General features: G+C 32.3%; 3 protein-coding genes across 4 annotated transcripts; 1 reads left to right on the forward strand and 2 right to left on the reverse strand.

Annotated features, from left to right (window-relative positions):
* Positions 1 to 970: 970 nt before the first annotated feature.
* Positions 971 to 8,740, forward strand: LOC139529693 (uncharacterized). The gene is made up of 4 exons (XM_071325545.1): positions 971 to 1,832; positions 2,537 to 3,028; positions 4,946 to 6,035; positions 6,652 to 8,740. The coding sequence occupies exons 1-4, from the start codon at positions 1,209 to 1,211 to the stop codon at positions 7,407 to 7,409; spliced, it is 2,964 nt and encodes a 987-aa protein (XP_071181646.1). The 5' UTR covers positions 971 to 1,208; the 3' UTR covers positions 7,410 to 8,740.
* Positions 8,741 to 10,054: 1,314 nt separating this feature from the next.
* On the reverse strand, positions 10,055 to 13,111 carry LOC139529694 (probable ATP-dependent DNA helicase RecS). The gene is made up of 3 exons (XM_071325546.1): positions 12,173 to 13,111; positions 11,412 to 11,547; positions 10,055 to 10,736 (listed from the first exon to the last, which is right to left on the reverse strand). The coding sequence occupies exons 1-3, from the start codon at positions 13,091 to 13,093 to the stop codon at positions 10,180 to 10,182; spliced, it is 1,614 nt and encodes a 537-aa protein (XP_071181647.1). The 5' UTR covers positions 13,094 to 13,111; the 3' UTR covers positions 10,055 to 10,179.
* A 19,426-nt stretch (positions 13,112 to 32,537) lies between these two features.
* On the reverse strand, positions 32,538 to 59,479 carry LOC139529703 (uncharacterized). 2 transcript variants are annotated; one of them, XR_011665873.1, is made up of 5 exons: positions 58,767 to 59,479; positions 50,112 to 50,662; positions 36,172 to 36,436; positions 35,529 to 35,613; positions 32,538 to 34,715 (listed from the first exon to the last, which is right to left on the reverse strand). XR_011665873.1 is itself a non-coding variant. In XM_071325557.1 (2 exons), exons 1-2 carry the CDS (start codon positions 58,832 to 58,834, stop codon positions 49,951 to 49,953), a joined length of 780 nt encoding a protein of 259 aa, XP_071181658.1. In that variant the 5' UTR covers positions 58,835 to 59,479; the 3' UTR covers positions 46,676 to 49,950. The 2 variants fall into 2 exon arrangements, 1 of the variants encoding a protein (XP_071181658.1); XM_071325557.1 differs by lacking the exons at positions 32,538 to 34,715; positions 35,529 to 35,613; positions 36,172 to 36,436 and having other exon boundaries at positions 46,676 to 50,662.
* Between the last annotated feature and the right edge of the window lie 7,867 nt (positions 59,480 to 67,346).

Genomic DNA, 67,346 nt, shown 5'->3' on the forward strand with positions numbered 1-67,346 from the left:
TAATTTGACCATTATAGTCTTAAATCAAGAGATACAGGGATGAATATCTATTAAGTTGTCACTAATTGACATGTTTTGACCAACCTGTAGATTGATGGTCAAAGAATGCACGTATGTCCGTGTTACAACTAATTGTAATTGCTATATATGTCACCACCTGGTCTGCATGTAAACATGTTATATGAAACCCAGTGGTCAATTGAACAACCTTTTACAAGGTCATGTTTTTCTTAATAGATATTCCCCTGTATTTATTTTATTCAATTTAATAAACATTTTGAGAATATATAATCATAAATATAAATATAAATATATATAATATATATTTATATATATATATTAAGCCCATCATATTGTCACACTAAAGAGGCTGACCATCGAAACAATCCAATGTCGTATACGTCCACTTTCAAACCGCAATTCCTGTCCATATGGAGTAGAAAGCCAAGTGACTAGTGCATCATAAAAACAACTGTATCCTTTTAATTGAGTAAAGCAAGGTTTACAGTCGTCAGTACCCATAACAAAATTATTCGGAATAAGAAACGAATAGTCTGTTCTTTCTTCACTCACATTCACCAATCTAAATAGACACATCACGTCTATATCACTCTTCATTTCTAAGCCTTCTGCCCTGCTACCACTAGTAATTAGTGCAAAGGTTTTCTTTTCTGTGAAATAATCTACTGTCGCCTAGAATTGCCGTCTTGCTTTTACAACTTCCGCTGATCCTATTGTCTCACACAAACAATGATAAAGTCTTCTGCAAATGTTTTTGAAAAATGACGCTTTCAGCGGCATGTTTCTATACTAGTGAACTGAACTTCCATTACATTTCTCTGCCTACCGCGCTGGGTTCGTATTTACTTTCCATTACATTTCTCCGTCTACCGCTGTTGGTTTCGTATTTACTATTTTAATTTAAACTGGAATTTGCTTTTATATGATTTCTCTGTAGTAATCAATAGCCTGGAAACCTGGCCCAATCATACTGCGTCGATAAGGCCAGGCGTAATACAATCCACGTGACTATGTTTCAGCGCTGATCAGGACTGAAGTTTTTCACGTGATTAATACACCGGATAAAGAAAATGCGCATGTCAGTATTTGTAAACAGAAAAAATGGCGGTAAATAACATAATGTGGAAAATTCTGATAAAGCTAATGTTAGCAGAGCCTGATAGATTAAAGACTTTGATTTATGTCTAATGAAGTACTGTAATATGTCAACATATGTTTTTTGTGTATTATTCGCGATCATCTTTACAGTCATGGGTCAGACGGAGAACTCGGACTTTCAAACACCAAGAAAATCGTCCACAGTGTGTTGTGTTTGTGGAGAAAAGCCAAGAGAAAAAAGAAATGTCGCCGGGAAAAATCGATCTGGTAAAAACGTTTCAGAACTTTTGTTAAAATATGGTGAGCTGAATGTATTAGAAGGGGTAATGTGTAGAATGTGCTATGAGAAACTTTTGAAAATAGACCAGCTAATTATTGACTTCAGACATAAATGCAAGACATCAAAACATGGAATTAAGAGATGCCTAAATACATCACCCTTGAAGGATGTAACAAATAACATTAGTTTTTTAAGTCCAATGATGTCAGACAGTGGAATTTTCATGTCACCAATATTAATGAACAATTCAATATCTACATCAATACCAATTTTGCCAATGACACCAGTACCGTCTCCATCAATAGATTCAGTTGTGAAATCAGAGTGTTTCGCTAAACCTAAACAAGTGAAAAGATCATTGTTAAATGATAGTGGGTTTACCGACAATTCAACAGAACATAGCTACAGCAAGCCTCTAAAGAATGATGTCAAGGTAATTATTATGTCCATGTTATTTTGTACATAATTTACGTGCATAGTTGGTACATTTGCACATCAGCATCTCAGTAGAAATAAAACTAATCTAATTTTGTTCACATATTATTCATGTTATATATACATTTATATACATATAAATTAGATATGATGCCATGGTATAAGTGCCAATGAGACAACTCTCCATCCAAGTCACAATGTATTCAAAGTTAACAATTATAGGTCAATACATTGTATATATGTCATTCATGAATGTATATTATTTTTAGATGAATATTTAACATGTTTAAAAGGGGACGTACATGTACATCATACATGTACATTGTATGTTCTCAAATCACATTTCTAGATATCCTTTTTTAAAGGACCAGTTTTACTATTATTTATATTGGACTCATTTTGTAGTACATGTACATGCACATGTATCCCACATTAATCATGTTAAGTTTATATATATATATATATATAATATACAAAAAAAATGTTTTCAATATTGCACGGTTACATGTACATACATACCTGGGAACAGTCAATATATTAGGTTTATACTGTACTATATATATATGTACAATTATGTACCTAAAATGTATATCATTCCAGCCGTCTTGTATAAAACATACATGTAGTATATTTTGAAATAACTAATATTAATAATAAGATATTTTATTTTGAAATAGAATTAATATCATTATTATTTTGTAGGCTCAAAAAACATCAACACCTTTAGTAAAGCAATCAGTGAAAACCTGTCCAAAAGCCAAGCCTGTTTTGTCTCAGTCTGAAAAGAACAATATTCTCCACTTGTTGAATTCAGGAGGTTATGTCAGTCATATAGCAGATGTACTTCTAAAAAACCAGCATTTTGTTGATTATTCCATCCAGCATCATGCAAAGGAAAGCTCAGATACATTGAAATCCATGAACAATCATAAGCATGGATTTATTAGTCAACTAATGAAGAAATCATATAGTGACATGTCAGCATTTTCTTGGGATAATATTTGTGAAGAATTTAAAGACAAACTGCCAGTATTGTCAAAAATGATTGAATTGACACTAAATATACATCAAAAGAAAGTTGTGCCTCGCATGGGAATGGTATATGCAATTCTTGCACAGACACATCACCAGAAGTTGAGTTTGGTTCAACGTATGACATCACTGTGTTTGCTTGACAACATTGCTGATCAAAAGGTAAATTATTTCTGTCTTCATATTTTCACATTTATTGCAAGTATTTATATAATTAAAATGACAATTTTTTTCAGCTGACAGCAGTTTTCTTTATCTTCTTTTACAACTATTGATATAAACATCGTATAAAGCAAGTGGAGTAACTATGGCCTTCAACAATGCACTAACTTGATGCAACACTGCATACATTTGTAAGAAGCAAAGAAATGATACTAAGCTTTAGATGTAAAAGTTAAACAAGAAAAATAATGACCCCATATGGGCATATTTAATTAATTTAAACATTTTATTAGAAAATGAATGGATTAAAATTTGAATAGCCTACTATAAAGCCGATGGCTACGTTTATATCCATCCTCTAACTCAATATGTATGAACTGGAATGCACAATTCAATTAGAAGTTAAAGTATGATTTACTGCAACTAAGGGCAATCAATAAATAACAGTATGTATAAACAAATATGAAATAAATGGATATGTTTATTATTTCTCTAGAACTTAGAAACTATTTGTAAGTATAATATAGTTTGTTGTTGTGACAAACACAATGTGTACCTGTCTTACATGTATCAATGTTATGTGTATTTTCTTCTTAGAATATAGTGCTATTTCTTCCTATTTCATGTATTTCTCTATGTGGTTATTGGGAACTTAGATAGATTTTTTTTTTAGCTTAGTCTACATTGTATATTTATATAATAACTTCATATATGTGTATAATGTAGCATATATATCCTAGCTTAGTGCTTACTATTTTTCTCTAGATGGCTTTTGTGTTTATATATTATCTACAGTCCAGGGCAATACTTATACAAATCATGTTAATTTGCCTGAAGATAAAATAATTTTATTCAGAATGCAAAGATACATGTACATGTTTTCCCTTCAACTTATCCTAAACCACGATTTAAGATTTACAGAATACATTTTATATGTAAATCAATTTTTGGATTAACAACAATTAGTATTTCTTTTGACATACTTTTTTTCTTTTATATATTAAATGTACATGCATGACATGCTGCATATGTACTGCATGATTTGCAAATTTTCAAAACATGTTTCATCTTTGGTCTGTTGAATATCTTCTAATTTATTGTACTTCCACTTATAATTAACTAAACATTAACAGATCGATTAAGATAAACCAAACTTTAATAAAAAAAAATCTGTAGCAAGTTTACAATGTCGCCCACACATTTATGTACATTTGTACCATCATCATGATCATGACCAACAACTATAATCACTTGTATAAGTATTGCTGGTGACAAATATAACTTTGCTTTTATACATGTTTGTAGTTACATGTACATAATAGGGTATGGCAAATTCCTATATATATGTCTATACACTGTATATAATATAGATATAATATGCATGATTACAATTAAGGTAAATAAGGGAGGATTCAGGAAATATAAAACATAGCACATACAAGAGGTGGCATCACTCTCACTTTTCATGCTTTTCAGAAGAATTCATATCTTTTTTTATAGCAAAACAACATCAAATTCAAATTAATGATTAATAAAAAGTTTATTACAATTAATTTACATTCAACTAAAATGACAGCCACATTACCAAGGTAAATGAATAATTTAAAATGAAATATATATTATCATGATTATTTGAATTCGCATTTGCCTATATAGCTAATAGTCATGATAGTATAATAGACATTCAGGATCTGTACATGTCTCGCTTTTAATTATCACAGTTTATTTAGGGGAAAGCTAATAAAATTACTGGTAAATACATCTGTATTTGGGTGTATATTTTATAAATAGATTTAATATTGAAGTCGTAATGAATGACTAATGCAGATTAAGAAAATACAAAATTTTTAATTCTGAAAATGAAAAAATTTCTGTATACATGTACATGTATTTATTGAATCAAAATTACTATTTCAGATCTATGACCGTCTTCATCCCCTTGGCTTGTGCATGAGCTACGAACAGTCCCATAATTTACTGCAAGAAATCGGACAAACCTACACAAACCAGATGTCAGCAGCTATGAAAGAAGGAAAACGTTTATGTTTAGTTGGTGACAATGTGAATTATGCAGTTGGCATTCGAGAGCAAAGAAAGGAAAACTGTGGAAAAACCAAGTTATTACACCACGCCTTTGCTAGTGTAGCTCTGTTGAATGATAGCAAATTTGATCATCTCTCCAAAATAAAACCACAACGTCCATGGACTGATCTTAAACTTGATGATTTCATAGTAAATGAAGAAGAGTACAAAAACATCCGACTAGACTATACAAAACATATTGTGAAAGCAGCCATTAAACATGTTCCATTCTTCAAAATCCTTGATGATGTGTTTGATGAGTCCAGCAAAATTAATGAAGAACAGTATAGAAAAACTTTAGTAATTCCTTTAGAAACTGTGCTGAAAAATGAGCAATATTATGCCGATGTTGTGGACATCATGGAACAACATGAAAATATAATTGAGAAAACTTTCCAAGATGCTGGAGTTACACTTACAGATAAAACTAAAATCCATACAGGAGGTGACCAATTAACGAGAGAGAGATATTCAGGCGCTAAAGTTTTAAGGGCAGCAGAAGCAAATGTTAAGCATCGTTTTGGACATTTAGGACCAATCACTTTTGAAATGTTCCATCTTGTGATGAACTTTCTGCAGGTTTTCTTTGATTTGCTTTATAAAGACAAAAGTGCAGGTGACATCGGAACTCTGAAATGTGAGATAAATCGGATAATGAGAACTCAAGTAAACTCTGATGTAAAGAATGCATATGATGCAGACAAAGACTTTGCGCTATCCTTCATCGAAGCGTACATTGTGGAACTTGTGACAGAGTTTTTTGGATTAGATGACCACCTTTCACAGCCAACAAAGAATATTCCACCAGAATTCACTACCAAAGAAGAAAAGAAACAATGGACTGTAGACACTTTTGGAAAGATGGTTGATGAATTTGTATGGCCCAAGCATAAACCAAAAAATCCAGTTGTTGACAAATCTGTTGGTAAGCTATTTCTTTGTACATGTATGACTAAATTTAATAGAACCCATACATGAAATAAGGTCACGAAGCATGACAAAGGTACATTTTTACATGTATGTTTTGATGACCACATCTTTTTTCAACAGCAGTGTAAATATGTAAATTTTATACTTTCAAGTTAAAAAATTTAATATCAGCATAGCATGTACTGTAAACATAAGAAGATACATGTATATATCATGTATATGATTGCCAATGAGAAAAATGGTATGATTTTTGGAATTTGCCAATGAGAAAATGGTATGATTTGTGGAATTTGCCAATGAGAAAAATGGTATGATTGCCAATGAGAAAACTTTCTCCGTCCGAGAGCTAAAGTATTAAAAATAAACATTACAGCCTTCAATAGGGAGCCTTGACTCAAATAGCAATGTGCATAAATACATGTACATATAATTCTTCTAATTACATGGTAATAAAAAATGTTAACTTCAGTTTGGTTGAACATAATTTATAACCCTATTGAACTGTCTGAGCTCTAGCATTACAAGCAAACATGTATATAAATATATCAAACTTAAAGAGAAAGGAAAGATGTAAATAAATCAATAAATATTTTTTTTATTTTTTTTTGCAGTGGTGGATGGTCAATTCATGAATTTGAAAGTGCGGCTTGCAAATGGAAAAGAAGTTCAAATAAGTCCACGACTGCCAGAAAAGAACAAAGAAACACCACCTGAAACAGATAAAGTGATGAACTATGGTCAGATGGTTCTGGAACTGGGATTGCTATTCAAAGAATTACTTGATGTTTGCAAGTCCCCTGACCAGAAGAAATTGTTGCGATTGTTGAAGCACAGCATGACTGTTTTCAAAGCAAAATCAAACAATAGCAAGTATGCTTTTGAAATACACAGGTTTTTGATACAACAAATCAGTACATTGTCGGAGAAAGAAGCTGCAGAAGTTGTACAAGGCATGTTTGTAAATACAACTGGCAAACCTGATGGACATATACCGGCAGATCTGCAGATGGAATATGTTGTTAAAACCATCAAAAAACATATTAAACATATGTATTCCAATAAATCCGAACAAAATATAGCAAACCATACAAAAGCTTTGTCAGGTGTAAGAGATATTGCCGAACATTTTGACAGTATTTCTGGTGTAATTGTTAGAAGCAAGAAGCATAAACATAAAGATGCTGCAGGTGATGAGCTGATGATGATTGGTGATCTGAGGAAATTGAGACCATTTAAATTTGAAGCCGGAAGATACCATTCAGCATTCCCGGATATAAATAAATCTGCTGTTGATAACTTGCCAAGAACTGATTACCATACTTGGATCACTACGCGTATCGTTACAAATGCAAATGATCTTGGTGACTAATATAATTTATGTTGTACCAAAATTCTAGAAAAAATAAACTTGTTTGCTGTTCACACAGATCATTAGATATACATGTACTATAGTCAGTAGTAGTGCTTTAATATATTTTAAAGAGATTCATGCAGCACTTTTTCTTTATGTATTCTGTTTATGTTTTTTTTAATGCCATTCATTAACAGTGAAAATGCCTATCTGATACTGTGAATGTAAGATAAAATCTCTCTAAATGAACACAAAGTGGGTTTTTTTACAATATGATTTTACTCCTGTAAATAGTGCTAATTCAACTTGGTGTCATGTTTTAATAAACAAAATTGTGTGACATGTATTTGGTTGTTTATGTAAATTTGATCATGTATATAATACATGTATGTATATGTAGTGCTACATGGAAGCTAGTTTTATTTTATTTATAAAGCTGTGTTTATAAGTTCATAGCTTTACTATGTCATATTATGACTAGTGCTTTGTTTGGTCATTATTTCAATTTCATTACAGTTTAGTGCTTTAATATAACATGTATTATTTCTTTCAACTTCAATATAAAGAAAATTCTGACAGAAAGCTCCCCTTGCAATTTCTTTATAACATTCTTGAAACATTTTCGATTCCATTTCAACATGTTTAAGATCATTTAGATAGTGCTAATGTCAAATCTTGTTTAAAGTTTATTTTCTTATATCACACATTTGGTTATTTCAACACTGTAATTTCAATCTTGTAAATAGTGCTCTTGCTTGTTTACAAAAATGTGTAATATATTGTTTTGAGAAGACATCTTGTAAATAGTGCTCCTGCTAGTCTACAAAAGTGTGTTATATATTGTTTTTAAAATGCAAATGTTTGGTTAAATTTAAAATGTGTGTGTAAATAGTTCCTTTGTGCATGTTGTGCATGACATTCAATGTACATGTGTGATATTATGTGTTGAGACAAAAGATGTTTTCATCTGTTTTTACCAGTTTAAGTCTGATATATATGTAAATAGTGCTCATCTCAAAAGTGAAAAAAGTTACAAGTATTTAGTGCAAAAAAGGTTATATTTTATAATTGTTTTGTGAGATGTACATGTATATATTTTAGCATATGTTATTTTGTTTTTCTTGTGCATGCTGTGGTTTTACATGTATATATAGTTTCTTTAAATGCAGCCTTTTAAGATTTTTGTATTTTATTGGAAGTTTTATGTAAAGAAATAAATGAAAGACAAATTAACTTAAAATTTCAACTTACAAAAAGGTTTAAATACAAATTAAACATGATCATATATAAGTGTATATGTATAGTGACAATTAATTGTATAAAGTTTGCCATTGAAATGTTTCTCAGATGTCTTAATTTATTGTGTAACTCTGTTTATGTTTGCAATTATGAAAACACTTATTTTGATGTTGTTACACTGAATCTCTTATGCATTAGATAAAGATTTAAAAAATTTCAGTTTGTTTAGTCTTGGTTCATAAACAGTATGATTGCCAATGAGACTTAAAAGACAAAGATGTTCACATTATCATCTCAAGTCACCCAACAGATGTGTTGTAAAGTCCACCTTCAATGTGCAAAATTTAACTATATTGTAAAACATATATACATGTATAAATAAACAATATATATATGCGATTGAAACTACCAGCAAATTATGCCTGTTTAGTTTGCCCACATGGTTTGAAAGGTCTAGAGTTGTAGTTTCATTTAATTTTGTTTTGTGAAAAAAAGGTTGAGGTGAAATGAAACCTACCATACAAATATTTACAGTAACACCGTACAATCATCATGATCATTCCAACCAAATATAGTTCACCATGTAAAAAAAGAACTTAACAAGAAAAAGTAAACTTTGATAAATGAACCATCAAAATTAGGTCAATATCAGACATTTACTGACAGATAAACATGTTGATAGATTAGAACATTGGTTTTCCAGTTCAATTATTTGACACTGTTCATTTTGGTGCTCTTTATAGCTTGGAATTTGGTGAGAGCATAGACTCCATGTTGTAGGTTGTACTTTGACCTATTATTCATTATTGCTAACCTTAAATACACTCATGTGACTTGGATGGAGAGTTGTGTCATTTGAAATCATACCACGTAATCTTATTTATATTGTACACATAACAAACATTCCACACATCAATTGCTTATAGTAATAAAAAAACAGACCATACAAGAAAACATAACTTTGACCACTGAACCATGAAAATGATGTCAAGGTCAGGTGACACACACCAATTGAACATGTACACCTGACAATCATTGAGATGTTCCAAACACCAAATATAGTAGACATAATGTTTTCTGCAGCATACACCACATGCTAGACAAAAACACCATGAGAAAAAAAAACAGACAACAAATTACAAAACACTACCAGTACTTTAAACAGTCACATGCAGGATTGACTGAAAACATCTTGAAAATAGAGAACACCAACTGCAAAACATTTTTGCATGTTTGTTATTCATTATATTCTGTTGATGAAACTTTAAGCTCTTGGGCATTTACAATGCATACTTTTGGTCTTAGGTGGAGAGCCGTCTCATTGGAAATCATACCACATCTTCTTATGCTTATATCTATCCATTAAAGTATACAAAAAAGCATAATCACTGAGCATAAATTTATTATTAACAATAAATTATCATTCTCAAAACAATGAATCATTACAATTCAAAAACATAGAAGTTTTTTTTATATTAGATATTTATACATGTAACAAGTAGCAAACAGGATAAAAATTGCAATATGTTCAAAACCATTAACATGTGCACTAACTATTCATATTCTGAACATGGTTCACTATCAGAGCAATATTTTCTGCAAAGCTGATGCTTAAATGTTGGTTTATACTTAAGACTTGTTCTTTAGTTTTAATTTCATGGACGCTGTTGATAACACTGTTCAATAAATCAGATGAGAGTCCAGTCTTTGGTATGTTTATTGGGAAACCTGTAGCTTCATTTTCTGCATCAAAGTACTGCTGGAGCATTGTTTTTAATATCTTCTTCTTATTCATAGCCAGCCTTGGCTTCTTTGGTTTTTTGGCCTCATAGTCATTTGAGTCGTCTGAATGCAGTGGTTCTTTGCATAACTCACAAATACATGCTAGTTCACAATTATCACAACAGTTATGATGAAGAACTGTTCTGTCAAAATGTACACCAAAGAAATCACTAAGAAATTTCCACCTACACTCAGAAGTCATTATAAAATCTTTCATTTTTGGTTCCAATGGCATATTGTTACCAATATCATAATTGTTGAAGTACATAATAGCAGAAGAATCTGTACCATTACGTCCCGCTCTTCCAACCTCTTGCATATAGGCTGAAAGAAAAATGACATATGTTAAATATACATACAATATAAAGATATGTACATGTACATGTACATGTACATGTATATGCTATACATCTATAATTGACCATGTATTATTGAATAAATATTTGAATTAAAAAATATTTATACAGGATATTTGCATTCAGTGCCTGACAAATATACCTTTTTTGTACACGTTAAGTTATTTTTAGTTCAGTATTTATGTCTAAAATACTTAAAACATAAACAACTTTGTATTAGTTTTCTTTTTCTCTCTCTCCTTTGTGTGTACTCAACATCTACATTTACTTGATAAATACACTTGTAGCCTGTTGTTCAATAGTTTGTTGGTGTAGTGCATGGCTCTATGAGTTTTTCATTTCTTGTATTGTGTGTAGACTCCGCATTGATTTTCATGTCTGAAATGTTTTGCACTGGTCATTTTGGGACTCTCTATACATTTGTTATTAGTTGCTGTTTGGTGTTAGCCATATGTTCTGTGTTGAAGGCTGTACTGTGATCTATATACCAGGTATAACTACATTGTGACTTTGGATAGAGGGTTGTCCCATTGGAACTCATACCACATCTTCGTATTTATATACATGTTTACAAATGAACAACATAGTTGCATAAGTACAATTTTTTTTGTGAATTAAACAACAGAATTGAGGATCAACTTACTTTCCAATGAATTAGGTACACCAAAATGAATTATTCTCCTTATATCTGGTGCATCAGTTCCCATGCTATATGCTTCTGTAGCAAACAAAAGTCTAAGAGAGTCACTTGACATCTGCTGGACAACATGTTGCTTCAACTGAAAAAGGAAAGTACAATACTTTAAACATTTTACAATAAATCTTCATTTTAATTAGTCTTCAAATAAAAGCATATTGAATTAAACTATACTTATGTTAATATTCCTGAATAAGCAATACATCTCTGTGATGCGATATTTTTTTTTACACAATGTTATGTAGAATGAATACCCATAAGCTTTTAATTTTAAGAATAAAGTAAAATTTTAAGGTTCACAATGGGAAGTTATCTCTTTGCAAACATTCCACACTTACAAGTAGTGGCTTCTTCTAAACAAAATCTTTTATAGTTTTTCATTGTAGTTTTCTAGTATACATGATGTACCTATAATAATTTCATCATGTACATGTACATTGTAATAAGCTTTCAATTTTTTCCAGTAAAGTGCACCGTAGAATGAGGGTTGACACTTAGTTTATAATTTTTTTCAAGTTTCACGAAATAACTTTAAATATGTTAGAAAATGCACATTATAATCAGTTAGAACCGGAAAGTAAAATATTATATTGTCTTAAAATCAGCATTGGTAAATATGTTCCTCAAACCAAAACACATATACTTTTAAACCATGTACACGTATTACAATTTACTAGTCTACACAAATTAAAATATTATTTGCTTACCTGTTCTGTTGATGGAGCATGGTACTGACTGACAAATGTCTTCATTGTTTCATCAACAGGTGTGCCATCATTTTCAGGAAGCATTGCTAACTGGTATCCTGCTGCACACCATTTCAGCTTGGAATATATGACTGTCTTTGGAAAACGGTCTTGTTTTTCTTTCAACTCTTTGATAATAGGCATGAGAACAGATTCATGAGAGTCTATCGAATTCTGTACTGGTCTTTTCTTGCAGGTTAGCTTAATATTGTCACGTACAATTGCAGTGCTTACAATTTTCAGGTTTTTGAGATGTAGGGTTTTCTTAATTGCCTCACAAGTCTGTTTTGTGGCTGTCCCAGTTAAAGCTAGCACCTTTGCATTTGGGAATGTTGATCGCAGCATTGAGAGTTTTTTATAATCTTTGCGAAAGTCTGCTCCCCATTTCTCTACACAATGAGCCTCATCTATAACAATAGCGGTGGACGTTTCCTGCCATGCTGCATTACTAAAAATGTCAATAATAACTTTATTCAGGAAATGTTCTGGATGTCCAATCACAAATTTAAATTTAGCACTAACGAATTTGCACAAATCACAGTCTAAAGACATAGAACAAGAATGTTTTTGGAGACGCTGCAACAATTCCGGCGAGACACAAATGGCCATACTGCCATATCTATCTAATTGTTCTGTGATGATTGAGTTTAAAGGGTTTATAATTAAAACTGATGATCGTAGATGCAGGTGAGCCAATGATTCAAATATCAAGGATTTGCCATAACTGGTTTTCAAACAAGCAATCACATCGGATTCTTTCAAATGTAACAAACAATCTACTTGCTTAGGTTTCAGGAATCTGTATTCAGTATTTCTGCAACTGTTGATTGTAAATAATGCATGCATTATGCGGATAATTTGTTGTAACTTCTCTATAAACATTGCATCGCACCGATTAACTATGGGAGGCGCCATGCGGTACCTCGAATTACCGGATAACAGTGTTATTATCCGAATAACTCATGTAATTAGCGAATAACTCTTCAAATATCAATATTAACACATTTAAGTGACTTTTAAACATATATTATTGAATAAAATTATATTAGAAGTGTATTTTATAACCTAAAAATAAAAAAAAAGTTGCAGGTAAGTTAATATTGATCATTATAAAATTATGGATATCGGTGTGTACTTCCAAGATGGCGACCAAGGAAAACGTAAGAAATGAAGAAAAGAAAGATTGCATATATGCCTTCAAAGGAAAACGCTATGAAAATATAGTATTAAATAATTTACTGTATATACAGAGAATTGTCTAATAATTGTTTTTCAGAAAGGATTTGAAAATTTAACCAGTACATCAAAGCAATGCAATTACTCCAATCACTAATTACTTTTCATAACAATTTACTCAACATTAAATAAAATGTAATTAAGAATTTTCACATATTCAATTCAAATCTAATCAAAAAATTATTATAATTGATTGTTTTAATAAAAACAAAGCTTCTGAATGGATGATTTTTATGTTTATTCTAATAAAATTTTCTCAAAACTAAATATAAGATTTTCATTGGCAAATATAAATGTTTTTACAAGTCACTTTAATTTTGTATAAAAAGCCATGAATACATGTGTGCTGTCTTCCATTTTCAAAATGGCTTTATATCCGTGTGTTCAATGTGATGAAGAATGTGTTGATTGCACCATTCAATGCAGTTGTTGTGATCGTTGGGTTCACAGTGCTTGTGTCCCAATGGATGATGCATTGTTATTGGCCTGGTCAGATGTGTCTCTAAAGTTCCTTTGTAAGGACTGTTGCTTTACAGACAACAAGTATGACATGGCCAAGGCGTTAGAAAGGTAAGTAATTTTCATACATACCTTTTATTATAAGCTATACAAATGCGAAATTGGGTTTTTTATATTATTAATAGAGAGTGAAACATGGTACAAGAAAAATAAAATAAAATATTTAATTTCAAAGAAGACAATCTTTCACCTAGTTTATTATATTTCATTTATTTCTTATTTCATTTAAAATGTATTTAATTTACTTAATTTAAATTACTAAAAAATCAGAATTAAAAATAATAAAATAATACTCAATTAATATTCTTCTAATATTAGTATTTACGTTTTTTTTATTGCTACTTTTATTTATTTTCATACATTGAATAATTTTAAAGTGATAATGAGTTAATTAGTTCCAATAAACAAAATAATCATTACCTCACACTTCTGTTAGATTGTTAATTGGGTTGTTGTTTACTGACACGTGCCCATTACATAATTAATCATTAAGAGATAATGAAATTATATTACAGTATGGACACTCTGCATTAAACAGGCTTGTGACTGTCTTGGTATACCAAGGCTGCATTACCAACACCAATAATTATAATAATGAAAAATAGAACACAAATAAATATTTACAACTATATACAATATGTACATCCTATGTTAGTTTTCTGTCAAAGGGTAATAATGTTCAATGTTTCACCAATAATTTTTGATTATTTAAAATAAAAAATTATTAAAAAAAGATATTTTAATAAAGTTAATTTGAGTTTTCCTGTTAAAAAAAGCTTTCTTCTGGCAAATTCTAATTTGTAAATTATAAAATATGTAAGAACTTTTGGATTATTTTAGTCATTCGATGTTAAAAAAAACCCTCTTCTTAAACAAAATACATTGCACGTGGAGTCATTGAGAAAATAGTTCAGTTCATTTCCTAACTTTGTTAATAAACCAACTGACCGACTTCCTCAAAGCTACTAAGAAGGCACGGTAACCCTCTTCAGTGAAATGTATCCCGTCACGAGCTTCGTATTCCACCCTATAAACATTAGTTGGCTTGAAATAATGTACAAAATGATTTTCAAGAGCTATGCTTTTCATCATTTTGTTCACTATCTCTCGGCGAACTGTATGCTCATCGGGAGTGCAATACCAAGGCCCGGACCGCTTCATAACTGACATGAATACCACTGATACTCCTCTCGAAAGACAAGCATAAATGAAAGTATTCATGTCTGATCTGAAGGCAGTCTCATCAAAAGAATATCTGTCACAATCATTGCTACCTATTTGACAAATAACCACATGTGGACTATAATGCACAAACAAGCCAGCCTCAATTGCTTCAGTTAATCTCTTGAACGTGGCACCAGGATAACCATGCATTTGAACAGAGACCTTCCCATGAGCATTAGACGGGTTCTCCCAGGTATGGGGTTTCCGCCTATTCTCACACAAACGTTTCTATTTAGAAGAAACACCAAAAAAATGATCACAACTGTATTGCGTTACTTTCTACAAATCAGAATTTTATATATATAGATATCTTATAAATAAGAATGATTATACAACATGTTATATATTTAAAATGAACATAAAAAAACACTGTATTGCGTTATTTCCTATAAATCTTTTCTATTATATAAGAAATTTTGTATATACAACTCGTCTAAACATCAACCCATTAATGTTAGATTAAATATACAAAGCACGATTCTCTATTTATAATGAACCTAAAAAGAACAATCACTCATCCAGAATGCAATCTATGTTGTAGATTGAGTGGTGTAATAGGTAGTAAGCCCAGAGATGTCAAACATACAACAAAATCTGAGAGTTTACTTCTACAGACATACGGTCAGGCCATGCCCGATCCCATCAACACAGGCTCATTCCGAAGCGTAAGAGATGAAGTTTCAACTGGTATACTCCGTAGATACCACCCAGTTGTGTTAGAAGAGTTGTATCCCGCTAAGATACCCGGTGATGGCAATTGTTTTTATAGAGCAGTTTCGCGCGCATTATCAGGCACAGAGGTTTACCATGCATTATTAAGAGTGTTGACCCTATTGGAAATTCTGAGCTTCCCTATGTTTTATGATAGTGCTCATACAAAGTTTGTGGATCTGGTCCAAGACAACAGAATAGTAGTTGCCGCATATTTACAACTGGCTCATGATGTTGGATGTCTTGGTACGTATGCTGACATGATGCATATGTATGCTCTGAGTGCTGCACTGAAGATTCCGATCCGCTCGTACTTCCCACCACAGGTAGCGTTGGAATATATTTCACAACCTCATTCTAGGAAAGTATGTGGCAGAGGTGTTAATTTATCTGCAATACCCATGTGTACCATTATGTGGACCCGTTTCATAGATTCAGTTGGACCGTTTATTCCGAACCATTTTGTGCCACTGGTAAGTATAGTGGTAAGTATAGAACCTGATGTGGAACCTGAAGTTGTAACCGTAGGCGATAATTCAGACGTAGAACCCGATTCCGATATGGACGCAGAACCCGTAGCCGATATCATAGACGCCGATTTAGCATTTGATATGAATTCGACAACACGATCCGACAACGTGGTAGATGAGAATTTATGCCCGTTCATCGATGCTTCCGATTCACAGAATATACATCCACTGTCAAACGGTTGCCTACAGAGCTCATTCTTGGAAACTAATGAAGTGATCGATCTGTTATCAACCTTCACCGAAGCAGAATCACACGATGGCATACCGCAAGGAACAAAGAACGATGTTTTCTTCATGATTAGGAACGGCAAAAACATCACCAATCGTTCTAATGGAAAGAGAAGCGAGTTCTCGGATGATTGTGGTGTATGGAACAAAGGGTCAACACCGAAGCAATACTACCAACAAACATCAAACGGATTACGACTCATTTTTAAGAAAGAGGGAGCTTACTGCTTGGTAAAAAGAGTTAACAAGAAGAGAGTGTATGTTCCGATTGAACCACAGCCAAGTCAGGAGTCCGTGTTTGAGCTTAGTAAAAGCTATGCAACCTTGAAGAAAGATTCAAACTATAAAAAGAGAGTGTCTTGGTTAGCACAAGGCGCAAAGGAAAGTGTAGCTGTTGCCGAATATTTAGGACAGTTCCCAGGCTTAGCACCTCACGGAAATTCAAAGTCTGGCGAAGAATATTTCAGAACACCCGCAAGCGTGATGACCGAGATGTCCGATATGCTCCGTAAAGACCGACCGCTGAACGTGTATAACAAGTTAACCAACAAATCTGAGGTGACTAGTGGACCCAGCAACAGGAAGCAAGTGCACGACAAGAACTACAATGATAAGAAGAAACAACGTATACAAGATTTAGGCCATTTCGTAAGTCGGGGAAATATTGCTGACCACATTAACGAGATTGACAAGATGCTCGCCGGTGATAAGGATACCATTGTCCGATCTATAATAAGAGAAAAAGGGAAGGCACCGTGCCTGATACTTTATTCCGATTCCCAACTAGAGGACCTCAAACACCTGTGTTGTTCCGGGCTATCAATCATTGGAGTAGACAAGACCTTCAACCTCTGTGATATGCATGTGACAGTGACTTGTTACAAGCAGATGGCCGTTGTGATGGAGAAGACTAAAGAACCGCCGATATTTATGGGTCCGATTTATATTCATGACAACAGCGACTTCGACATCTTCAGCAATTTCTTCAATCATCTAAGAGTGAAATTAATTGACGCCGACACGGAGCAGCTATTTTTTGGTACTGACGAAGAAGCAGGATTAGTGAAATCTATGAAAACAGCATTCCCCGAATCTGGTCACATCCTGTGTATTCGACACTTAAAAGGAAATATAAAGCAGAGGATGATAGATGATGGAATCGACAAGAAAGATAGAGAGTCCGTACTAGACAGCATCTTCGGTAACCAAGGATTAGTTACTTGACTTGATAGTGACCATTCAGGAAATTGTTACAGCCCAATTCAAGGACTTGCAGCGTGCTTTGGTGTCCAGGGGCCAGTACCGTGTGGCTGATTCACACAAACATTTCGAAATAACAGCTACGTCATGGGTAAATAAAACTCTACAAGAAAGAGAAAGATTGACCAAGAGATTTAAGAGCTACATTCCACCAGATAAGCGTATAATCACATCAACAGATGGCCGTATGAATGTCATAAAGCCGAGAGCATTGGGGAAGAAAATCGGACAACGCAAAAGAAAGATAAACGAGAGAACAACAACCTTCAAAAAGAAAAAGGACTGATTGTGTATTTAATACTATACATGTATTACATTATTATTACAGCAGTGGGTAAATTGTGACTTAAATTGTTTAAATGAAGTTGTGTTATCTAATTGTATTTTTATTAATACTGCAATTACTTTGTTTGATTAATTCTGTTTTACTTATTGGTAAGTATATTGTGTGCTCATTTAAATCCTGTTCTTTAACCATAGCATATTGATAACTTAATTCTGTTTTCTTTCTTCTTCAGTCATTGGTAAGTAAGTATGTATTGTTCATGGTGTTCATGATGTTCATTATTGTGTTCATTTTCTATTGTGTACATTTTTTGTATTGTTCATTTTCAATTTCATTGTGTACATTTTTCTATACTGTTCGTGTACATTTTCGTATATTGTTCATGTTCAATTTTATTGTGTATATTTCGTATGTAGTTATACTGGTAAGTACATGTTTACGTTGCAACCAATGCAGGTTCAATTATCTTTTTTCAATATTTTAGTGTTTAAGTAAGTATACAGTTTTGTTTATGCAATTTATTTTTATTCTGTTTAATGCATTTTTCTTTTGTTGTTTCCCCACTGCTGTTTTATGCACTTGATACATAATGCATGTATAGTATTGTTTCGCATGTTTTCAGGTTGAAATTCTAAATAAAGTATTTCCGCGGACTATGACAGATAAGCCCGTGCCTTGTGCAGGATATCTTAGTAGTTATAAATTTTTTACAATAAATTCTAAATAAAGTATTTCCGCGGACTATGACAGATAAGCCCGTGCCTTGTGCAGGATATCTTAGTAGTTATAAATTTTTTACAATAAATTCTAAATAAAGTATTTCCGCGGACTATGACAGATAAGCCCGTGCCTTGTGCAGGATATCTTAGTAGTTATAAATTTTTTACAATAAATTCTAAATAAAGTAGTTCCGCGGACTATGACAGATAAGCCCGTGCCTTGTGCAGGATATCTTAGTAGTTATAAATTTTTTACAATAAATTCTAAATAAAGTATTTCCGCGGACTATGACAGATAAGCCCGTGCCTTGTGCAGGATATCTTAATAGTTGTAATTTTATAGATTTAAAGGGGCTTAGTTAACATCCATTTCTAAATCACAAATATAAAAATATGATAAAGATAATATTTTTTTAATAACTAAAATTAAAACAAAAACTAATTTAAATAGTTTACTATTCCATATTTTATTTTAAAAAATGCCCACCCTCACATTGTTCATTGCCGTGACGTGGCGTGAGGGCTCCACTTTGGTGGTCTAAGATGAACACGTTGAGGGATTGTATGCAATCTTTCTTTTCTTCATTTCTTACGTTTTCCTTGGTCGCCATCTTGGAAGTACACACCGATATCCATAATTTTATAATGATCAATATTAACTTACCTGCAACTTTTTTTTTATTTTTAGGTTATAAAATACACTTCTAATATAATTTTATTCAATAATATATGTTTAAAAGTCACTTAAATGTGTTAATATTGATATTTGAAGAGTTATTCGCTAATTACATGAGTTATTCGGATAATAACACTGTTATTCGGTAATTCGTGTTACCCGGCGCCATGTTTGTTATGATTTGGATGCTTTCCCACAATTCAGTGCTGCGGAAGAGGTAGCATTGTCCAATCAGATAATCGGAGTGATTGTATTACGCCTGGCTAACATGTAGCGGAGCTAATCAGTAGCCAGGACCCCAGGCTATAGTAATCAACCGGGAACCAGTCTACATACCTCCGGTCCATCTTATTACCAAAAAGATCGAAGTGTAACAACCAATGTTGTTAAGATACTCATAAATCTATTTTTATAACTTTATTGATTATGTGAAGTAAAACTAAAACATTGTTAAAACATTAAAAATCTATAGTTAATCGGGGAAAACTTGATAGTCTTTTCTTTTTACAAACCACTGCCTTTTTTATAAGAAAATATAATGTGTCCGTGTTGGTACACTTTCAATTGGTTATACGACGGATCGAAGTACCGGACATCCGACTCAATCTTTGTTTACAAAGTTACAACAGTCTGTCACAGACTGTATCTGTATGACATGTGCATTGAAATGTGCATAAATTGTCGATATCGATGCTGGCTTTAATACAACGGTTTTATTGGCGGGGTGGGATCGTTCGCCCTGATTCTAGTCAAATCGGCACTTGGTTAAATCGGCACCTGGTCAATTCGGCACCCGGTATAGTCAAATCGGCATCTAGTCAAATTGGCACCTGGTTAAATCGGCACTTGATATAGTCAATTCGTCACCCATGTTAGATTTGTTTAATATATATTTTAACAGTATTTTAAGCAAAAATAGTAAAAATAAGGAATTGGTTGTCCAGAAATTTTACAGTATTTACCCAAGAAAAGGTAGATAAGGAAGGGATTGGCCAGAAATATTAACCTAATTTTATCATGTTTATTCACATTTTTAAAGGTTGAATTATTTATATTTATTATTGGATGCCTAATTGACTTTAAATAGGTGCCGATTTGACTAGAAGTCGATTTAACCAGGTGCCGATTTGACTTGTACCATATTATTAAGGCCCTAAAGAGAGTTTGAATATTGTACGGTGTTTTACTTGGCGGAATGTCAATACACTCACAGTAAGAGTTATTCTTTACTTGCTTTTCCACAATAATTGTTTCGTGGTATTCTTTGAATTTCTCGGCAGTTATGGTTCTCTTCGGACATGCTTTTAAGGGGAATTCGTCTGATTCAATAGCGTGAATCAGCCCCCCAACTTCTTTGTACATAAATACTAACTTTTTCTTGAACGTTTTGTTCGTCCTTGTCTGGAGATCTTGTTGTAGTTCCAGTTTGGCAAGCATTTTGGAGACTTATCCATCCTCTTTTGACTTGTAATCTCTGGTGATAAATATTGCCGCTTGACATGTTTATTTTTGTTACCGGGTAGGGGTCGCATACGATGGCTCCATATTAAATTATGAGATCAATTCCTAAAGGTCTAGTTCATTATCCAATCTGACACAAATTTCAATAACTGGAATGCCACCCAAGTTGAATATATGGTGACCCACTATAACAGCATAATTACTTGGGATTGTGTTTAATACCATGATGGTTCAATGGCATAAACTTAAATGGAGACAAAATTTAACATGAAAGATTGTGGATTAGTGTAAAATAAAAAAAAACTAGCTTACTATAATATATGGTTAAAGAATTAATATGAAATTATATGGGTCATGGGCAGAGTTGTTATAAAATATCAATATGGCAGAGAAGTGGTTTCAGGTTTCATATAAAGGGACCTGACTGACATGAAATAAAAAAAATCAAAGGAGTATCCCTATTTGTCTAATCTTCAATGTGAAATAAAACAAGTATAACAATATTGTGTAAATCTAAAGAAATAGAATTTGCTTCAAGTAACAGAAATAACCACATTTGTGTATGTCACTAGTAACTTATTTAATGAGTATGTGGGTAATTAGTCCTATAACATATGACCTCAGGAGCATTGTTTACTATTTCTATTAACTGTTCCGATAAATTTTTTTTACTATCAATGTGTCACACTTTGCATTCAAAAATAAAAAAAAAATGAAAATATCAGTATAAAAATGTTAAAAATTGAATCAGAATGTGAAGTTATATGTTTATAGGACTAGTGGGGTATAAGAGCTTATTACAACAGGCTCTTCATAATCATTTGGTTTGAAAGGATACTTGTAGTCTATATTCTTGAATTAGAAAAATGTAATTGCAAGAAAAAAAATACACATTAATTAGAATACTTTAGATCATTCAGGTAGTCTTTATTTAGTACGTACAAAAGAACAGCAAGTAGTCATTGGATATAGTAGATCATATGAATAGTCTTGACCTATGTATTAGTACAAAAGAACAGCTAGTAATCATTGGATATTGTATATCATTCCAGTATTCTTGACCTATTTATCTGTACAAAAAAACAGACAGTAGTCCTTGGATACTGTAGATCATTCAGGTAGTCTTGACCTATTTATTTGTACAAAAAAAACATGCCAGTAGTCATTGGATACTGTAGATAATTTAGGTAGTCTTGACTCTTGACATATTCATTGTTATTTTAAAAAAATAAAGTCAGTTGTCATCTTCACTTTACACACTCATATACGAATATCAATTATATGCTTACGAGACATGTTGCAATGTTCAACTTATTACGGTATGTGAAAATTAAGACTTGCATAAAAAATATCCCAATATTAGAGGCAGTGGCGTCATTTTTCTTTAGAGCTTTCAGCTCTTTGATTGTCAGTTTCCATCTGTTAAAATAAGTGAAGGTATTTATAATATGTAAACCATTGTAGGTACACTCGTTCAACCATTGCTTATTTTACATAATGCCAAACTATCGTATCAATACTAATCAAAAGATAATGAAAGTTATATAGTGATTTAAACAGGGTTTATATAAAAATTAGAGTATTTTGTGTGAGTCGGATCTATGGACAACACAATATTATTGGATGAAATGTCGGATCTATGGAACAACACATGGTACTGGCTGAAGAGTCGGATCTATGAACAACAAAATATTATTGGATGAAATGTCGGATCTTTGGAACAACATGAAGTGGGGTTACACAGTTTTTATCCTCTCATTCTCATAGTAATCTTTAAGTAATTCTTAAGTAATCTCTGTATCAGTTTTAACATTCCTTACCCGAAACTTAAACAGAATTGCATGTAGCGTGCACTAACAGTGTACATGCATTTTAATGAATAAAGGTTTTCATTTAAAAAAATAAAACACTACTCACTTTGATCTCGCTGTGTCCATTTATCAAATTGACATAAAAGAATAAAATATCTATATCATCAACCCAACAATGTTAGATCTGTAAATTTGCTTTCGCAAATTGTATGTTGTAGAGTTGTCACTGACTCAGACGTACTTAAATAAGTCTAAATTGAAAACTACGTTCAAACCTATGATTGCGTTGGATAAAAACCGCAATTTTTATACGTGTGCATGTAAAACAAATTTCGTTGTAGCACAAACAACATTTTCCAAAAGACCAAAAAAATGAAAAAATATATTTAAACAAAACGCATTTGACTAACAGGTCGAACAACTGATGCTCTTTAACCCTGCTGACTGCCATTGGTGATTGTCAAATAAAATTGATCACAAGATGTGAAAAAAATGGATCTTAATATAGATTTAATACTAAACAGAAAACAATTAACTTGTAGCCAAGATGTTATGCCACAAACATAAGGTGTCAATATTTTTGTTTTGTACACCAGATCCGGATTTCGACGATAAATGTCTCTTCAGTGATGTTAGGGATCGAAACGATGTTTGGAATATATATATATATACGTAAAAAGAAAGGAAGTTCAAAATATCTTTACAATAGAGTTAGCTGGTGGGCGTATGCATTGTGAACCAAGTGTTTCACACGGTTAGTCAGACACTTTCTATTCTTTAATAAAAGGGAAACAACCTTTGGATACGAGTTGGAAATTGTTTCATAACATGACGTCAATCTCTATACTTTGCTATGGTACTCGAAGAACTATTAAATAGTCTGAAAACCTTGATAAAATATTAATTATTTGCCTATATAATCAAATCATTAAATAAACATTAATGTACAATATATGAATGTTTAATGTTTGTTCATTCAAATCTTTAAAAAAAATTTGAAGGAACACTGCAACAGTTTTAATAATTATGTTTGCCTTGGTTTTTTGAACTGCATACAACGCTTACAGTGCTTTGATTAAAAGAATTATGTGCCAGCTTCGTTGTTTGTTATTTCTGTTACCTGTTCTAACATCGGACTCCGACTCCTTTAACTGTTTTTTTTCTGTGCGTTTTGCTGTATGGGTTTGTTTATTTCACATTAGCTAGAGGTATAGGGGATGGTTGAGATATGACAAAACATGTTAATCTTATCCGCATTTCTACGCATGTCCCTAGTCAGGAACCTCTAACCTTTTTTTATCGTTATGTGTTGTTTTTTTTTTTTTTGGTTCATTTGTATGTTTCGGAATTAATGTTGCGTCCAAGTCCTCGAACTGGTATACATTATTATTTAGGGACCAACTGAATTCCGCCACATGTGCGGTATTTTTTTCGCTGCGCTGAAGACCCCATTGGTGGCCTTAGTCCGTTTTCTGCTATCTGGTTGTTTTGTATTTTTGGCACTTTCTCCTTTTCCATTTTTGGGTGCCTTGTATGATTTTGTCTAGTATCCTGATATTACAAGATTATTACATTGCATTTTTCAGTTGTATTATCATCCCAAGGTTCAATTTCAGCCCAAGAGCTTAAGGTTCGAGGGCTGATATTGACCTAGGGCTGAAATACATCCGATATGAAAAATGAAAAATGACATATTATGATCTTTTTATTGTTCTGTAGATGTATTTTGCGTCGTGAAAAAAACCCTGATCAGTTTTATATTTGAATAAAATGTGAATTTTCTACTTATGAGTTAAAATGTCATTTTGGTATATTTCGCCTCTCTTGTAGTGTTCTGTAGATGTACAGTTTGCGTCTTGATCAGTTCTATATTTTGATTAATGTGAATTAATCTTTGTGTGTAACATTTATACCTCCAGTATTTATATCAGTTTGTGCTGTCGATTGTAATTTATGAGTTTACAATATGTGAGGTTCAGTAGTTGGTTTTTTTTCAAGGGTCTCCCTTATACTACACTTGTTTCATAAATGAGAACAACCTGAAAATTGTGCTGTAAAACAAAGTTGATTTTTAATATAAGAGAGCCTAACTGATGAGATTTATGGTTTTACCATATTTTGCAAACATCTATCAAACTTCGATTTCATTTAGATTAGGGGCTTGATATAATCTTAAACTTTACATGTTAATGTATAAACTTGCATCGAAAACCTGAATAAACACCGCGAAATAGTTTGTATTTGAAAGAGAATGCAAAGCCTAACTTCTTAAAGAATTTTTGTTTTTGTTATGAATGATCATCTTTACGAGGGGTTACATAATTTGTTTTCCTAAATGTTTCAAACTTGTGGTGGTGCCATCTTTATGCATATAATTATAAGTGGTAAATATATGGCCAGAAATATGACATAATGATGCCACTGACTCAAAGTGCCGATACCAAACTTCAAATTTTAGTGCGGATTGTAAAAGTTTTGCAAACTGTGAAAGTTAAACAAAAACTTCAAGGGAAATAAGCTTTGCGTGGCTTTCTTATCGTTTCCCTAAAGTCTAACGAAATATCTAATGAAGTAATCCTTTTTTTACCGTTTATGTTGCACTGTTACACAACTGTCCAAGGTAAGGAGGCAGGTTAGAGGCTTAACAACTGTCCAAGGTAAGGAGGCAGGTTAGAGGCTTACAAACATGTGAAACCCGTCACATTCTGTATGTGCTGTCCCAAGTCAGGATTCTGTTGTTCGTTGGTTGTTGTTTCTTGTCTGCCATAAACAAAATTAGTTATATTGTTTTATCACAAATCAGGACGGGCCGTTGGTTTTCTCGTTAGAGATTATTCACATGTTCGGGATCTTTATATATAGCTTATGCTGAACACGCGTACACACGCTAAAATGTCTCGCCAGCTTTTTTAGAATAAATTTTTTCTTATAATAATGCGTTTAAGGTCAAACAACCCATGCTGGACGGACCCGTTTACCTTACAATCATTCGAGACACCAAATATAATTGACCTATAATTGCTTTATATATCTGATTGACTGACAAACCAATGAAAAATTAACATCAACTAAAATCCTTGCACATGAGGTCAAGGTAAGATGAACCCTGCCAGACAGACATCGTCAGTGGCGGATCCAAAACTTTTCAATAGGGTGCCCGCTGACTGACCTAAGGGGGCGCTCTCCCGTCACGGCATGCTTCCGACGGCAAAGATTTCCTATATTATCAGCAAAATTTTCCGCACCACAGGGGTTGGGCGGGGCCCCAGCCAACACCTATCCCCCTGGAACCGCCTATGATCGTTTCTCCTAACAATCATTCTCATGCCAAACATTGTATTTTCTACAGATTTTCTCTGCTTGAAAACAAATAAAAGTCATTTGTTAAAAGAAATTCCAATAAATCGTACATCATCATCGCAGTTTGATTAAAAAGCTAAGTAAGACAAGAAAATAAAAAAAATGTGTTACAAAATAATTAATTTTATTCTTAAAATCAAACAGCTAAACTATTTTGACAATTCTCTGGACGATTTACTTGAGTTTATAATTTGGTAAAAAAAATCAGAAATTCGCCAATATCCGAACAAAGGTGACGCCACTGGCATCGGTAACTCAGTGGTCCAACCCCCGGACCCCCCCTTTTTTTGGACGATCAATTATATTTTTTTTGCATTTGAATGGGGATATGTTAGTCTATCGCTGTGTAAGCAATAGTCTTACCATACTGTAATATATATATACAAATCTTTACCCAAGCCTTCACTAATAAGAATTAGATACATTATATAAAATATAAATTAATATGTTCTGATTATATGCTCCATGGTGTTATTGTTAAAATGTAAAAAAAAGTGTTCGAGTTATCCCTCTTTGTACATAACAGGTCAACTGACTTACTAGTATGATTATATTAATTTTATGATGAATCATTCCCTATCAGACAGTTGTTAGAATGGATGGATGAAAGTAGTATATCATATTTCTCTCTATGTTATCATTAATATGCCTGATTTTTTCTCACACTAAGAACCTTTTGTTAGTCTGTATATAATTCTTTCTAGAGTTTTTTTTTATCACAGACCCTATTAATGATTCCATTTTGGCCCCAATATTTTGTTCTTATGTAAACACATTTCTTCACAGGACAAGGTTTGTTATTCTTTATTTTATTGGGGTTTTTTTTGGTTTGAAAAGTCTTAAGGATTATTTTAGATTTTGTCAAAACATTGTTATTCTACAAATTCTGACCACAAACAATTGGTGGCAATTAAGAATGTCATTCTGTATATTATGCTATGATACTCAATAAATTAATCACATAAAACAGTGACTAGTATAGGGTGCACATTTGCAGATAGATATAGCAAGGATTTGTATAGTAAAAGAACCTTCTTACTATAAAAATCCTTGGATATGGCAAAATCATTGATATGGACAGACTAAGATAATGGTATGTATATCATATCAGTAGTTTATAAGGACTTTAAAATTACCTACATCTTGCTTTAAACTTGGTAGACAATAACATTTAAAAGTCTATTTCCAAATTAAAAATCTATTTCTGTGCAGAGAATATTATCTAGTGGAAGATAAATTAATATAACAATTCTGATTATATATAATACAGTCAGGTCTGCATTCAATTCAATGTAATTTTCCAGCTAAATAATCATATAAATACTTATTTTGCAAATTTCAGACTTCATGTATTTTTAGAACTTAATTAACTCAAAGTATTGAACTCAGAGTATGGTTTCTTCATCTCAACAGATAGACAAATGAATCATATTTTTTTCAAGATATTTGTTACCTTTTTTTAACCTCATTTAAAGATTTCATATGTGGCTCCACCCCTTGCCTATCAAAATTATGGTGAAAAGTTAAAGATAGGGTACATGAAGAAAATTCTAACATAAATATTTGTTGGTATCACTGAGGGTGGCCACTGTTCATTTTTTTCAAATAGTGGTCAGATATTTTGCAAAATTAAAACAAAAACCAGTTTTAGTGAATCTATTTAAATCTTCTTTAACTGAAACAATTAGACATTTTAACATATGCCTTCTTCAAATTATCAAAACATTTGAAAATGTTTAGATGTTGGGTCAAAAATAGGGAGTTTTAATAAAAAAAAAAAAAATTCAGATTGATATACTGTGTAAATATTCACTGCAAAAAACTGAGTAAATCTATAAGTAAAATATTGAAAAAGCAAAAATCATATTTTCTAAATTTGGTTAGACATTTCATCTCTTTCATCATAAGTATTAACAGAGATTTGTCTCGCCCTTATGTTATTAAGTATACTGCAAATGTTTAGATAGAAATGCAATCTTTTAACGCGTCAACTATGCAGAACATACAAAGTAACTGCTAGTACTCTAAGATATGTACTTAGTGTCTTTTTGTTGTTGTACCCTGCCTGTCGTCCACTTTGATAAGTATTTTTATTTCAGTATCCATCTGATGAGTAAAGCCTTTTTCAACTGATTTTTATAGTTTGTTCATATGTTGTACGGATACACCACTGTCCCAGTTTAGGAGGAGGGTTGTGATCCTGTTCATATGTTGTACGGATACACCACTAGACCAGTTTAAGGGGGGTGGGGGGGGGGGGGGGGGGGGGGGGTTGTGTGATCCTGTTCAAATGTTGCATGGATACACCATTGGCCCAGTTTATGAGGAGGGTTGCAATCCTGTTCATATGTTGTACGGATACATCACTAGCCCGGTTTGCGATCCTGTTCATATGTTGTACGGATACATCACTAGCCCAGTTTAGGAGGAGGGTTGTAATCCTGTTCATATGTTGCATGGATACACTACTGGCCCAGTTTAGGATGAGGGTTGTGATCCTGTTCATATGTTGCATGGATACACCACTAGCCCAGTTTAGGAGGAGGGTTGTGATCCTGTTAATGTTGTACAGATACATCACTAGCCCAGTTTAAAAGGAGTGCTAGCATGTCTGACTTTGCCATATTCTGTATGTTTGCACGTCCCAAGTCAGGAGCCTGTAACTCAGTGATTGTCGTTTGTTGATGTGTTACATATTTGTTTTCCCTTCATTTTTTGTACATAAATTAGGCCATTAGTTTTCATTGTTATTGTTTTACATTTGTCATTTTCAGGGCCTTTTATAGCCGACTATGTGGTATGAGTTTTGCTCATTGTTGAAGGTCATAAAGCGACCTATAGCTGTTATTTTCTGTGTCATTTGGTCTCTTGTGGACTGGAGAGTTGTCTCATTGGCAATCATACCCCATCTTCATTTTTTTACATGACTGAAGGTGCAGGGCCAAATAACCTCTTTGAAAATTGCAAATGCCAATACAACTGCATAGTTAATACCATTGACTTCTCATATGTAAGTTCCCTTCAAACTGACAAACACAAACTTTACCATCTAAACAATGCAAAAGTCAATAAACTATGGGTGGCAGGGTCATATAATAGGGAATGCTATTACAATTGCATACTAAATATCATTGACTTAGCATTATTGGTTACTGTAAATTCAGAAATTATTGCGAGGTATTTATTATTGCAAAAATGGGACAAAGTTGTAAAATCAAATAATTTAAACTTGCATTTTGAAATATTTTATATGAATTAGACAGGTTTTTTCTCAAAATCGCATTTAAGTCTAAACTGAAAAAATTGCAATAATAAATGCACGCAATAATTTCTGAATTTAATGTTATCATAAACTGATCTAATCACGACTTCAAAATGTAAACTATGCAATTTAAAGGACTGAGGGGGCTGGGCCAATAAAATGCAATGGAAATGAGATGCGACACCTTACTGACAATCACTAAACATGTAAATTCAGCTCAAGTTTCAAAGTCAATAGACCATAACTGAAGGGGCAGGGCCTAATAATCTCCATAAACTTGAGATGTGCCAATGCTAATACAAGTGCATATCAAATACCACTGACCTACCAATTGTGGTTCTCCTTGAATTGACTTATTAGCAAACTATTACATGTAATCTAAGCAGAGATGTTTCATGTGTTGGCTCTCCAATAATTGGAAAACAAAACATATGGAATAATTTGGAATAGCACTTTATACTTATACATTAACTATTGCCGAAATCATACCACAAAAATAGACACAATTGTTGTGAAATGTTTCAAAGATACAGTCCAGAAATGAATTACTAGGACCCTTTATATGTGGACTAACAAATTATTTGGGGGTTTCCATGTATTGATTTACCATATCCAAGTTTAGTTCCTAGCAAGGTTCTGTGTGCGACAATACTGCTTCTGCACTGCTTTTAGTTTGTTTTGGTATATGTGACATTAAACTTAAAGACATCATATTTGATTGGATATATGTTATTTAATGAGAAAGATCCTAATTTAGGTGAGGTGTTGGTGGTGTAGTGATAGTAGTTCAACTACTGAAATCACTAGCCTGTCAACGCTGAGGTTGTAAGTTCTAACCCTGCATGTGGCAAGTGCACTCGACTTATCTTAATTGACTATAATTGTCAGTTTTCCTGTCGAAGGTTGTGGTTCTCTAATGCACTACCACTAGCCAATTAATCCAAATAAAGATTAAATTGCAGCAAAATTCCTTGAAGTTCACCAAAAAATTTGTGAGGGTTCCACGGAACCCAGTGTCTTACCTACTTTTGCTGTTAATCACAGGCTCAACAAAAATGAGGAAAAAAATCAATAAAAATATTCCTCTGGTTACTATCTTATGATCATAAACAAGCTTCTGTCGAAGTTTGGTACAAATCCAAAATAGTATAAGAAAGTTATTAAAATTTTAAAAACTTTAACCACATAGTGAAAGCGTTGTTTCCTGGCAGAAAATCTAAGTCCATTTAAAGTAAAATACTGAAAAAATGGATTTTTTTTTTCTTCAAAATTTACTTCTGGAAACTATCTTATGATCATAAACAAGCTTCTGTCCAAGTTTGGTACAAATCCAAAATAGTATAAGAAAGTTATTAAAATTTTTAAAACTTTAACCAGAGTGAAAGCGTTGTTTCCTAGCAGAAAATCTAATATAAAAAAGAAGATGTGGTATGATTGACAATGAGACAACTGTCCACAAGAGACCAAAATGACAGACATTAACAACTAACAGGCTATTATTTAAACTTGGAATTATTTTTAATTATGGAATTTGCTTGATTTCTTGTTATTGAAATTTTTAATAAATTCCATGCTTTTCTGTACTGAAATGTTCTGTGCTGCGCACAACACTTTCTATTACAAAGAAAATAGTATATTTTCAATAGAATGTACTGTGCCGCGCACAACACTATCTAACCAAAATACATTGTATGGAAAGTGTTATTAACAGCTCAAAAAATCATATTACCAAATAAACATGGAATTTATTATAAAATTTAAACACAAGAAAATATGCAAATTCCATAATTAAAAATAATTCCAAGTTCAAATAATAGCCTGTTAACTATAGGTCACCGTACGGCCTTCAGCAATGAGCAAAGCCCATACCGCATAGTCAGCTATAAAAGGCCACAATAAGACAATGTAAAACATTTCAAACCAAACGAGAAAACAAATATGTAACACATAAACAAACGACAACCACTGAATTACAGGCTCCTGACTTGGGACAGGCACATACATAAATAATGTGGCAGGGTTTAACATGTAAGCGGGATCTTAACCCTCCCCCTAACCTGGGTCAGTGGTATAACAGTACATTTAGTCCATTTAAAAGTAAAATACTGAAAAAATGGATTTTTTTTTTACAAAAATTGCTTCTGGATTAACTATCTTATGATCATAAACAAGCTTCTGTCCATGTTTGGTATAAACCCAGGATAGTTTAACCACAGAGTGAATGTAATGTTTCTCAGCAGAAAAACTAAGTCCATTTATAAGTAAAATACAGATAAAATGGAATTTTATTTTTACAAAATTTACCTCTGGATACTAGCTTTTGACAATAAACAATCATCTGTCTAAGTTTGGTAGAAATCAAGTATAGTTTAAGAAAGTTATTAAAATTTCAAAAACTTTAACCTGTTGGATGCCGCCAACGGAATGTAGGATTGCTTAGTCTCACTTTTCGACTAAAGTTGACGGCTCAACAATAACCTTTCACTTCCATTTTGGTCTGTGGCTTCAACATTTTAACCTCAAAATCAACTAGATCAACATATCCTTAATCAATATTCTGATTCCAGCCAACCAGTCTATAAAATAAGATGTGGTATGATTGCCTATGAGACAACTAGTCTATCGATGCTCCAAAGTTCAAATAAGGCTGATTATTAGCAGCCGTATACGTTGCTTATAATACAACCTTCAACAATGAGCAAAATCCATATTGTATATCAGGAAGTTGACTATATAATGCCCAGGACAAAACAAGGGGAGATAATTCAAACCAAGAAAGCTATTAACAGAAATAGTTCATGAAAAAAACAAATATGACAGACGAGTACTTCTCCTAAATGATGTGTCCTTGGCATTGAAGCTGCAAATACAAGTTTTCTGTCTGACCTTGCCTCAAGGACATAGTCAATCATCCAAACTGATGAATTATGCTAGGGTCAAGATATTTGTAACAAACTCGTACCTTTGAAGAGGAACTAAATAAGGACCTTTCAGTTTTTCAGCAAAACAGAAACATTTCTATGTAATTCCATGGTCTTTATTAAAAGAGAAGACAAAAATATGACAAATCATAGAAAAACATGCACCCTGCATTAAAAAACCCAATAGGGAAAAAGCATGGGTGTGTTATTGTAACAGATATTTCACATGTTCAATTGTCATGAACAAACAGGGTTATTACTTGCAGTATTTTACTTGATTAATAATACTGTATATCATATTGTGATTATAACATGTACAATTTAAACAATTTCAACATTTAACATTTCTTTTCTGTTACAGTGGGAAAGTTCAATTTAATCAATTTCATGGACAGGGTTTTTCATTTTGTTAGATAAACCTTTGTAAAACAGGCACAATTTTGTAGCATATAAAATGAAGATATTTATAGAGGTAAATTTCCATTTAGTATAAGACAGAGCTGAAGAAACACAATTTTTTTAGTTTAATAAATCTTAATCAAAAGCACCTTTAAATATTGGAGATTAATCTTGTTACACAGAAATTAGTATCTTAATAATTCTGTGACACTTAATTAAAAAATCAATCAATCATTACTCCCAATAAGAAACCTTAATCTATAACTACTTATTAAAAGGGTGGGGGTAGGGGTGGGGGGTGGGGTTGGGAATTTTAGTGAATCAGAAACTTTAAATAAGGCTGTTGACTAAGCTGTAGCCATTATTCTGCAGTCATTATATTTGGGACACAAAACTGGGCTGGGGGCAAATAATATCAGATGCATTTTTGTAGATGATGACTTGTAAATATAATTTGAAATCCCCATGTCAAACCAAACCCCTTAATGCATTATCTAGACCTCTGTTTACAAGCTTTTTTTTTACAGAGCTCTAAAGAATACTTTCATCTTACTTTATATACATCTGATATAACTTATCTAACTTACATTGATACATAAAAAAACCTATATATTCTTAATTGTTGACCTTCTGTGCAGTGACAGAATTTACAAGTATAAAGAGAAAAGCAGGGGTAATCCCTCCCCTTATGCCTCAATCTCAGCCTGCTAGTCTCTCCATTCACCAATAAATGTTAGTGTTAGTCAAGAAGGCAACTAAAGCAATTCTATAAAAAAATAACATAACATTTTATACACAAAAAATATCAGATGCATAACAAAAAAATCATTTAAAATATACCGAAAATATTTAACCCACATTTCATACCACCCAGTTATTATCTAGAACTCTGTTTACAATTATTATTATTTTTTTTTTTTTTTTTTCTTTTCTTTTTTACATTTTTTTTTTTTTTTTTTTTTTTTTTTTTTTTACAGAGCTCCAAATAACAAGTATACATCTGATACGAACAACATTTGTACAAAACCTTGACCAAAGGAACTAACCAGTATGAAAAGATAAGCAGGGGTATTCCCTCCCCTTATACCCATTTCTCAGCCTGCCAGTCTTCCCATTCATCACAACTAGTGTTCCAGATAATTTACAGAACACTATAAAAAAAAAAGAGTGTTTTACATCTAGATTGGACATAGTGTGATGATAACTATAAAGATAATATACACTTGCAGTGCATCACTAATTTTGTACTATGCTGAATAGTTGTAGTTAATCTTTAACTCTTATCAATCAAATGTGAATAAATACAATTTGAAATTCATCGAATAGCAGCTTTGTCTGTTTTCCCTGTTTGTCCTTCATTCACAGAAAAAGGATTTAATTCTTTTAATGAAATAATGTGAAACTCTGTCTCAAATAAATGTTTATACAATTTCCATTCTAATGTTATATTTCTTTCTAAATAGTAATCATAAATGTATTCAAGATTGCATAATGAAACTACAAAATACCACAAATTATTATTTTTTTACTTTTTTTTGACATTCCACACAGATTTATTCTAATGTAACCAAACATCTTCGAAAAAAGAGATTTAAACCAATGGCAGCTGCCTGATTGCAGTTCTTGCTGGTTACATTAAAGTCTTAACATTAAACTGCTTCATGACCATTTAATTAGGGAGAACTGTAGGTCTCTGAAATTCTAATGTAATCGACATGTCTGGTTAAAAAGACATAAATCTTTACAATTGACTCTCTCCTATCCTTCCTCTCTCTCTCTCTTTCTGTTGATTTTAACAAGAATAATAATACACTATATTGTTTGTCAATAATGTTTCCAAGTTCATCTAAATGGCAAAATTCTTCTATATCAGTTGATTTGTAAATTCCCAAGCAGTTAATCTACAGAGAAACAACAAAATGTCAATTAAAACATGGAAATTAAATTCACAAAATAACAGATTTAATTCTTATTGATACGTCAGAAATTATTCATACCATATATACATATAAGATTGATTGATTGTTGTATGCTTAATGTCCAGTGGCAAATATTTCATGCATATTTACCATGACATTTTAATTTTTGCATTAAACATAACCTATAACTCAAAAATGAAAGTATTAAATCTTGCTAAGTAGCATCAATGTTTCTTTTCAAAATTCAAACATTGAAATAAATTTGGCCAAGCATTTAACAGTATGATAAACAAAGGTATGATGATAAACAAGTTTCCATTGTATAATTGCAGGAGCAATTTATTATTTGGCATAAATAAATAAAATACGAAAATAAGCAGGCATAATGAACGAGGTTGTTAAATGTGATCGATATATGCCTTTTCAGTGCTTCTTTATTAAATATTTGTTTGTTTTATGTTGCGATTAAGATTGCGACACTGTGTTGACTGCTGAACCCCTATTTTGACATTTTTACTTATGTTTTATTCACGCATTGTTGTCAATATAATGGAATTTGTTGGGATTTTCATACAAGTGAGATGTTTAGCGCTATAAAACCAGGTTCAATCCACCATTTTCTACAGAAGAAAATGTCTGTACATTTTTGTACCAATTAATTTAATATGATATTTGTAGTCAATTCTTTTGATTTGCCATTTGATTAGGGACTTTCTGTTTTGAATTTTCCTCAGAGTTCAGTATTTTAGCGATTTAACATGTGTTTATTACCATTTTGTTTTACTGTAAACTCACCTTGAAGTTGGTAATATAGTTCTTCCAGGTCCTACTGTCCTCAGATCTTGTAATAGATCACATACAATTCTTATTTCCTGGATATCTGAAGAAGAAAAAATTATGTTGAACAGCCACATTCTTAAAAATGCTTATATGGAACTTTAATTATAATTAAAAGTAGGACAATTTTTCACCCAAGTATAATAAAACATCCAATCAGGTACATACATGTTGTTTTTAAATTTACCAGCCTGATTTTTTTGTAATGAAGACCTTTGGCTCTATTACACATCTATTATATCTTTTTCAAAATACTCAAAATAACCTAAATGCTTATATAAGGTTAATACACATCAGTGGTTGTCGTTTGTTTTAGTTTTACATATTTGTTTTTTGTTTAATTTTTGGTACACAAGTTAGCAAGGCTGTTTATATTTTCTCGTTTGAATTGTTTTACATTTTCATTTCAGGGCCTTTTATAGCGGACTATGTGGTATGGGCTTTGCTCATTGTTGAAGGCCGTACAGTGACCTATAATTGTTAATTTTTTGATAATTTGGTCTCTTGTTGAGAGTTGTCTCATTGGCAATCATACCACATCTTTTTTACATCTACATGTAATCACATTCAGTGTAATGTTATGCATTTTGAGTATAATTACCTCATCTTTTGTATGTAACAGCTTCAGACCCAGTTGTGATGTGCCTTTCTGGGAGATTTATCAGTTTATAGTCCACTAGCACTGTCCATCTACATGAATACTGGTCACATCAATATAAATGTCAATAATTCACTTGCTGGTTCCAAGGCTGGTGTCAGTATTTACTTGTGGGTCGAATTCCAAGGCTGTTCAATCCTGAATTTAGTCTATTCACTAAAAGTCAGTCAGTTCCATCATTTGAATATTTCATTGTCCACTATTCTGACTGGTCACATATAACATCATACAATAGTCCATTAAGTCAATACATTTAAAACTGGTTATTATTAGAATATTTCATTATCACTATAGTTGTTACCTATTTGATTCCACACATCTTCTATGCTAGTGCCTTTACTGGTATATCTTTTTTTTAATTTGGCAAAAAAATCAAAAGTGGTTACTTACTGGGGGGTTTTCAGAAAATTTTGAATTTGAGCTTTATAATGAGCAAGCTTTTTCTACTTGCTAAATTATAAAAGTTTATTTATAAAATAATTTTATTAAAAGAAAGAGCAACTTTAATCATAAATTGCGGAAAATGTTAACTATCAGCTTACAAAGTATACATAAATTGTTATTTGGATGGAGAGTTGTCTCATTGGCACTCACACCACATCTTCCTACATCTATAAAGTATACATAAAATCTACATGAAAGAAAGATAACTCTTGCAGCCTTGGTTCAATCTCTGGTTAATAGTTCTCAATGGCATTCTTACCAAATCTCATTGGCATTCTAACCACATCTCATTGGAATTCGAACCACATCTCCTTGGCATTTTAACCACATCTCATTGGCATTCTTACCACATCTCATTGGCATCCTTACTACATCTCATTGGCATTCTTACCAAATTGTATTGGCATAAATACCACAACTCATTTACATTCTGAGTGCATCACATTAGCACTATTACCACATCTCCTTGGCTTTTATTACCACATCTCACGTGCATTCTTAGCACGTCTCATTAGCTTTATTACCACATCTCATGTGCATTCTTAATGCAACTCAATAGCTTTATTACCACATCTCATTTGCATTCTTAGTGCATCCAACTAGCTTTACTTTTCTACATTGGTTAGAGGTATAGGGGGAGGGTTGAGATCTCACAAACATGTTTAACCCCGCCGCATTTTTGCGCCTGTCCCAAGTCAGGAGCCTCTGGCCTTTGTTAGTCTTGTATTATTTCAATTTTAGTTTCTTGTGTACAATTTGGAAATTAGTATGGTGTTCATTATCACTGGACTAGTATATATTTGTTTAGAGGCCAGCTGAAGGACGCCTCCGGGTGCGGGAATTTCTCGCTACATTGAAGACCTGTTGGTGACCCTCTGCTGTTGTTTTTTATTTGGTCGGGTTGTTGTCTCTGACACATTCCCCATTTCCATTCTCAATTTTATTTACTATCACATCTCACGTGCATTCTCAGTGCATTTCATTAGCTTTTTTACCACAACTCATTTGCATTCTTAGTGTATCTCATTAACTTTATTGGCACATCCATAAGCTTTATTACCACATCTCATTGGCTTTCTAAGCACATCTCATTAGCTTTATACCACATCTTATTTGCATTCTTAGTGCATCTCATTAGTTGTATTAACACATCTCATTGGCATTTTTAGCACATCTCATTTGCATTCTTAGTGTATCTCATTAACTTTATTGGCACATCCATAAGCTTTATTACCACATCTCATTGGCTTTCTCAGCACATCTCATTAGCTTTATTACCACATCTCATTTGCATTCTAAGTGCATCTCATTAGCTTTACAACCACAACTCATTTGCATTCTTAGTGCATCTCATTAACTTTATTGGCACATCCATAAGCTGTATTACCACATCTCATTGGCTTTCTAAGCACATCTCATTAGCTTTAAACCACATCTTATTTGCATTCTTAGTGCATCTTATTAGTTGTATTAACACATCTCATTGGCATTTTTAGCACATCTCATTGGCATTCTTAGCACATCTCATTTGCTTTATTACCACATATCATGTGCATTCTTAATGCAACTCATTAGCTTTATTACCACATCTCATTTTCATTCTTAGTGCATCTAACTAGCTTTACTAACACATCTCATGTGCATTCTCAGCGCATCTCATTAGCTTTTTTACCACAACTCATTTGCATTCTTTGTGTATCTCATTAACTTTATTGGCACATCCATAAGCTTTATTACCACATCTCATTGGCTTTCTAAGCACATCTCATTAGCTTTATAACACATCTTATTTGAATTCTTAGTGCATCTCATTAGTTGTATAAACACATCTCATTGACATTCTTAGCACATCTCATTGGCATTCTTAGCACATCTCATTTGCTTTATTACCACATCTCATTGGCTTTCTAAGCACATCTCATTAGCTTTATAACACATCTTATTTGCATTCTTAGTGCATCTCATTAGTTGTATTAACACATCTCATTGGCATTTTTAGCACATCTCATTTGCATTCTTAGTGTATCTTATTAACTTTATTGGCACATCCATAAGCTTTATTACCACATCTCATTGGCTTTCTAAGCACATCTCATTAGCTTTATTACCACATCTCATTTGCATTCTAAGTGCATCTCATTAGCTTTACAACCACAACTCATTTGCATTCTTAGTGTATCTCATTAACTTTATTGGCACATCCATAAGCTTTATTACCACATCTCATTGGCTTTCTAAGCACATCTCATTAGCTTTATACCACATCTTATTTGCAGTCTTTAAGTGCATCTCATTAGTTGTATTAACACATCTCATTGGCATTTTTAGCACATCTCATTGGCATTCTTAGCACATTATTAGCTTTATTCAAAACCACATCTCATTGGCATATTGACCACATCTCATCTTTTCATTCTTCATTGATCACTGGGCCAATTATTTTATTAATTTAGAGTATATACCTTTAACACATTTTTAAATTGCTTTTCTGAAAATCTTTCCAAAAATATTATCAGAGTACCCGTTATAAGATATTGATCCAAAGTTGTTGTAAAGGATTTATTTCAATATGTTTATCTCCCCTTGTAAAGGATTTATTTCAATATGTTTATCTCCCCTTGTAAAGAATTTATTTCAATATGTTTATCTCCCCTTGTAAAGAATTTATTTCAATATGTTTATCTCCCCTTGAATTGGACAATTTGGTAAAGGATGTTTTTTGTTTAATCAGACGTCAACACTTTTAATCAGCAATACCTCAAACCAGTACAAACATTTCAACAGAAACTTAGGACAACATTTACAGACACTGAAGGTCGGTGGTTTTTCAGGTGCCATTTATATGGCTTCTGCCACCAATAAAAACTGGCAGCCTTGTAATAGCTAGGAGTACTACAAGTGGCGTTGAAACAGTCATATCTATCAAGAATAGATAAATAACTTGTAAGTTTTTGAATTATGACAGGCTAGACTGGCTGTTGTTATACAAATTGTTAAGGGAGTTTTCCAAGGCAAACATTTATTATGCCTCATTTATGGGCATTATGTTTTCTTGTCTGTGCGTCCGTTTGCTAGTTTGTCCGTCCCGCTTCAGGTTAAAGTTTTCGGTTGAGGTAGTTTTTGATGAAGTTGAAGTCCAATCAACTTGAAACTTAGTACACATGTTCCCTATGGTATCATCGTTCTAATTTTAATGCCAAATTAGAGGTTTTTTCTCCATTTTCAAAGTCCAATGAACATAGAAAATGATAGTGCGGATGGGGCATCTGTGTACTATGGACACAATCTTATATGTCTTTACCAAATAGGAAAAGAGAAAGGGTTCAGAGGCAGAACCAACAATCTTTTAAAAAAAAGGGGGATCCAACCCAGGAGAAAGTGTGGGTTTTAAATATATATCCCCATTCAAATGCATTATCATTAAAAAAAAAAAAAGGGGGCGGGGGGGTTCCAACCCCAACCCCTGGATCGGCCACTGGGGTCACAAACATTTTACAGACTTGGAAATAATTTTGAAATGTAATATACCCATTATTTAAAACAAGGACTTTCAGACTGGATTTGCATACCAAAAAAAAAATTGGTTTGTATTCCTACTCATATTCATATTGTTAACAAGAAGTTCTCTTTTTTAACTGAATACATTAACTTTACAAGAAGACATATCCCTCTACAAGACTAGTACCTTAAACCCTTATCTGAAAACTCATCCATCAATCTCTATTCTCTCTCCCCTATCCCCTCCCCTCTCATTTCTCTCCCTCTCTTGTCTTCCATCCTTAAACCTATTTAATTAAGTACCAATTGTTAGTAATGGTTAGTGTTGATACTTTAAGAATAAGATGTTGTTATATTAAGATACAAGTCCTGTAGAGGGATGGATAATTTTGCATGGAGACATACTTTTCGATTAAATATTTTGATTAACTTTTCAAACCAAAATATTTTTAAAACAAATATAAAAATTTATGTTTTCTGTTACTACTAGGAATTGAACAACAGAATGAGTACCAGTTCATTTTCAAATAAACAAAAATAAAATGAATATGAATATTTTAAAAAGAATACTTTTCACTACCAATTATAACCTCCTCAATGGTCCTATGCTTGCCTGATATGTTGAAGGTAAAGGGCTCTATCCCATGTATGGACAAACTAAAGACTTTAAAAGGGATATTTGCTGCTTCTCCCTTAAGCAAGTAGTATTTAAAAGTAAGAGCAAAGTCTAGTTGACTCTGAGTCAGAATAATGTATCCCGGAAGGGTTGGAGATCTTTCTCCGACTAACACCCTTTACTTTGGGAAATTCCCAAAATTATACTGATAAACCTTGCATTACGAAATTGGTATCTTAAATGTTCTGTTCTGAAAGTTCCTTTAAAAACTGTAAAATGGTTTTGGAATAGCTGATACATATATGTTCTACGTCTGATTTTTAAGGGCAATTTGGTCTAAACTTTGAAAATTTGAAGAATTATTTCACCCATTTTTAACTTAATCTTTAACATCAAACATGAATTATGGTTTTATAAAAATTTAAAGGGAATATAGCATTATTCCTTTTCATTTATAAATTTCCATATTATTTTATCTTGAAATTTCCAAATGAAGGACAAAAGGTATTAACATTATTTATCTTTATTTAAAATGTATTAACTTATCTTTTGACGTTTTTTTGTTTGTGTTGTTGGTTGCTGTTCACTTACATATATCAAAACAATCCTCAGAAAATAAAAGTGTATACTCTTAAAAAGGTGACGAAAATTTCCACCTTAGCTATCATGTGTAAATGATAAAAATGTATACTTTTAATTAAATTTAATTCCAGTTAAAAGAATGTATCCATTCTGTATCATGATATAATTAAATCCAAAATTCAAGTAAAAAGAATGTATCCATTCTGTATCATGATATAATTAAATTCAAAATTCAAGTTAAAAGAATGTATCCATTCCGTATCATGATATAATTAAATTCAAAATTCAAGTTAAAAGAATGTATTCATTCCGTATCATGATATAATTAAATCCAAAATTCAAGTTTAAAGAATGTATCCATTCTGTATCATGATATAATTAAATTCAAAATTCAAGTTAAAAGAATGTATCCATTCTGTATCATGATATAATTAAATCCAAAATTCAAGTTAAAAGAATGTATCCATTCCGTATCATGATATAATTAAATCCAAAATTCAAGTTTAAAGAATGTATCCATTCTGTATCATTGCAAAATAAGTGAAACTTCAGTACGCAGGAAGTTGTTGAGTTGTGAATCCAAAAAACACCTCACACAGTATAGCTGACCATTATTAAGCCTCGATCAGAAACCCAATTTCAGAAATCCTTGAATTGAAGTTCCAGAGAATAAGGTGACAAAAATTTTCAACTTAGCTATCATGTGTAAATGATACTAATGTTTGGTAAACAGGAAGTCGTTGAGTAATGAATCTGAAAATGCATCACACAGTTAAGCCGACTTCTGTCAACCCTGAAACCAAATTTCAGAAATCCTTGTATTAAGTTCCTCATGAAAAAGGTGACGAAAATTTTCAACTTAGCTATCATGTGTAAATGATACAAGTGTTCGGTAAATAGGAAGTTGTTGAGTGATGAATCTAAAAACGCACGGCACTGTATAGCTGCATTTTATCAACACTGAACCAAATTTCAGAAATCCTTGTATTAAAATTCCCGAGTATAAGGTGACGAAAATTTTCAACTTAGCTATCATGCGTAAATGATACAAGTGTTCGGTAAACAGGAAGTTGTTGAGTGATGAATCTAAAAACGCATGACACAGTATAGCTGCATTATATCAACACTGAACCAAATTTCAGAAATCCTAATTGTATTGAAGTTCCAGAGAATAAGGTGACGAAAATTTTCAACTTAGCTATCATGTGTAAATGATACAAGTGTTAGGTATACAGGAAGTTGATGAGTGATGAATCTGAAAACGCATGGCACAGTATAGCTGCATTATATCAACACTGAACCAAATTTCAGAAATCCTTGTATTGAAGTTCCAGAGAATAAGGTGACGAAAATTTTCAACTTAGCTATCATGTGTAAATGATACGAGTGTTAGGTATACAGGAAGTTGATGAGTGATGAATCTGAAAACGCATGGCACAGTATAGCTGCATTATATCAACACTGAGCCAAATTTCAGAAATCCTTGTATTGAAGTTCCGAAGAACAAGGTGACGAAAATTTTCAATTTAGCTAACATGTGTAAATGATACGAGTGTTCAGTAAAGAGTGATGAATCTAAAAACGCATGACACAGTATAGCTGCATTATATCAACACTGAACCAAATTTCAGAAATCCTTGTATTGACATTCAGGAGAATAAGTGACGAAAATTTTCAACTTAGCTATCATGTGTAAATGATACAAGTGTTAGGTAAACAATAAAGCTGCATTTTTCAACACTGAACCAATTTTCAGAAATCCTTGTTACGATTGTTGATGCTGCCAGACTGAATGATGGACAGACAGACAGAGGTAAAACAGTAAACCCCACTTTTTTAAAGGGTTTATTTTAATCCCCATTATTCCAGTTAAAAGAATGTATCCATTCCGTTTCATGATATCATTCAATTCCAAATTCAAGTTAAAAGAATGTATCCATTCTGTATCATGATATCATTCAATTCCAAATTCAAGTTAAAAGAATGTATCGATTCTGTATCATGATATTATTAAATTCCAAATTCCAGTTAAAAGAATGTATCCATTCTGTATCATGATATCATTCAATTCCAAATTCAAGTTAAAAGAATGTATCCATTCTGTATCATGATATTATTAAATCCTCCAAATTCCAGTTAAAAGAATGTATCCATTCTGTATCATGATATTATTAAATCCTCCAAATTCCAGTTAAAATAAAATTGAGAAAGGAAATGGTGAATATGTCAAAGCGACAACCACCCGACCATAGAGCAAACAACAGCCGAAGGCAACCAATGGGTCTTCAATGCAGCGAGAATTCCCGCACCCGTAGGTGTCCTTCAGCTGGCCCCTAAAATATGCATAATAGTACAGTGATAATGGACGTCATACTAAACTCCGAATTATACACAAGAAACTAAAAATTAAAATCATACAAGACTAACAAAGGCCAGAGGCTCCTGACTTGGGACAGGCGCAAGATTGCGGCGGGGTTAAACATGTTTATGAGATCTCAACCCTCCCCCTATACCTCTAGCCAATGTAGAAAAGTAAAAGAATAACAATACGCACATTAAAATTCAGTTCAAGAGAAGTCCGAGTCTGATGTCAAAAGATGTAACAAAAGAAAATAAATAAAATGACAATAATACATAAATAACAACAGACTACTAGCAGTTAACTGACATGCCAGCTCCAGACCTCAATTAAACTGATTGAAAGATTATGTCTTCATCATATGAATATCAGGTACAATCCCTCCCGTTAGGGGTTTAGTATCATACTATCATAAAATATACGAGAAGAACATAACCCGTGTCATGCCAACAACTGTTTTTTTAGAAATAAATGTGTTTAGTTCCGATGCAAAGACCCTATCAGTGAATCAATGTTAAAGCCAAAATATGCAATCTTTAATGACCTGACAACAGTATCGTAACTATATCCCCTTTTAATAAGTCTATTTAAAGGTTTTGTTAGTTTCTGAGGAGAATACTGACATTTTTGTGCTTTATAAAGAATATTTCCATAAAATGTTGGATGTGAAATACCTGAACGTATAAGATGTCTGCATGTTGAGTTATATTTACGAATTATTTCCTTATACCGGTGATAAAATTTAGTAAATGTTTTGACCAGTTTGTGATATCGAAAACCCTGGTGTAATAATTTTTCAGTAATACATAAATTTCTCTCGCTAAAATCTAATACATTGTTACATACACAAGCGAATCGTACAAGTTGAGATATATAAACACCATAAGATGGTAAAAGAATGTATCCATTCTGTATCATGATATAATTAATTCCCCCAGATTCAAGTTAAAAGAAATGTATCCAATCGGTATCATGATATAATTAAATCCAAAATTCAAGTTAAAAGAATGTATCCATTCCATATCATGATATAAATAAATCCCAAATTCAAGTTAAAATATTAAATGGACCCATTTCTGCATCATGATATAATTAAACCCAAAGCATTTTTTTCTTTTTTTTCTATTTTTCTTAAAATCATTAGTAACATGCATATTTTTTTTCTATTTTTTTTAAAATCATTAAAAACCATCACTCATGCATTTTTTTGTTGTTTTTTTTTTCATTTTTCTTAAAATCATTAAAAACCATCACCCATGCATTTTTTTTTATTTTTTTTTTATATTTTTTTTAAAACTATATATATATATACATATTTGACACTATTCACATTTTCATAAATAATTTTTCTGTTTCCTTCTGAAAATCTTTAACAAAAATAATAAAAAACAGTTTATATGGTCATTCCCCTTTTTACACAACAATTTGACAACTTAAATATGTTACATTTACAATTAAATTTACAAATTATTTAAAAATAACAAAAGTGTGAAAAGAGATATAGGTACCAAGCTTACTTTTCTGAAACATGTGTATCCATGTCTTTGAGTTCAAAGTTCATTGTAAAGCCAATTCTGTCATTACTTTGGAGAGGAACATGTGATGTTCCTATGGATACCTTCATTACTTTGGAGAGGAACATGTGATGTTCCTATGGATACCTTCATTACTTTTGAGCAGAGCATGTGATGTTCCTATGGATACCTTCATTACTTTTGAGTGGAACATGTGATGTTCCTATGGATACCTTTATTACTTTGAAGAGGAACATATGATGTTCCTATATAAACCTTCATTACTTTTGAGCAGAACATGTGATGTTCCTATGGATACCTTCATTACTTTTGAGCGGAACATGAAATGTTCCTATGGATACCTTCATTACTTTGAAGAGGAACATGTGATGTTCCTATGGATACCTTCATAACTTTGGAGAGGAACATGTGATGTTCCTATGGATACCTTTATTACTTTGAAGAGGAACATGTGATGTTCCTATGGATACCTTCATTACTTTGGAGAGGAACATGTGATGTGATGTTCCTATGGATACCTTTATTACTTTGAAGAGGAACATGTACTGTAGTGTTCCTATGGGTATATTAATTTCTGGTAAAAATGGGACATGTTCCCATGGATACTCTAAATTCAGGGGACATCTAATTTACCAAGTTTAAAACTTTAAAAAGAAGTTTAGAAAAGGATGGAGGATCTTTTTATCACTATTTAAATTATGTATCTTTAGGTTTCCCTCCCCCTTTTTTCTGTTAAAATTTGTTCTTTATTTTTTTTTTAAGTGGGGAGGCTATTTCAATTGATCTAAATTTTAATTATTTGGCTTCCATTTTCTGTTTCACTTTGAAATTTATCTAAACGAAGGAGATGTGTGAAACATATGAAGGAAAATTAACAGTTATAAGTTTATATGAATGATTAGGATATTCTGGGATTTTTATAATTTGTCCTTTGTCTATTATTAATGGAAAATAACTTTTTAGGGATTATGTTATTGAGACCGCAACTAAACAACACAAAAAACCTGGACCCTAGAGGTCAATATAGTCTCCAACAAAAACAAGTTTCTATACTATAGGTCAAGTACTTATTTGTATGTTTTTGTGGGTTTTTTTACAACACAAAATTGTTTAAATAGAGTGAGATTTTATTTACTAAATTTTAATGAAAGGAATTCAGAAACACGCATAAATGTTTAAACCAAAGGTTTCTAATTAAATGTTCAATTCATATTTTAAAGTTTAAAAGGTACACTTTGGTTCTTATTTGACAACTTTAAGAAAGACCACTTTAATAGTTAATTTGAACAATTGAATATTCATCTTTATTAAAAACTGAAAGTTTAAACAGGAATATTTTTTCATTATCATTTCTATCCAAAATTACTGGGGTATATGTGCTCCACAAACTTCAAAGCAACAATACAATCATCACAACAATGTGAATACAACATTAACACATAACTTACTTCATTCAATGAACAGCAACTATTTCCCCATTCCCTCTTTTATCTCCCCCAGTTCACCAGACTGTGGATGTAACCTTCTCCCTCTTTTATCTCCCCAAATACACCAGGCCCTGGGATTCCCCTCTCCTTTTATATCCCCACTTCACCAGAGTCCCAAGGTTTCCCCTCCCCTTTCTTTAAGCCCTAAAATCCCAGGCCAAGGTATTTCCCTTATTCCTCCCTACCTGCCCAAAATCCAAGTCCCAGGTCAATTTTAAATAGATGTTGCTATATTTGGCTAGGGGTTAATTAAATAGAACAATGAAAGAAAACATCAGCAAGCCAGCATAAGCTTTACATGTTAATTTATATATGCAATGCTAATTATCCTATGCAGGTATGCAGGTTTATGCAGATTGTGCAGTGTTAGATACATTGTTATACTTGACTTGCCAGTGTTAACTTTGGATATACTTTACATTTTTGTAAAAAAATGAAATTTGAATCCAGCAAATTATGTAATAATGTTGTACTCAGACACTATAATAATGCAATATAATTCACATCAAGTTGTTGTAAGCCAAAATCTTTTGCTGAATTAAAAATTTTAAACTTATTTAATTGCAAGAGAAATTTTTATAAATTATTTTGCTTTATTATTTTTTTTTTAAAAGATATTTAGTAAATTTTGTAGACTTTTTTCTTTATAGATATTTAGTAAATTTTTGGACTTTTTTCTTTGGAGATATTTGGTAAATTTTGTGGACTATTTTCTTTATAGATATTTAGTAAATTTTGTGGACTCCTTTCATTATAGATATTTAGTCAATTTTGTGGACTTTTTTCTTTATAGATATTTAGTAAATTTTGTGGACTTTCTTTTTTTAGTAAATTTTGTGGACTTCTTTCATTATAGATATTTAGCAAATTTTGTGGACTTTTTTCTTTATAGATATTTAGTTAATTTTGTGAACTTTCTTTTTTTATTAAATTTTGTGGACTTCTTTCATTATAGATATTTAGTATATTTTGTGGACTTTTTTCTTTTAAAGATATTTAGTAAATTTTGTGGACTTTTTTCTGTATAGATATTTAGTAAATTTGTGGACTTTCTTTTTTTAGGTAAATTTTGCGACTTCTTTCATTATAGATATTTAGTAAATTTTGTGGACTTTTTTCTTTTAGAGATATTTAGTAAATTTTGTGGACTTTTTTTTTTAAGAGATATTTAGTAAATTTAGTGGTCTTTTTTCTTTATAGATATATAGTAAATTTTGTGGACTTTCTTTTTTTAGTAAATTTTGTGGACTTCTTTCATTATAGATATTTAGTAAATTTTGTGGACTTTTTTCTTTTAGAGATATTTAGTAAATTTAGTGGTCTTTTTTCTTTATAGATATTTAGTAAATTTTGTGGACTTTTTTCTTTATAGATATTTAGTAAATTTTGTGGACTTTTTTCTTTATAGATATTTGGTAAATTTTGTGGACTTTCTTTTTTTAGTAAATTTTGTAGACTTCTTTCATTATAGATATTTAGTTAATTATGTCAACTTTTTTCTTTTAGAAATATTTAGTAAATTTTGTTGACTTTTTTTCTTTTAATAGATATTTATATATTTAGTAAATTTTGTCGACATTTTTCTTTATAGATATTTTGTTAATTTTGTTGACGAATTTTAAACTATAAACACTGAACAAATTGATCCCTATCTTTGTTGAAGACTATGTTGACCTAAAGACGCCTTGTTTTTGTTGTTTGTTTAGTACCCCTCATTGATTTATATATACCAAATATATTCTTTAATTTATCAGAAGCTGCCAAATTCAGATACAGAAACCTTATTTAATATTTTATTAAATTTTAAAAGAGTGGTCAAGGTTAAAATGAACAAATGTGAAATGTTTGGGATGTTTAATAGGAAATAAGTGATATTTTCATTTTTTGTTTTACTTCTGATCTGGTACTTTTTTTATAAATGCTCTCAATGAATAATGAAACAGAAGTGGTAATTTTATCCTTTCATCCAGAAGTGAAAATTGCAGAAAAAAATTCCCTTTATTTAAACTATGAAATTTATGTAGGGGACTTAATGTTCATTTTCTTTCTAAAGGGTGGTGACAATTTAAATGTTTTAACGGAGTCAAAGGAAATATTTTGTATTTTTCATCAAAATTTTCTGGTCTTACCTGTTCGTCCGTTTGTTGGTCCGTTCCTTTGTCAGTTCGTTTGTTTCTCTGTCACACTTCGGGTTAAAAGTTACTCTGGTATTAGATGCAACTTTTTAATTTTGAATTTTAACAGGATGTGGCTATAATGTATTAACTAAACGGTGGCTAATCTTTGGCAAGCATTTTACTGCCGGTCAAATGAAGACCAATTAAGGGATGACCATATTTCTATACCCCAGTCAACCCTTGGGGAAGGGACCTTTTTTTGTTCTTATTTGTGAAAATAAGTACACATATTTAAAGCTGTTTAGCAGGAATATACTTCTTACATGTGCTTGTTGCTAATAAGCAATTAATCATATCTGTGATCCTGCTAACAGATACAATCATTCTGTAGAAGTAAACATTGACCTTGACCTAACACTGCATATCTTTGACCTTATATATAACCATTCTTACAAATAGTTTGATCTTAACTCTATAGTAGACCTCTACCCTATAAAGGAGTAATGACCATTCTTTTCTTGTCAATGTTGACCTGAACTTTTAACCTCTAACTTATGACCAAACTTTAAACGAAAATGTTGACCTGAAATGATTGGATATCTATACTGATTGACCTTGACCTGACTGATAATTATGGTGATCCATTTTGACAGTTTAACATGTGTTGGATAAAAAGAACAGTCACGTTACAAAAACACAGACACACACTCTTTATAAATTTCCAAGTAAAGTAAATTAAACATTAAAAACTTTCATTTAAATTACAACAAAATATTTTCTTAAAACCTTTAATGATTAAATAGCCAAAATTATAAAAAAAAATCTTTTGAAGTTTGAAGAAATTGTGTTACTTAGCAAAGAATGAAAATCTTTCAAAAATAAACGGAATGACCATAAATCAAAACAAAAAGTTCAAGTTTCAAAAATTAACTTTTCCAAACATTTTTTTTTAAACTAAAACAAAAATTTATACTTTTCCAAACTTTTTTTTTAAACTAAAGCAAAAATTTATACTTTTCTAATTTTCCTTTTTTTAAGAAAATATACAAAATGTATATGTATTTACCAAAAATTAACCAAAAAATTAGACAGCTGAGACAGTTTGGTATGAAGTAACAAGGCAGCCTAGCACTCTAGCCACCTGTCTCCACCCAACAAACCTCCCAGCTGCCTCAGGGACAGGAGCAACCTCAACCACTGGAGCAGGGATTACCTCCCAGTCCAAAGGAACACCTACATCATTACCTATAACAACATACGGTGTGACTGGAGTGGCTGGAACCTCAACCTCTTCAGGACCATACCAGACAGTCTCTTCAGCATGGTTGGTTGTTGCATCCTCATCCACTACCTCCTCGAACAAAACAGTCTCCTCCTCTGTTGGCAGGAAAGACACTGTCTTCTCCAGGAACCAGTCGGCTGGTTCCTCCACCGTTGTGTCCATACCACACAGCAGAGTCAGCTCGATGACCTCTTCGTCCTCCAGAACCGAGAGCTCCTCGCCAGCTATCTCAACCTCAACCATATCATCCTCGTCATCAGCTATTTGAATAGCTGCTTCAGGAACCATGACGGAGAATAATCGTGCCCGAGGTACAACAACTGCTTCGAAATGTTCAGGTTGATCATTTCTTGGCAGCTCAGGAGACGCAACTGGGAGAAGTACTGGTTCTGGCTCCAACCCTAAAAGACGACGAGAGCATCGTGGTGCCTCTAGTCGTGGAGCCACATATCCGTATGGCATACCAACTCGTTGGAGACGCCTGTTCATCTGGTTGTCCACGTAGGTCCTCACACTGAAATATAATATATTGAATATAATACATATTCTGCTTTCCCACTTTTTTTTATCATAACAATCACATGTCAAAATGATTATGAAACAAGGTCATTGAGATACTGTAAATTCAGAAATTATTGTATCTATTTATAATTGTGATTTTTTTAGAAAGTACCAAATTATTCATTTAAAAAAAAAATCACAAATTCTGAATTTACAGTGACAAAGAAAATAAATAGAAATTGTTCACTCAGAAAATAAGAATTCATAGTTCAAGGCGCAAGTAAGGTATAGGCCTTTTTCAAATTTTCATGCATGTTTTTTAAAGCATCAACATTTAAAAAACAGGCAAAAAAAGCATACACCAAAGTGTCTTGATTGGTTAAGAGTCCTAAACAATTGGAACTCAACCGATGATGTGATGTTAGTTTTACTTGGTGTACAAGCAATTAGATTACCCATAGTTCTTTAGATTCTGAAAAGGCGAATTAAAAACAGAGCTAAAAGTTCCACATACTAAATATCAGAGTCAGAAAGGTAAATTGGATGTTTTGTCAATATACGAGTTATATATTGTCTTCTATCTAATATTAACAAGTTTTCATTCAAGTTTGTGGCAAGTCCCAATTTGTCTTACTTGTGATGTCATGAATACACTTGTACCACATGTGGAGCAGGATCTGCTTACCCTTCCGCCGCACCTGAGATCACCCCTAGTTTTTGGTGGGGTTTGTGTTGCTTATTCTTTGGTTTTCGATGTTGTGTCGTGTGTACTATTGTTTGTCTGTTTGTCTTTTTCATTTTTAGCCATGGCGTTGTCAGTTTATTTTCGATTTATGAGTTTGACTGTCTCTCTGGTATCTTTCTTCCCTTTTTTGTACATAAATTTTCACAAAGTTGGTATATTTCATTAATCTGGTAATTGATTTAGCTATATTTATGAACCATCAAGTGTGATATGATATTTATCCACTAGAGGCATTTAAATTATCAATTTAAAATGCGAGGCTCGCCTGAGCGTTTTTAATATTTAAAATTTAACTGTCAAGAGTTGATAAATATCTTATAACACAAGATTTAGTGGTGGAATCAGTTTCTCTAGGGATTTTTATGCTATAATGGAAGCAAACTTAATTATTCCTTTTTCTGCATTGATCTGTAAAAGATGTGATCTTTCTATACAACATCATCAGACGCCTTTTTAATAAAGTCACAATAAGAAATTCAGAGGAAAGCAAGAAAATGTGACGTCATAATCGAAATTTGACCAATTAATAGCTGAGATCAAATGAACCACATGTTGATTAAATAAAAATAATCAACAGATTAGGAAAACGATAAATCAGCTTAGAATTAGAGAAATATAAATATATATATGTGCTTCATTATGACAATATATTGTAGTTTAAAATTTTAGCCATTTTGAAATTGCATCAAACATCCTGCTTTCCCTGTCTGTACCCAAAATGAAAATTATAACCTCATATAAGTGATTCCATTGTTTTAGGCTATATAAGTTGTCATAATAAATTAATTTGGTGTAAGTGAAAAGATCACCTTAAAGGTTTAAATTCCAGTTTATAAGGCATATTCTGAACTGTGACAATTATTAGGAACATTTCTGCAAATAGTCTTTCACAAGACAGCTGAGGAGTATTTTTTTTTTTTTGTATTTTTTTTTTCATATTTATGTTTTTTTGCAAATGCAATTATTCATTTCTATTTTAGTACACAGCTGTATCCTGTATTTGTTTGGAAAGAATATTCATGTTAATTCTATTTCCAGTTTTGCCCACTGGCCAGAATATTTCTTTCTCAAATACTTCCAATCCACACTGCACCTTAAAAAATCTTTAATCCTGTGATTGTCATCGTTTTTAATTCATAATGTTACTGTCTTAATCAGGCTATTCAACAAAAGTGTTTCATATTTTGTCATCTTGGACTTTCAGATATAACACTTCAGCATAGGATTTTGTTGTTTTTTGAAGGTTATATGTAAAAAGAGATCTCCTATTAATAGTCCAGCTATCTTTATTCCAAGTTGTTAATATTTGTATTAATGGCAATCATACCATTAAATATCTAGATAATATAAAGAATGGCTGGAAAAACATTCAAGAACCATTCTTTAACATTTCCAATTCTGATCATGGTGACCGATGTTCATGAGGCAAACATTTTAAAGGGGAACAAAACCACAAAAACTTGTATCCAACAATAATAATGAATCCACAGTATACAAAATATTTGCTTATAATTGACAGAAAAAGAAGGGGTCGAGTCTCTGACTGTACATAAAATTTTGAAATTTTGAAAGTTTAATGATAATAATTTGACCATCTAAAACTTGAAATAAATTAGGTTTTAACTATCAAAAAATTAAGTGTTGTTTTTCAGAAAAATCTTTTTAAAATCAAGGGGAGATAATTGTATCAAAATTTACAGGACAAATTGAATAGTTAGTAAAGGCATGTGACCCCATAATCGTCTTTTTATTTGTTCTTTTTCTGTGCAATTTATAAAATGAATTACTCTCATTGAATCATTACCAATTCTATTGTTTAATGTTTTCTCTATAAGGGAATGAAATGCTTCTCTGAGAACAACTAGGTACACCTGCAGAGGTCCAACCCTGAACCCTGATTAAATGTAGTCAAAGAACTTGAAATCGGTTATAAAAATTATTTTCAATTAAAGATTTTTGCTGTTGTGTAATACACTGTGCTGTTGCTCAATACTTAGTAAATCTGTTGTCAGACTCAACAATTAAAGTTAAATTTGATCTCAATATCAATAAAAAGAAATTTATGAAAATCAAGAGAGCTTACATCAATAGATATAAATAATTCACTTAAGTTTCATAAGAATTGCTGAAAGCATTGGATTTTTTTTCCGGAAAACTGGAAAATACCCCTTTTTTATGAATAAAACCCTGCAACTCAGAAACTTAAAATCTAACATCTTGTTGATTTCAAAACAGATAAGTGTCTTTACTTTACATGTTATTTTTGGCATGTCTGCTTATACATGTACAAAGACATTTGAACACAAAACTTCTACATTAGAATGCCTTAGTAAAGTCCCCTTAAGCTTGTACCCAACACATTAACTAAAATAAAATTTGGCTTGTTTAATTTTCATAAAATTTTGACACAATATTAGCTTTGACCCTTTGAAAAAAATATAAAAAGGGTGCTATAAGCACACTCATGATACGCCTGCTGTAGCATAGGTCAATAGATATAAACAATTCACCAAATTTTCATTAAAGTTGATGGAATCCTTTTTGAGTGATTGTCCGAAAACTGGACAATCACCCTTTATTTAAGAATAAAACTTCATAACATGAATCTGAAATTTATAAAAATCAAAAGGGAGCTTACGTCAATAGATATAAACAATTCAACAAAGTTTCATAAGAGTTGGTTGAAGCGATTTTTAGTAATTGTCCGAAGTGTGGACTTCAACCAATCACTTTCTTGGAAAAATTTCATTGGATATACATAGCATTTTGACAAACACTAATTTTGATCATTGAGAACTTTCTTAACAATTCAATATGATTAACGTTTTAGCTGAATTTACAGAGTTATCTCCCTGTAGTGTTGGGTATCACCATAATGTCAGATATTTACTCAGTCTCTCTCCTGTGAGGTCCCAAGTTTATCATCTTATCATATAATGATAAAGGGTAAAATTGTTGCTGTGTTTTTTATTCAATTATCTTAATATGGGCAGGTTTGCATTTAAAAGACTACTTATAAATCTTGAACTTGATGAATACTAGAATTATTGGGCATACATTTTCTGATAGGTAAAATGTACAAAACAATTTTCATCTGTATCCTGACCTGGATGAAGATTCTTTGGTTACTCATTATATTGGCCAGTTTGAAATGAAAACAAGACTTATAATAATGACATCAATATATGAATACGTCATAAATAAATAAGACTATTCTCTGCCCCTCCGGAATATATCTATTTGCAACTTAGAAAATATTTTAGTCAGGATATTTTTTGGAGACAAAATTTATTCCTTTTCATCAATCAATCTTCTTAGTTGGTGGATAGTGGGAAACAATGAAAACAAGAGACAGCAAACCAGATTGTCTTGCAGAGATCAAACAGTTGAGCAAGTGTATAAACAACATTTAAGCTTAAAACAGCTCTCAATTTGAATTTTGATTGAATATTTGATACAGCATGGGTTTTTTTCGTCTGTTTCGTCAACATTTGACATTTTAATTTTCCAAGTTATGGTACACAATTTTTTCAATCTTTCAAGAACCATAACTCAATTTTTCAATCTTTCAAGAATCATAACTCCAGATCAATATAAGTGAAAATCATGAATATCAAAGTTGACCATCATTTTGTCATCAGTAACAACATATTAAAATTTAATAAGCATGGGTTGAATGGTCCATGAGTAAATGCAGACACAACTCGGGAAACATGATTTTTTTAATATTTCAAGAACTGTAACTCCTGATCGATAAAAGCAAAAATCCTCATTATACTACTTGACCTCCATTTTGTCATCAGTAACACCATATATAAATTTGAAAAGCTTTGCTTGAACAGTGTTAATGAGTAAATGCATGACATGATTGGAAACACATTTTTCAATCTTTCAAGAACCATAACTCCTAAAACAGGAAAAGTCAAAATCATCATTATTGAACTTGACCTCAATTTGGTTGTCAGTAACAACATATTATAAATAAAAGCTTTGGTTGAACAGTTCATGAGTAAGTGCACGGACAACATTTGGGGGCTGCCCCCCTGACCAACCCCCATACATCCCCAAATCAATAACCAACATTTTATAAAATTCTATGAAGGATATTGATGTCTTATTAATTTTAATCAAAGACTTTAAATGTAAACTACAATTAAATAAATGAAGAATTTGTCCATGAGACTTAGATGATATAACATTATAAAGGGACATAACTCAAGAATGGTAAAATTTGTTAGAACCCCTCCTTTTTTGGGGACGATCAATGCATTTGAATGGGAGCATATAGTTGGAACCCCCCCCCCCCCCTTTTACGATCCCCCCTGCTTATACTCATAAACAAGCTTCTGTCCAAGTTTGGTACAAATCTAGGACAGTTTAAGAAAGTTTTTTTAATGTTAAAGTCATATGAAACGAGAGACAAGATGAAAAATAATATTATTCCAATTCTTGAACCAATGCATATACATGATAAACTTAGTCTTTTGTGCACGATTTTATCATTTTTTATAGCGCATAAATTTCGTACAATCGTCAATTTTTTTCCGTTCAGTCAGTGTTGTTGTGAAAATATGGCAGGTAATTAAAGTTCGTGTTGTGAAGCCGCAGTTTCACGATTGACACCCGTTTGTCAACAATCAACAAAAAAGCATGGGTATTGAGCACATATTTAACATGTACAATCATATAATAGCTTATTTCAGTGACAGATCCATGCTTATTGCGATCACTAGATTTTTACGAGCAGGTTCAAGCTAAGGTCACTTTGCATAAGGAAAATATTTCCGGCGAATGGCAAGCTATTAAAACTAGAGGCTCTCAGGAGACTGTGTCGTTCACCTGATTCTACTTGGGATTTTGAAATAATATGGAAAAATGGAAAAATTGTAACAGAAACTTATAATGATGTTTGAGGCCAAATTTGGTTTAATATTGCTTAGTTTGCATTCATACCATTCAGACATTTGTATGTATTTCCCATGAGGTCCTTTGTTAAAGTCCCCCGCTGGCGGCCATCTTGGATGATGGATCGGCTACAAAGTAACAACACATGGTTAGCCCCTCATAAGGAACATTCATGCCATATTTGGTGCCATTCCATTGAGCGGTTATCTAGAAGAAGTTCAAAATGTGAAAAGTTAATGATGACGACGGACCAGGCGACAGATGCCAAGTGATGAGAAAAGCTCACTTGGCCCTTCGGACAATAGTCCTAAGTTGACTAAATGCAGAAATGATGCTCAATAGCTAATGGATACATTTAAAATACAACTGGCATATATTAGGATCATAATGGTGCTACATGTATGTGGAAAATGTTTTATCAGTTTTCATGAGCTAAACTAGCAGCCATTTATCCATACAATGGCTTCCAGTTTGATGATTGTAAAAATTAGCTAGCATAATGGGGAGATAATTTTGACGAATTCGAATACCGACTGTCCATTTTTGTACTTTAATATTAAATCCTTTTTAGAAGACAAAAGTTGTCACAATTTTATGCAGTTCTTTCTGAGCTTTTTATATACATATGTACATGTACTGTGTATACATGGGTCATGAAGTTAGCCGATTTTGAAAACTAATTATTGACTTTAATAAGTCATTATATTTCCATGTCAGATATTATTTGTTTAACATTGACAAGTGTAAGGAGATAATAACACATGAAACATTCAAACTTTTATATTGGTTTACAAGTCGTAAAATTAGCCAACGCTGTTAAATTATCGACTTGAATAGATCCATGACAACTTTTTTATTTCGGTCCACTCTATTTTGTTTAAAATTAAATGAATTGTTGAAGCAATATTTTGTTTAAAGGGGAGACAAAAAATGAAACTTGCAAATTAAGTCCCCTTTATTTTTTAGTCCTTAAGCAAAATAACAAATTTATGTCTGAAATTCCTTTAAATCTTTTAAAACAATTTGTTATACATTTGATTTTTTTCCACTTTAACTGTGGAATTGTAACCTATATTTCTCCTTAAAATAATATCTACATCAAAGAAAACGTTTGATAGTGAAAACATGTTAAAACCTTTTTTTCTCTCTCACTCAATACTGTTGACATATTAATCATAAATGCTTTTTTTGATGGGGTTGGGTGAATTTGTCAGAAGTTCAGAAGTCTTAACAATTGTAAAATAGATTTATTAATTTTGAGGTGGATTTTTTCCATAAACACCCAATCATGTACATATTTTAAAAACATCCAAGAGTGTCTAAAGTGTGGAAAGGGATTAATACAAGTTGCAACAACTTGTTTGCAACTTGTTTCCCAATCAAATGTAAGTAAATATGTTTAAACTTAAAACTAAGAAAAGAGCACTTTTTAAAATAACACAAAAAAAAAGAACATTAGATAACCTAATCCGAAATAATTTTTTTTGTTCACTTTGAGTCTAGGTCCCGTGATAATCTTGACTGGATTTGATTTCTAACAACTGTTATAACCAACACTTTTTAATTAAGGTGAAACTGAGATGAAAAAAGAAATGAATTCATGTAAACTTTCTTATACAGTGGTATATGTCTTGCCAATTATCAATATGCAGTGCCCACACTTTTTATATGTTCATGAATCTTATATATGTTTTAAAAACTTTAACTGTAGACTGTACATATGTAATGTTAACTTGATGAAAAACGAAGTCCATTTATAAGTAAAATACAAATAAACAGGTACAAAATTTTAACAAAATTTCCTTCTAGATAGTAGCTTTTGATCATAAACAAGCTTCTGTTCAAGTTTGGTACAAATCCAAAATAGTATAAGAAAGTTATTAAAATTTTAATAACTTTAACCACAGAGTGAATGTGTTGTTTCCTGGCATAAAATCTAAGTCCATTTATAAGTAAAATAGGGAAAAAATGGTATTTTGTTTTTATAAAATTTACATCTGGATACTATCTTATGATCATAAACAAGCTTCTGTCCAAGTTTGGTTGAAATCCAGTATAGTTTATAAAAACTATTAAAGTTTTAAAAACTTTATAACACAGAAATTAAACTGAGAATGACCATGGGTGCAAAATACCAATATAAGTTTTGTGTGTTTCTGTAGGGAGTTTATTTTGCACCCTTGAACTATGTATCAAGAGACCGTATGGGCTTTGCTCATTGTTGAAGGCCGTACGGTTACCTATATAGTTGTTAATGTGTGTGTCATTTTGGTCTTTTGTGGATAGTTGTCTCATTGGCAATCATACCACATCTTCTTTTTTATATATTACATACAATGTAGCACCATTTCATCTTTTTCACAAGAATGTGCAATAATCTACTGGTCAGTACCACTTTTTGCTTGTTTACTAATTCATTGAGGTTACATTTTTCTATGAAAAGAGATTGAAAAATAATATAACTTACCGTGGAGCAACTGGAGGTAGGCCGTTTCCTAAAACTGCTACTAAGTCGTTTACTGCGTTCATTGCCATGTTTCTATGTTATTCGCTATGTATTCTCTATATGTGGGCTGAAAACAAAAATTGAAACCAATGGTGAAAATTTGTTCATGAAAAAATACAATCTAAAAAATATATGAAACAATCCTTAAATCTAACCACTTATTGTTAAGTTTTTACTTTTTTTATAACAAATTTAAACACGCACCTTTAAAAAGTTGATAAAAATATGAATTTTCTCAACCCAAAAAAGATAATTAATTAATCAACCCAACCAAAATAAAGACATAGATTTAAAAAAAAAAATGTGACAAAAAAAAGAGCAAAACTGAAAAGAAACAAAAAATTATTTAAATTCAAGGATTGCTTCTAAAGACATGACCACCTGACCACTGCATTCAACCAATCCTATGGCAGTTCATCCTGTTTTGTAACCCAAAACCACTGTAACTGAAGACTTAAGGAGAAAAGGAATTCTGTTTACACAAAAAAAATGTAATTTTCTCAACAAAAAAAAGAAACCTATAAAAATATGTATTCAAATAATTGACCCAAGTCTACATATCTACTGAAATGACTGTTAAATAAAATTTTAAAACTATTTAATTACCAATTTAATGACCAAAAATTAGAAAATTCATTGTTTTTGTAAACAATTGCAGATTGTTATAAATATATCAATTTTTACTATTTCTGTTTTTATTTTCAAGCACAAAATAAAGAATATAAATGAAAAATTATCCCTAATTATTTAATTATATTTATTTTTAGAAATTTTTGCATAAGATATTCCTCCTCCTAAAACTGATGCAAATTGATGAACATGTAGTCCAAGGACAAACAACACTATACAAAAAGTACATCAGCTACCATTCACCAGTATGCTGCTTCATTTGTTAAAAAGTCATGGTCACTGAGGAGGGTGGACTCAACAACTGCATGATAGATACATATATGTATATAATGTTTTTTTTCTGTATGATGTATTGTAAAATTATTATGTTGATTTATGTATGCCTTCAACCCATATGGGTAAAAATGTACATATATAATTACATTAGATGTATGTTTCATTATAATACTTTGTTATGATTGGCTATAACTGCACATCACATGTTATTCCTTTAGCAATTGCATTACTCAATAAAACTTTTCATTCATGATAACACGTGGTCCCACAATAAAGTGCATAGGTGAATTAAGTAAAACAATTATAAAATTTGTGTTTTCATGATCATAGCTAAAAATGTAAGTATTGAATGCTTCTTTTTGTAACTTCATAGGGTTGTAAAAGCGTTGAACATGCGCACATTTTTAGAATTTTTAAGATTAGCGTGGAAACAGAATGTACTTCGGTCAAAGCTTTAACACCCCAATGAAGTTACAAAAAGAAGCCTTCAATTCTTAAATATTGTAGTTTGTCAGTAATCTCCAAACTTTCTACAACAGCTTGAAACATCTCCAGCCAGTAGTATTTGCATTTTGGTATAAATATTCATTACTACAAATGATTATAAACACAGCAAAAATTAGATGCATTTAACACTGTAAAATAGAAGTGTTTTGCTTGTATGAACAATGTATATTACATTTAACTGTGTTTTAAAGAGGTTTGTTTTGCATAGATTTAAGTTTGTTATGTATTGATTTAATATTTCTGTGAATTTGATCATCTTCGACTTGTGGTCAGTGATTTTGCATATAATTTGTCAAGTCTCTCTTCGGCTAGTGGTTGGTGATTTTGACATTATTTTGTCCGTCCCTCTTCGACTTATTGAGTTTTAATTCTCCCTTTATCTTCAACCTAATTTGTTTTACGATCATGACAGTTATCTCATATATATCTCTCAACAATTTTATATAGGTGTATATTTCATTTTTTTTAAGGAATTCTTTGTACAAAATTTGAATATGCTCAATATTTGATCAGTTCTAAAGAAAAACTTATCAAATAATATATTTTAATCATTGCTGAGGGTTGTGAAGCCAGAAATTATAGAAAAATATTCATCTCCAAATTGCGTTTTTCAATCTTTAATTGCACAAAACAAATTAAAAGTAAACTAAGGCAGCAACCATTTGATTTTCTGGGGGGGGCTATGGATTTTTTTGGAAAAAAAAGTTTGTATCAGTTTTGGAGAAAAAAATAATTTGATGTTGACCCGAGAAAAAAAAATTGTTTGTTTTGCCCTTAGCTGCCACTATATGTAATGCTATAATTGAAAGAAAAAAATTGTTGTCGACTTGTTGCCAAAAAAATAGATTGTTTTTCGAGGCGAAAAAACAAAGATTGTCCAGAAAAAAAATCCATAGCCCCCCCAGAAAATCAAATGGTTGCTGCTTAACTGTTCATTAAATTTTGAAAATTAATAAAAAATTGTATAAAAATAAGTTTCACAACTCTCAGTAAAATTTTAAATACCACAGAGGAGGGAAACAAAAGGACAGGTCTTGAGCAACATAAATATGAAAACTAAGTGTTGCTTGAGATAAAAATTTTGCAAATTTGTGCCAAATTGTTACAAAATATTTTGACTGCATACTTTGCTTTTCCTTGTTATTTTTGTGTTTTTCCATTATTGATTTTCATACAAAAAAAATCCTCTGTATGGTATTTAAAATAATATAGAGCTATACTCATGAAATGATCAAGTTGTCAGCAGTCCAAAATCATGAAGATGTCCACATCTCTGTAGTTGCATCTTTTAACAAAACATGTACACATCAACCATATTGTTCATTTTTGAATCTACATCAGTTTTACGAAATCGCGAACATAAAAATCAACAACAGAAAATAAACATGTTATCACTTTAATTACCTATTTTAATTTGCAAAGATTTCCGGCGCGAAACCTCTTTTATACCCCGAGATCACATGACCAAAAATTTGAGTTTTGGACCGTAAAGTGTATACTTCACAATATTTATATACACAATTAACAGAGTTCAAATTCGGAATCCCCTTAAAAAAATTCAAAAAACAATCATGATAAATATAAATAATAATCAAAATGTTAATTTCAACCTGTTAGCGGATAAAAAGAAATGGGTTGCCTGAATCGCCAATGACCTTGAACTTTGTTTGGTAACTCAGAAACTGCATATAATCCGATTTTCTAGTTCCCTGCTTTAAAAGGATCGGAGTAACCATAAGAAATTGACTGACTCTTATTACTTATTTCTTTTTTAAATGCTTGAAAGTTACAAGAACGATAATCATAATCTAATCAGTATAGTAAAGAACAGAACATCAGGAAGACCCTCCCCCCCCCCCCCCAAAAAAAAACAACCAACAAAAACACAACAAAAACAACAACAAAAAAAATAGTTTTGACAAGAATACGAGTAAGATGTTTCTAATAATTAATTTTTCAAGTTAGCGGTATTATTTGTTATAATAATGCACATTTTTGTTTTGTTTGGAATTAATTATTTCTTTGGTGTTTGGAGGCGGGCTTGGTAATGTTGCTGTCTCTTTCCATTTTGGGAGTTAAGTATATCTGGGGCGTGAAAATAACCATCAAGTAACAAGTGAAGCGAAGTTTCAAACAAAAGATGAAATCGCAAAAGTCGAACAACAGCCCACAAAAAAGAGACACTGAGCAACATGAACCATACAGAAAAAAACCCGAGAAGATCTCAGGTCGCGAGGGCGGATCCAGCCATTTTAAAGAGAGGGTTTCCCAACCCAAGATAAAGGGGGAGTTCTAAACACATGTCCCAATTCAAATGCATTGATCGTCCAAAAAAAGGAGGGTAATGTCAAATTGTGTTGTTATTTTTAAATGGACTTTCTCAGGCACACAAGTGACAAACAACACTTTCAAGAATTACTCTTGTGCCTCGTTCAACGAGTCCACTTGTTTTACATCAGTATCATAAAACCAATTATAAAAAAGAAGATGTGATATGATTGCCAATGAGACAACTCTCCACAAGAGACCAAAATGACACAGAAATTAACAACTATAGGTCACCGTAGGCCTTCAACAATGAACAAAGCCCATACCGCATAGTCAGCTATAAAAGGTCCCGAAACGAAAATGTAAAACAATTTAAACGAGAAAACTAACGGCCTTATGTAACCTGAACAGTTGGGGCAAATGTGGACACAATATTCAAGCTTGATACTGTCTGAATTTGGATTGTGATCAAATATTTGACATAGTATAGGTTTCTGACACATAACAAATGTCAATATCTTACAAATCTATACTGTGCAATTAAAGATTTCAAAATTTGAAATTTTCAAAAAATTCCAAAAAAATGTGAACCCCTTAAAAAAATTAGAACCCCCCCCCCCCCAAACTTTTAACCTCCCCTGGAGCATTAATCCCCACACTGAATCCCAGCCTTTACTTTGTAGTGTGGAACCTTGCAATACAATTTCAGAGAGATCCATACTCTTAAACACAAGTTATTGTCTCGAAACTAGAAAATGCTTGTTTTTGGCCCCTATTACCTGCATGTATTGGTCAATTACCCACAAACTAAGCCTTCTTTTTATGATATGGAACCTTGTGGTACAATGTCAGAGAGATCTATAAACGAACACACAAGTTATTGTCCAGAAACTACAAAAATACTTGTTTTTGGTCCCTTTTTGGTCCTTAATTTCTAAACTGTTGGCACCATAACCCCCAAAATGAATCCAAACCTTCTACTTGTGGACTGACTTCAATATTGTGGTACAATTTCAGAGCAATTGAAATACTTTTACAAAAGTTATTAACCTGAAGGTGGAAAAATCCTTGTGTTGGCCCCTTTTGGGCCCCTAATTCCTAAACTGTTGGGACCATCGTCTTCAAAATCAATCCCAACCTTCCTTTTGTAGTATTGAACCTTCTTCTGAAATTTCATAGAGATCAATTGACTTAAACTAAAGTTATTGTCTGGAAACCAATTGTGTCTTCGGACGACGCAGACAACAACATAATACCAATCAATATACGATCCCAACAAATTTTTTGCGGTTGTATAAAAATGAACAAAAATCAAATATGTAACACATAAAAAAACAACAATTTACTGAATTACAGGCTCCTGACTTGGGACAGGCACATACATACATAATGTGGCGGGGTTAAACATGTTAGCGGGATCCCATCCCAACTCCCCTAAACCTGGCTGGGTCAGTGGTATAACAGTACAACATAAGAACGAACCATACAAATCAGTTGAAAAAGGCTTAACTTATCAGATGGACAAAAATACAAGAGGAGATCAGAATCATATGTTTTGTCTTTACTCTTGGCTTAAACCGCTGGATTTCCTAATAATTTTATAGACGTGTATTCAAGCAGATTGAAGTGGTTCTGATTGTCTCGGTATATAAACATCTGGATCAATGTTGTTTGTTATAGTTTAATCTGTCGTTAGCGAAGGAATTCATGGAGATTATGGTATATTTTGTCTTTTCAATGATCTGATGTCCGTAATCGTTGGGAATCTTGTGCATACAGTTAGCAATCCTGGAATGCGCGTAAAGTATAAACGATTTCTTAATGTACAGGCATCACTAAGGTTGCGAGTTCGAAATCAGCACGGCCAGGTGCGCTCGACTCTAATAATCAGTGGCGAATCCAGGAACGTAAAGGGCGTACACCCCACCCCCTCTTCGGTCACCGAAAAGTTATTTCATGTTTTAACGATTTATATGATGTTTTAGCATAAATCGTCCAAGATTTTTCGTATCGATTCGATCGGCGGTAAATAATCCATTTTATGGAATTACGAACTCTTTCAAAAGTCCTTGATTCGCCCCTGATGTCTGTTGTAGCAGAGGCGGATCTAGCCATTTTAAAAAGGGAGAGGGGGTTCCCAACCTAGGATAAAAGGGGGGTCCAAACACATGTCCCCATTCAAATGCATTGATCCTTAAAAAAAAGGGTGTTCCAACCCCTTGAACCCCCCCTGGATCCGTCACTGTGTAGGCTATTTTAGGGACATGTCGTTATCACGAACATCCGTATCCGACGATTTTATCGTTGAGTCGGGATGTCGAGATTTACCCTTCTCCACCAGACACAACCTCGGAGTAGAAGATCTCTATTTGGGTTTAACCAGCAACTGAATTTTAAAGGTGAAAACAGTCCTTTTTTATCGTTATATATCTATCTATCTATCTATCTATCTATCTATACTTCTGCGTCAGTATCAAATAAATTGTTAATCTAATAAAATTAATTCCCCCGCAGTGGAGTGATACTTGTTTACACCATAAGAATAAAAGTATGTTGACCATAAATGACTGGCGATATCAAACAATTCCATGTCACCACAAACGGATCAGTTCGGTGAAACTGAAGGACGTTACTCCTGCAGAGGCATACATGAAGACTAAAAGGTGTATGTGGAGTAGAAAGCCAAATGCTGAAAGTGTCAAGCAAAAGTAATGTTAATTTTCCAAAGTCTCGAAGTGACATTTTATATTTAGGATTCTAGTTTCACAGATGATCACAGATAATAGTAAGGGACTGCGTTGCCCCAAATCACTTTAATAGTTACAAATATATACGAAGTGTGGCTGTACCTGTGGAAATCTGATAAAAAATGGAATAACATATAATTTTGGATTATGTCGAGAAATACTAAAAAGCAGTACATGTTAAATCATATATATGAGAGTCTATTTTTTCTATACTATCTATTTTGTGAAAGTCATCTTCGCTGGCCAAGGATTACGAGGAAGGGACCGGATCGTAACCCTTGCCAGTTGGTTAGCGAAGATGCTGAAAGTTCCTTGTTTATGGCTTCATCAGTTCTAGGGTTTTGATAGTCAACTACACAATGAACTTAAGTTTTGTATCCAGTCATACGTCTCGTTTATATACATATATTTGGCATTACACACGTTAATGGCTTTCCTGTCATTACAAGTTATATCCGATTGGTGTGTACCAAATTTACGAATTGACGTTTAAATCAGGGTGAACATGTTGATTGCAGAGATTGTTGTTCGTGCTGTATGAATGCTGTAGAATTGCCATGCTTATATTGTATCGTCTTATATTTTATAAGTGAGTTTTATACAGTATGGGTTTTTCTCATTGTTGAAGGCTGTGCGGTATACATGTGTATATGTCTCTGCCTCTAATTACTTACACCCCTTCATTTGAACTGCGATGGATACTTGTCTCATTGACAATCATCACATCTTCTTATTCTTAAGTTAATATGTATGGTGTATCTTTTACTAGTAGTTGAAATTTGGCTTTGAACTACTTCTTAGTAACCAAGTACCGTGACAGTAGGCCAAAGCTTTGAATCTTGTTTTTTTGTGATCTGCTTGTTGGCTTAGTAAGTTAGTACCAATCTAATTAAAAAAGCCTGAAGCCAGCTCTTTTTACAGTTTGTACAATTTGCTTTGATGCACCATTGCACCATGCAGTAGGCTAAGGGAGGGTTGAGGGCTCATCAACATGAGTCCCGCAACATTCTATACGTGCTTGTCCTATTAAACTCAGAAACCTGCAGGTCACTGGTCGTGTTTCGCGGCTGTCTGTTTTATTTGTTTGATGTACATTGTTGTAGTATAATCAGACAGGTGGTTTAGTTTCAGAACAATTGATATTTTGTCATACCGGAGCCTTTTATAGCTCACATTCGCTGTGGTTTTGGTGGAGATGCTCAATTGGCCTGTACACCCTTTATTTTCTTTGGCCGGTATGGATAGTTGTCTCATTGGTTATTCACTCCACATCTTCTTATATATCTTAATATTTACTGGTGGGTCAAAGTCAGATAAACCCTGTCAGAAAGACTAGTTAGTTTACTATTATTATTACTATAAATCAAAAATATATTTTTCGCGAACCATTTAGGTGACAGAAATTCCAAAATATGCCATCAGTAGAGAGAGTTGTACAAATAATGTGAATTCAAAGAACCCCGATCCAATTCATCTTCTGCTTATAAAGTATTCATCCCAAGTATTGCTCCAACTCAGATTGGTTGTACTACTGTGGGCCACTGGCCTCGCCGATATAAAGCATCTGAGTGAAGTATGCTGGTAAAGTTAGTGCATGAAATACTAGCTAGAAAATGAATGTTTTTATCACAACTTTTTATGTTTTAACAGAGATATGAAAACGTACATATAAATAAAAAAGAATATGTCTCTTTCAGGACTTCTGATCAATGTTTGGCATGTTGGTGTTTATGAAGGGTGAACATTATTGACAGTCGTCTATTACAAAGTTTATCACAGGATTGAGCTTTGTCCAAGTGTAAATGCTTTGCTTTGAACTCAGGTCATTGGTATGCAAATGCATTCTTTGTGAAGTAAAGATTTAACAGAAACTCACATCTGCACGTGATCTTCTGCCGAAAGAAAGATAGCACAAGAAGTTTTACCATCCATTCAATGTAAGTATTTATGGGGTGATTACAGCATTTTATTTACACTTGAACGATATATTTTTTGTCCAGAAGCCAAATAAAAAGCATACCATGCAATGATATTTGTGCTACTAAAATTATGATGCTAGGTGGTTTTGTAACATTTTTTAAACATATGTGCTGCCTTCTGATGAGTCCTTAGT

The sequence above is a fragment of the Mytilus edulis genome, chromosome 7 (assembly GCF_963676685.1).
Source record: "Mytilus edulis chromosome 7, xbMytEdul2.2, whole genome shotgun sequence".
Lineage (NCBI taxonomy): Eukaryota > Metazoa > Mollusca > Bivalvia > Mytilida > Mytilidae > Mytilus > Mytilus edulis.

Bases quoted from the DNA above. Each gene is read 5' to 3' on its own strand.
- LOC139529693 (XM_071325545.1), top strand. From the start codon at position 1,209: ATGAAGTACTGTAATATGTCAACATATGTTTTTTGTGTATTATTCGCG. The intron at 3,029-4,945 runs GTAAATTATTTC...TTACTATTTCAG, and splicing joins ACAACATTGCTGATCAAAAG to ATCTATGACCGTCTTCATCC. The intron at 6,036-6,651 runs GTAAGCTATTTC...TTTTTTTTGCAG, and splicing joins AGTTGTTGACAAATCTGTTG to TGGTGGATGGTCAATTCATG.
- LOC139529694 (XM_071325546.1), bottom strand. From the start codon at position 13,093: ATGTTTATAGAGAAGTTACAACAAATTATCCGCATAATGCATGCATTA. The intron at 11,548-12,172 runs GTAAGCAAATAA...TTCCTTTTTCAG, and splicing joins ATGCTCCATCAACAGAACAG to TTGAAGCAACATGTTGTCCA. The intron at 10,737-11,411 runs GTAAGTTGATCC...TTTTTCTTTCAG, and splicing joins TGTACCTAATTCATTGGAAA to CCTATATGCAAGAGGTTGGA.
- LOC139529703 (XM_071325557.1), bottom strand. From the start codon at position 58,834: ATGGCAATGAACGCAGTAAACGACTTAGTAGCAGTTTTAGGAAACGGC. The intron at 50,663-58,766 runs GTAAGTTATATT...ATTATATTTCAG, and splicing joins CTACCTCCAGTTGCTCCACG to TGTGAGGACCTACGTGGACA.